Source organism: Colletes latitarsis, unplaced genomic scaffold (genome assembly GCF_051014445.1).
Source record: "Colletes latitarsis isolate SP2378_abdomen unplaced genomic scaffold, iyColLati1 scaffold0006, whole genome shotgun sequence".
In the NCBI taxonomy this organism is placed as follows: Eukaryota; Metazoa; Arthropoda; class Insecta; order Hymenoptera; family Colletidae; genus Colletes; species Colletes latitarsis.
In genome coordinates this window covers 15239669-15311757 of record NW_027488366.1, presented here as the reverse complement: position 1 = coordinate 15311757, position 72089 = coordinate 15239669, and positions in this window count along the sequence as shown.

Here is a 72089-nt window from a genome sequence, read left to right as displayed (position 1 = left end):
GAATGTTAGGTCCAGGTTAGGCCTGGGATTTTCACTCATCAGACTCATACTTTCGCATTCTTCACATACTTGTTGAAGTGATCCGGGGTTTTTTCTGGTTTGGATCACGTAGTAATGTGGGACCACACTGAAACAATCAATTAAACGTGGTCTTGATAAATATTTTCGAGGATAACGCATGTTAGGTCTGGGAAAGGTCTGGGATTTGCCCTCATCAGACTCATACTTTCGCACACTTCACATACTCGTTGAACAGATCCTGGGTTTTTTCTGGTTTGGATCACGTAGTAATGTGGTACAACACTGAAACAGTCGATTAAACCTGGTTTCGATCAATATTTTAGAAGATAACGCAAGTTAAGTCTGGGATTGGTCTGGGATTTGACCTCATCAGACTCATACTTTCGCATTCTTCACATACTTGTTGAACGGATCTTGGGTTTTTTCTGGTGTGGATCACGTAGTAATGTGGTACCACACTGAAACAATCAATTAAACCTGGTCTTGATAAATATTTTAGAGGATAACGCAAGTTAAGTTTGGGATAGGTCTAGGATTTGCCCTCATCAGGCTCTTACTTTCGCATATTTCTCATACTTCATGGCTAGATCCTGGGCTAGTTCTGGAGTAGATCACGTAGTAAAGTGGTACCACACAGAAACAGTCCATTAAACCTGGTTTCGCTCAATATTTTAGAGGATAACGCATGTTAGGTCTAGGTTAGGTCTGGGATTTGCTCTCATCAGGCTCATTCTTTCGCATATTTCTCATACTTGATGGCTAGATCCTGGGCGTTTTCTGGATTGCATCACGTAGTAATGTAGTACAACACTGAAACAGTCAATTAAACCTGGTTTCCATCAATATCTTAGAGGACAACGCAGGTTAGGTCTGGGATATGTCTGGGATTTGCCCTCATCAGGGTCATACTTTCGCGTTTTTCACATACTTGTTGAACAGATCCTGGGTTTTTTCTGGTTTGGATCACGTAGTAATGTGGTACCACGCTGAAACAGTCAATGAAACCTGGTCTCGATCAATATTTTAGAGAATAATTCATGTTAGGTCTAGGTTAGGTCTGGGATTTGCTCTCATCAGGCTCATTCTTTCGCATATTTCTCATACTTGATGGCTAGATCCTGGGCTTTTTCTGGATTGCATCACGTAGTAATGAAGTACAACACTGAAACAGTCAATTAAACCTGGTTTCCATCAATATCTTAGAGGACAACGCAAGTTAGGTCTGGGATATGTCTGGGATTTGCCCTCATCAGGCTCATACTTTCGCATTCTTCACATACTTGTTGAACGGATCCTGGGTTTTTTCTGGTTTGGATCACGTAGTAATGTGGGACCACACTGAAACAGTCAATTAAACCTGGTTTCGATCAATATTTTAGAGAATAATTCATGTTAGGTCTAGGTTAGGTCTGGGATTTGCTCTCATCATGCTCATTCTTTCGCATATTTCTCATACTTGATGGCTAGATCCTGGGTTATTTTCTGGTTTGGATGACATAGTAATGTAGTACCACACTGAAACAGTCGATTAAACCAGGTTTCGATCAATATCTTAGAGGACAGCGCAAGTTAGGTCTGGGATATGTCTGGGATTTGCCCTCATCAGGCTCATACTTTCGCGTTTTTCACATACTTGTTGAACAGATCCTGGGTTTTTTCTGGTTTGGATCACGTAGTAATGTGGTACCACGCTGAAACAGTCAATGAAACCTGGTCTCGATCAATATTTTAGAGAATAATTCATGTTAGGTCTAGGTTAGGTCTGGGATTTGCTCTCATCAGGCGCATTCTTTCGCATATTTCTCATACTTGATGGCTAGATCCTGGGCTTTTTCTGGATTGCATCACGTAGTAATGAAGTACAACACTGAAACAGTCAATTAAACCTGGTTTCCATCAATATCTTAGAGGACAACGCAAGTTAGGTCTGGGATATGTCTGGGATTTGCCCTCATCAGGCTCATACTTTCGCATTCTTCACATACTTGTTGAACGGATCCTGGGTTTTTTCTGGTTTGGATCACGTAGTAATGTGGGACCACACTGAAACAGTCAATTAAACCTGGTTTCGATCAATATTTTAGAGAATAATTCATGTTAGGTCTAGGTTAGGTCTGGGATTTGCTCTCATCATGCTCATTCTTTCGCATATTTCTCATACTTGATGGCTAGATCCTGGGTTATTTTCTGGTTTGGATCACATAGTAATGTAGTACCACACTGAAACAGTCGATTAAACCAGGTTTCGATCAATATCTTAGAGGACAGCGCAAGTTAGGTCTGGGATATGTCTGGGATTTGCCCTCATCAGGCTCATACTTTCGCGTTTTTCACATACTCGTTGAACAGATCCTGGGCTATTTCTGGACTGGATCACGTAGTAAAGTGGTACCACACTGAAACATTCAATGAAACCTTGTCTGGATAAATATTTTAGAGGATAACGCATCTTAGGTCTGGGTTAGGTGTAAGATTTGCCCTCATCAGGCTCACAGTTTCGCGTTTTTCACATTCTTGATGAACAGATCCTGGGTTTTGTCTGGTTTGGATCACGAAGTAGTGTGGTACCACACTGAAACAGTCCATTAAACCTGGTTTCGCTCAATATTTTAGAGGATAACGCATGTTAGGTCTAGGTTAGGTCTGGGATTTGCTCTCATCAGGCTCATTCTTTCGCATATTTCTCATAGTTGATGGCTAGATCCTGGGCTTTTTCTGGATTGCATCACGTAGTAATGTAGTACCACACTGAAACAGTCAATGAAACCTGGTTTCCATCACTATTTTAGAGGACAACGCAAGTTAGGTCTAGGTAAGTCCTGAGATTTTCACTGATCAGACTCATACTTTCGCATTCTTCACATACTTGTTGAACGGATCTTGGGTTTTTTCTGGTGTGGATCACGTAGTAATGTGGTGCCACACTGAAACAATCAATTAAACCTGGTCTTGATAAATATTTTAGAGGATAACGCAAGTTAAGTTTGGGATAGGTCTAGGATTTGCCCTCATGAGGCTCTTACTTTCGCATATTTCTCATACTTCATGGCTAGATCCTGGGCTAGTTCTGGAGTGGATCACGTAGTAAAGTGGTACCACACTGAAACAGTCCATTAAACCTGGTTTCGCTCAATATTTTAGAGGATAACGCATGTTAGGTCTAGGTTAGGTCTGGGATTTGCTCTCATCATGCTCATTCTTTCGTATATTTCTCATACTTCATGGCTAGATCCTGGGCTATTTCTGGTTTGGATCACGAAGTAGTGTGTTACCACACTGAAACAGTCCATTAAACCTGGTTTCGCTCAATATTTTAGAGGATAACGCATGTTAGGTCTAGGTTAGGTCTGGGATTTGCTCTCATCAGGCTCATTCTTTCGCATATTTCTCATACTTGATGGCTAGATCCTGGGCTTTTTCTGGATTGCATCACGTAGTAATGTAGTACCACACTGAAACAGTCAATGAAACCTGGTTTCCATCAATATTTTAGAGGACAACGCAAGTTAGGTCTAGGTAAGGCCTGAGATTTTCACTGATCAGACTCATACTTTCGCATCCTTCACATACTTGTTGAACGGATCCTGGGTTTTTTCTGGTTTGGATCACGTAGTAATGTGGTACCACACTGAAACGGTCAATTAAACCTGGTTTCGATCAATATTTTAGAGGATAACGCAAGTTAGGTCTGGGATAGGTTTGGGATTTGCCCTCATCAGGCTCATACTTTCGCGTTTTTCACATACTTGTTGAACAGATCATGGGTTTTTTCTGGTTTGGGTCACGTAGTAGTGTGATCCCACACTGAAACAGTCGATTAAACCTGGTTTCGATCAATATTTTAGAGGATAACGCATGTTAGGTCTAGGATAGCCCTGGGATTTTCACTCATCAGACTCATACTTTCGCATTCTTCACATACTTGTTGAACTGATCCTCGGTTTTTTCTGGTTTGGATCACGTAGTAATGTGGTACCACACTGAAACAGTCGATTAAACCCGGTCTCGATCAATATTTTAGAGAATAATTCATGTTAGGTCTAGGTTAGGTCTGGGATTTGCTCTCATCAGGCTCATTCTTTCGCATATTTCTCATACTTGATGGCTAGATCCTGGGCTTTTTCTGGTTTGGATCACATACTAATGTGGTACCACACTGAAACAGTCGATTAAACCAGGTTTCGATCAATATTTTAGAGTATAACTCATGTTAGGTCTAGGTTAGGCCTGGGATTTTCACTGATCAGACTCATACTTTCGCATTCTTCACATACTTGTTGAAGGGATCCGGGGTTTTTTCTGGTTTGGATCAGGTAGTAATGTGGGACCACACTGAAACAGTCAATTAAACCTGGTTTCGATCAATATTTTAGAGAATAATTCATGTTAGGTCTAGGTTAGGTCTGGGATTTGCTCTCATCAGGCTCATTCTTTCGCATATTTCTCATACTTGATGGCTAGATCCTGGGCTTTTTCTTGATTGCATCACGTAGTAATGAAGTACAGCACTGAAACAGTCAATTAAACCTGGTTTCCATCAATATCTTACAGGACAACGCAAGTTCGGTCTGGGATATGTCTGGGATTTGCCGTCATCAGGCTCATACTTTCGCGTTTTTCACATAATTGTTGAACAGATCCTGGGTTTTTTCTAGTTTGGATCACGTAGTAATGTGGTACCACACTGAAACAGTCGATTAAACGTGGTTTCGATCAATATTTTATAGGATAACTCAAGTTACGTCTGCGATTGGTCTGGGATTTGACCTCATCAGACTCATACTTTCGCATTCTTCTCATACTTGTTGAACGGATCTTGGGTTTTTTCTGGAGTGGATCACGTAGTAATGTGGTACCACACTGAAACAGTCCATTAAATCTGGATTCCATCACTATTTTAGAGGACAACGCAAGTTAGGTCTAGGTAAGACCTGAGATTTTCACTTATCAGACTCATACTTTCGCATGCTTCACATACTTGTTGAACGGATCCTGGGTTTTTTCTGGTTTGGATCACGTAGTAATGTGGTACCACACTGAAACGATCAATTCAACCTGGTTTCGATCAATATTTTAGAGGATAACGCAAGTTAGGTCTGGGATAGGTCTGGGACTTGCCCACATCAGGCTCATACTTTCGCGTTTTTCACATACTTGTTGAACAGATCATGGGTTTTTTCTGGTTTGGGTCACGTAGAAGTGTGATAGCACACTGAAAGAGTCGATTAAACCTGGTTTCGATCAATATTTTAGAGGATAACGCATGTTAGGTCTAGGATAACCCTGGGATTTTCACTCATCAGATTCATACTTTCGCATTCTTCACATACTTGTTGAACTGATCCTCGGTTTTTTCTGGTTTGGATCACGTAGTAATGTGGTACCACACTGAAACAGTCGATTAAACCTGGTCTCGATCAATATTTTAGAGAATAATTCATGTTAGGCCTAGGTTAGGTCTGGGATTTGCTCTCATCAGGCTCATTCTTTCGCATATTTCTCATACTTGATGGCTAGATCCTGGGCTTTTTCTGGATTGCATCACGTAGTAATGAAGTACAACACTGCAACAGTCAATTAAACCTGGTTTCCATCAATATCTTAGAGGACAACGCAAGTTAGGTCTGGGATATGTCTCGGATTTGCCCTCATCAGGCTCATACTTTCGCGTTTTTCACATACTTGTTGAACAGATCCTGGGTTTTTTCAGGTTTGGATCACGTTGTAGTGTGGTACCACACTGAAACAGTCCATTAAACCTGGTTTTGATCAATATTTTAGAGGATGACGCATGTTAGGTCTAGGTTAGCCCTGGGATTTTCACTCATCAGACTCATACTTTCGCATTCTTCACTTACTTGTTCAACTGATCCTGACTTTTTTCTGGTTTGGACCACGTAGAAATGTGGTACCAAGCTGAAACAGTCAATTAAACCTGGTTTCGATCAATATTTTAGAGGATAACGCAAGTTACGTCTGGGATAGGTCTAGGATTTGCCCTCATCAGGCTCTTACTTTCGCATATTTCTCATACTTCATGGCTAGATCCTGGGCTATTTCTGGTTTGGATCACGAAGTAATGTGTTACCACACTGAAACAGTCCATTAAACCTGGTTTCGCTCAATATTTTAGAGGATAACGCATGTTAGGTCTAGGTTAGGTCTGGGATTTGCTCTCATCAGGCTCATTCCTTCGCATATTTCTCATACTTGATGGCTAGATCCTGGGCTTTTTCTGGATTGCATCACGTAGTAATGTAGTACCACACTGAAACAGTCAATGAAACCTGGTTTGCATCAATATTTTAGAGGACAACGCAAGTTAGGTCTAGGTAAGGCCTGTGATTTCCACTGATCAGACTCATACTTTCGCATCCTTCACATACTTGTTGAACGGATCCTGGGTTTTTTCTGGTTTGGATCACGTAGTAATGTGGCACCACACTGAAACGGTCAATTAAACCTGGTTTCGATCAATATTTTAGAGGACAACGCAAGTTACGTCTGGGATAGGTCTGGGATTTGCTCTCATCAGGCTCATTCTTTCGCATATTTCTCATACTTGATGGCTAGATCCTGAGCTTTTTCTGGATTGCATCACGTAGTAATGTAGTACAACACTGCAACAGTCAATTAAACCTGGTTTCCATCAATATCTTAGAGGACAACGCAAGTTAGGTCTGGGATATGTCTGGGATTTGCCCTCATCAGGCTCATACTTTCGCGTTTTTCACATACTTGTTGAACAGATCCTGGGTTTTTTCTGGTTTGGATCACGTAGTAATGTGGTGCCACGCTGAAACAGTCAATGAAACCTGGTCTGGATAAATATTTTAGAGGATAACGCATCTTAGGTCTGGGTTAGGTCTAAGATTTGCCCTCATCAGGCTCACAGTTTCGCGTTTTTCACATACTTGTTGAACAGATCCTGGGTTTTTTCTGGTTTGGATCACGAAGTAGTGTGGTACCACACTGAAACAGCCCATTAAACCTGGTTTCGCTCAATATTTTAGAGGATAACGCATGTTAGGTCTAGGATAGGTCTGGGATTTGCTCTCATCAGGCTCATTCTTTCGCATATTTCTCATACTTGATGGCTAGATCCTGGGCTTTTTCTGGATTGCATCACGTAGTAATGTAGTACCACACTGAAACAGTCAATGAAACCTGGTTTCCATCAATATTTTAGAGGACCACGCAAGTTAGGTCTAGGTAAGGCCTGAGATTTTCACTTATCAGACTCATACTTTCGCATCCTTCACATACTTGTTGAACGGATCCTGGGTTTTTTCTGGTTTGGATCACGTAGTAATGTGGTACCACACTGAAACGGCCAATTAAACCTGGTTTCGATCAATATTTTAGAGGATAACGCATGTTAGGTCTAGGTTAGGTCTGGGATTTTCACTCATCAGACTCATACTTTCGCATTCTTCACATGCTTGTTGAACGGATCCTGGGTTTTTTCTGGTTTGGATCACGTAGTTATGTGGGTCCACACTGAAACAATCAATTAAACGTGGTCTTGATAAATATTTTCGAGGATAACGCATGTTAGGTCTGGGATAGGTCTGGGATTTGCCCTCATCAGACTCATACTTTCGCACACTTCACATACTCGTTGAACAGATCCTGGGTTTTTTCTGGTTTGGATCACGTAGTAATGTGGTACCACACTGAAACAATCAATTAAACCTGGTCTTGATAAATATTTTAGAGGATAACGCAAGTTAAGTTTGGGATAGGTCTAGGATTTGCCCTCATCAGGCTCTTACTTTCGCATATTACTCATACTTCATGGCTAGATCCTGGGCTAGTTCTGGAGTAGATCACGTAGTAAAGTGGTACCACACTGAAACAGTCCATTAAACCTGGTTTCGCTCAATATTTTAGAGGATAACGCATGTTAGGTCTAGGTTAGGTCTGGGATTTGCTCTCATCAGGCTCATTCTTTCGCATATTTCTCATACTTGATGGCTAGATCCTGGGCGTTTTCTGGATTGCATCACGTAGTAATGTAGTACAACACTGAAACAGTCAATTAAACCTGGTTTCCATCAATATCTTAGAGGACAACGCAGGTTAGGTCTGGGATATGTCTGGGATTTGCCCTCATCAGGCTCATACTTTCGCGTTTTTCACATACTTGTTGAACAGATCCTGGGTTTTTTCTGGTTTGGATCACGTAGTAATGTGGTACCACGCTGAAACAGTCAATGAAACCTGGTCTCGATCAATATTTTAGAGAATAATTCATGTTAGGTCTAGGTTAGGTCTGGGATTTGCTCTCATCAGGCTCATTCTTTCGCATATTTCTCATACTTGATGGCTAGATCCTGGGCTTTTTCTGGATTGCATCACGTAGTAATGAAGTACAACACTGAAACAGTCAATTAAACCTGGTTTCCATCAATATCTTAGAGGACAACGCAAGTTAGGTCTGGGATATGTCTGGGATTTGCCCTCATCAGGCTCATACTTTCGCATTCTTCACATACTTGTTGAACGGATCCTGGGTTTTTTCTGGTTTGGATCACGTAGTAATGTGGGACCATACTGAAACAGTCAATTAAACCTGGTTTCGATCAATATTTTAGAGAATAATTCATGTTAGGTCTAGGTTAGGTCTGGGATTTGCTCTCATCATGCTCATTCTTTCGCATATTTCTCATACTTGATGGCTAGATCCTGGGTTATTTTCTGGTTTGGATCACATAGTAATGTGGTACCACACTGAAACAGTCGATTAAACCAGGTTTCGATCAATATCTTAGAGGACAGCGCAAGTTAGGTCTGGGATATGTCTGGGATTTGCCCTCATCAGGCTCATACTTTCGCGCTTTTCACATACTCGTTGAACAGATCCTGGGCTATTTCTGGACTGGATCACGTAGTAAAGTGGTACCACACTGAAACATTCAATGAAACCTGGTCTGGATAAATATTTTAGAGGATAACGCATCTTAGGTCTGGGTTAGGTGTAAGATTTGCCCTCATCAGGCTCACAGTTTCGCGTTTTTCACATTCTTGATGAACAGATCCTGGGTTTTGTCTGGTTTGGATCACGAAGTAGTGTGGTACCACACTGAAACAGTCCATTAAACCTGGTTTCGCTCAATATTTTAGAGGATAACGCATGTTAGGTCTAGGTTAGGTCTGGGATTTGCTCTCATCAGGCTCATTCTTTCGCATATTTCTCATACTTGATGGCTAGATCCTGGGCTTTTTCTGGATTGCATCACGTAGTAATGTAGTACCACACTGAAACAGTCAATGAAACCTGGTTTCCATCACTATTTTAGAGGACAACGCAAGTTAGGTCTAGGTAAGGCCTGAGATTTTCACTGATCAGACTCATACTTTCGCATTCTTCACATACTTGTTGAACAGATCATGGGATTTTTCTGGTTTGGGTCACGTAGTAATGTGGTACCACACTGAGACAGTCGATTAAACCTGGTTTCGATCAATATTTTAGAGGATAACGCAAGCTAGGTCTAGGTTAGGCCTGGGATTTTCACTGATCAGACTCATACTTTCGCATTCTTCACATACTTGTTGAACTGATCCTGGGTTTTTGCTGGTTTGGATCACGTAGTAACGTGGTACCACACTGAAACAGTCGATTAAACCTGGTTTCGATCAATATTTTAGAGTATAACTCATGTTAGGTTTAGGTTAGGCCTGGGATTTTCACTCATCAGACTCATACTTTCGCATTCTTCACATACTTGTTGAAGGGATCCGGGGTTTTTTCTGGTTTGGATCACGTAGTAATGTGGGACCACACTGAAACAGTCAATTAAACCTGGTTTCGATCAATATTTTAGAGAATAATTCATGTTAGGTCTAGGTTAGGTCTGGGATTTGCTCTCATCAGGCTCATTCTTTCGCATATTTCTCATACTTGATGGCTAGATCCTGGGCTTTTTCTTGATTGCATCACGTAGTAATGAAGTACAACACTGAAACAGTCAATTAAACCTGGTTTCCATCAATATCTTAGAGGACAACGCAAGTTAGGTCTGGGATATGTCTGGGATTTGCCGTCATCAAGCTCATACTTTCGCGTTTTTCACATAATTGTAGAACAGATCCTGGGTTTTTTCTAGTTTGGATCACGTAGTAATGTGGTACCACACTGAAACAGTCGATTAAACGTGGTTCCGATCAATATTTTATAGGATAACGCAAGTTAAGTCTGGGATTGGTTTGGGATTTGACCTCATCAGACTCATACTTTCGCATTCTTCACATACTTGTTGAACGGATCTTGGGTTTTTTCTGGTGTGGATCACGTAGTAATGTGGTACCACACTGAAACAATCAATTAAACCTGGTCTTGATAAATATTTTCGAGGATAACGCAAGTTAAGTTTGGGATAGGTCTAGGATTTGCCCTCATGAGGCTCTTACTTTCGCATATTTCTCATACTTCATGGCTAGATCCTGGGCTAGTTCTGGAGTGGATCACGTAGTAAAGTGGTACCACACTGAAACAGTCCATTAAACCTGGTTTCGCTCAATATTTTAGAGGATAACGCATGTTAGGTCTAGGTTAGGTCTGGGATTTGCTCTCATCATGCTCATTCTTTCGCATATTTCTCATACTTCATGGCTAGATCCTGGGCTATTTCTGGTTTGGATCACGAAGTAGTGTGGTACCACACTGAAACAGTCCATTAAACCTGGTTTCGCTCAATATTTTAGAGGATAACGCATGTTAGGTCTAGGTTAGGTCTGGGATTTGCTCTCATCAGGCTCATTCTTTCGCATATTTCTCATACTTGATGGCTAGATCCTGGGCTTTTTCTGGATTGCATCACGTAGTAATGTAGTACCACACTGAAACAGTCAATGAAACCTGGTTTCCATCAATATTTTAGAGGACAACGCAAGTTAGGTCTAGGTAAGGCCTGAGATTTTCACTGATCAGACTCATACTTTCGCATGCTTCACATACTTGTTGAACGGATCCTGGGTTTTTTCTGGTTTGGATCACGTAGTAATGTGGTACCACACTGAAACGATCAATTCAACCTGGTTTCGATCAATATTTTAGAGGATAACGCAAGTTAGGTCTGGGATAGGTCTGGGACTTGCCCACATCAGGCTCATACTTTCGCGTTTTTCACATACTTGTTGAACAGATCATGGGTTTTTTCTGGTTTGGGTCACGTAGAAGTGTGATAGCACACTGAAAGAGTCGATTAAACCTGGTTTCGATCAATATTTTAGAGGATAACGCATGTTAGGTCTAGGATAACCCTGGGATTTTCACTCATCAGATTCATACTTTCGCATTCTTCACATACTTGTTGAACTGATCCTCGGTTTTTTCTGGTTTGGATCACGTAGTAATGTGGTACCACACTGAAACAGTCGATTAAACCTGGTCTCGATCAATATTTTAGAGAATAATTCATGTTAGGCCTAGGTTAGGTCTGGGATTTGCTCTCATCAGGCTCATTCTTTCGCATATTTCTCATACTTGATGGCTAGATCCTGGGCTTTTTCTGGATTGCATCACGTAGTAATGAAGTACAACACTGCAACAGTCAATTAAACCTGGTTTCCATCAATATCTTAGAGGACAACGCAAGTTAGGTCTGGGATATGTCTCGGATTTGCCCTCATCAGGCTCATACTTTCGCGTTTTTCACATACTTGTTGAACAGATCCTGGGTTTTTTCAGGTTTGGATCACGTTGTAGTGTGGTACCACACTGAAACAGTCCATTAAACCTGGTTTTGATCAATATTTTAGAGGATGACGCATGTTAGGTCTAGGTTAGCCCTGGGATTTTCACTCATCAGACTCATACTTTCGCATTCTTCACTTACTTGTTCAACTGATCCTGACTTTTTTCTGGTTTGGACCACGTAGAAATGTGGTACCAAGCTGAAACAGTCAATTAAACCTGGTTTCGATCAATATTTTAGAGGATAACGCAAGTTACGTCTGGGATAGGTCTAGGATTTGCCCTCATCAGGCTCTTACTTTCGCATATTTCTCATACTTCATGGCTAGATCCTGGGCTATTTCTGGTTTGGATCACGAAGTAATGTGTTACCACACTGAAACAGTCCATTAAACCTGGTTTCGCTCAATATTTTAGAGGATAACGCATGTTAGGTCTAGGTTAGGTCTGGGATTTGCTCTCATCAGGCTCATTCCTTCGCATATTTCTCATACTTGATGGCTAGATCCTGGGCTTTTTCTGGATTGCATCACGTAGTAATGTAGTACCACACTGAAACAGTCAATGAAACCTGGTTTGCATCAATATTTTAGAGGACAACGCAAGTTAGGTCTAGGTAAGGCCTGTGATTTCCACTGATCAGACTCATACTTTCGCATCCTTCACATACTTGTTGAACGGATCCTGGGTTTTTTCTGGTTTGGATCACGTAGTAATGCGGCACCACACTGAAACGGTCAATTAAACCTGGTTTCGATCAATATTTTAGAGGACAACGCAAGTTACGTCTGGGATAGGTCTGGGATTTGCTCTCATCAGGCTCATTCTTTCGCATATTTCTCATACTTGATGGCTAGATCCTGAGCTTTTTCTGGATTGCATCACGTAGTAATGTAGTACAACACTGCAACAGTCAATTAAACCTGGTTTCCATCAATATCTTAGAGGACAACGCAAGTTAGGTCTGGGATATGTCTGGGATTTGCCCTCATCAGGCTCATACTTTCGCGTTTTTCACATACTTGTTGAACAGATCCTGGGTTTTTTCTGGTTTGGATCACGTAGTAATGTGGTGCCACGCTGAAACAGTCAATGAAACCTGGTCTGGATAAATATTTTAGAGGATAACGCATCTTAGGTCTGGGTTAGGTCTAAGATTTGCCCTCATCAGGCTCACAGTTTCGCGTTTTTCACATACTTGTTGAACAGATCCTGGGTTTTTTCTGGTTTGGATCACGAAGTAGTGTGGTACCACACTGAAACAGCCCATTAAACCTGGTTTCGCTCAATATTTTAGAGGATAACGCATGTTAGGTCTAGGTTAGGTCTGGGATTTGCTCTCATCAGGCTCATTCTTTCGCATATTTCTCATACTTGATGGCTAGATCCTGGGCTTTTTCTGGATTGCATCACGTAGTAATGTAGTACCACACTGAAACAGTCAATGAAACCTGGTTTCCATCAATATTTTAGAGGACCACGCAAGTTAGGTCTAGGTAAGGCCTGAGATTTTCACTTATCAGACTCATACTTTCGCATCCTTCACATACTTGTTGAACGGATCCTGGGTTTTTTCTGGTTTGGATCACGTAGTAATGTGGTACCACACTGAAACGGCCAATTAAACCTGGTTTCGATCAATATTTTAGAGGATAACGCATGTTAGGTCTAGGTTAGGTCTGGGATTTTCACTCATCAGACTCATACTTTCGCATTCTTCACATGCTTGTTGAACGGATCCTGGGTTTTTTCTGGTTTGGATCACGTAGTTATGTGGGTCCACACTGAAACAATCAATTAAACGTGGTCTTGATAAATATTTTCGAGGATAACGCATGTTAGGTCTGGGATAGGTCTGGGATTTTCACTCATCAGACTCATACTTTCGCATTCTTCACATGCTTGTTGAACGGATCCTGGGTTTTTTCTGGTTTGGATCACGTAGTTATGTGGGTCCACACTGAAACAATCAATTAAACGTGGTCTTGATAAATATTTTCGAGGATAACGCATGTTAGGTCTGGGATAGGTCTGGGATTTGCTCTCATCAGGCTCATTCTTTCGCATATTTCTCATACTTGATGGCTAGATCCTGGGCGTTTTCTGGATTGCATCACGTAGTAATGTAGTACAACACTGAAACAGTCAATTAAACCTGGTTTCCATCAATATCTTAGAGGACAACGCAGGTTAGGTCTGGGATATGTCTGGGATTTGCCCTCATCAGGCTCATACTTTCGCGTTTTTCACATACTTGTTGAACAGATCCTGGGTTTTTTCTGGTTTGGATCACGTAGTAATGTGGTACCACGCTGAAACAGTCAATGAAACCTGGTCTCGATCAATATTTTAGAGAATAATTCATGTTAGGTCTAGGTTAGGTCTGGGATTTGCTCTCATCAGGCTCATTCTTTCGCATATTTCTCATACTTGATGGCTAGATCCTGGGCTTTTTCTGGATTGCATCACGTAGTAATGAAGTACAACACTGAAACAGTCAATTAAACCTGGTTTCCATCAATATCTTAGAGGACAACGCAAGTTAGGTCTGGGATATGTCTGGGATTTGCCCTCATCAGGCTCATACTTTCGCATTCTTCACATACTTGTTGAACGGATCCTGGGTTTTTTCTGGTTTGGATCACGTAGTAATGTGGGACCATACTGAAACAGTCAATTAAACCTGGTTTCGATCAATATTTTAGAGAATAATTCATGTTAGGTCTAGGTTAGGTCTGGGATTTGCTCTCATCATGCTCATTCTTTCGCATATTTCTCATACTTGATGGCTAGATCCTGGGTTATTTTCTGGTTTGGATCACATAGTAATGTGGTACCACACTGAAACAGTCGATTAAACCAGGTTTCGATCAATATCTTAGAGGACAGCGCAAGTTAGGTCTGGGATATGTCTGGGATTTGCCCTCATCAGGCTCATACTTTCGCGTTTTTCACATACTCGTTGAACAGATCCTGGGCTATTTCTGGACTGGATCACGTAGTAAAGTGGTACCACACTGAAACATTCAATGAAACCTGGTCTGGATAAATATTTTAGAGGATAACGCATCTTAGGTCTGGGTTAGGTGTAAGATTTGCCCTCATCAGGCTCACAGTTTCGCGTTTTTCACATTCTTGATGAACAGATCCTGGGTTTTGTCTGGTTTGGATCACGAAGTAGTGTGGTACCACACTGAAACAGTCCATTAAACCTGGTTTCGCTCAATATTTTAGAGGATAACGCATGTTAGGTCTAGGTTAGGTCTGGGATTTGCTCTCATCAGGCTCATTCTTTCGCATATTTCTCATACTTGATGGCTAGATCCTGGGCTTTTTCTGGATTGCATCGCGTAGTAATGTAGTACCACACTGAAACAGTCAATGAAACCTGGTTTCCATCACTATTTTAGAGGACAACGCAAGTTAGGTCTAGGTAAGGCCTGAGATTTTCACTGATCAGACTCATACTTTCGCATTCTTCACATACTTGTTGAACAGATCATGGGATTTTTCTGGTTTGGGTCACGTAGTAATGTGGTACCACACTGAGACAGTCGATTAAACCTGGTTTCGATCAATATTTTAGAGGATAACGCAAGCTAGGTCTAGGTTAGGCCTGGGATTTTCACTGATCAGACTCATACTTTCGCATTCTTCACATACTTGTTGAACTGATCCTGGGTTTTTGCTGGTTTGGATCACGTAGTAACGTGGTACCACACTGAAACAGTCGATTAAACCTGGTTTCGATCAATATTTTAGAGTATAACTCATGTTAGGTTTAGGTTAGGCCTGGGATTTTCACTCATCAGACTCATACTTTCGCATTCTTCACATACTTGTTGAAGGGATCCGGGGTTTTTTCTGGTTTGGATCACGTAGTAATGTGGGACCACACTGAAACAGTCAATTAAACCTGGTTTCGATCAATATTTTAGAGAATAATTCATGTTAGGTCTAGGTTAGGTCTGGGATTTGCTCTCATCAGGCTCATTCTTTCGCATATTTCTCATACTTGATGGCTAGATCCTGGGCTTTTTCTTGATTGCATCACGTAGTAATGAAGTACAACACTGAAACAGTCAATTAAACCTGGTTTCCATCAATATCTTAGAGGACAACGCAAGTTAGGTCTGGGATATGTCTGGGATTTGCCGTCATCAAGCTCATACTTTCGCGTTTTTCACATAATTGTAGAACAGATCCTGGGTTTTTTCTAGTTTGGATCACGTAGTAATGTGGTACCACACTGAAACAGTCGATTAAACGTGGTTCCGATCAATATTTTATAGGATAACGCAAGTTAAGTCTGGGATTGGTTTGGGATTTGACCTCATCAGACTCATACTTTCGCATTCTTCACATACTTGTTGAACGGATCTTGGGTTTTTTCTGGTGTGGATCACGTAGTAATGTGGTACCACACTGAAACAATCAATTAAACCTGGTCTTGATAAATATTTTCGAGGATAACGCAAGTTAAGTTTGGGATAGGTCTAGGATTTGCCCTCATGAGGCTCTTACTTTCGCATATTTCTCATACTTCATGGCTAGATCCTGGGCTAGTTCTGGAGTGGATCACGTAGTAAAGTGGTACCACACTGAAACAGTCCATTAAACCTGGTTTCGCTCAATATTTTAGAGGATAACGCATGTTAGGTCTAGGTTAGGTCTGGGATTTGCTCTCATCATGCTCATTCTTTCGCATATTTCTCATACTTCATGGCTAGATCCTGGGCTATTTCTGGTTTGGATCACGAAGTAGTGTGGTACCACACTGAAACAGTCCATTAAACCTGGTTTCGCTCAATATTTTAGAGGATAACGCATGTTAGGTCTAGGTTAGGTCTGGGATTTGCTCTCATCAGGCTCATTCTTTCGCATATTTCTCATACTTGATGGCTAGATCCTGGGCTTTTTCTGGATTGCATCACGTAGTAATGTAGTACCACACTGAAACAGTCAATGAAACCTGGTTTCCATCAATATTTTAGAGGACAACGCAAGTTAGGTCTAGGTAAGGCCTGAGATTTTCACTGATCAGACTCATACTTTCGCATCCTTCACATACTTGTTGAACGGATCCTGGGTTTTTTCTGGTTTGGATCACGTAGTAATGTGGTACCACACTGAAACGGTCAATTAAACCTGGTTTCGATCAATATTTTAGAGGATAACGCAAGTTAGGTCTGGGATAGGTTTGGGATTTGCCCTCATCAGGCTCATACTTTCGCGTTTTTCACATACTTGTTGAACAGATCATGGGTTTTTTCTGGTTTGGGTCACGTAGTAGTGTGATACCACACTGAAACAGTCGATTAAACCTGGTTTCGATCAATATTTTAGAGGATAACGCATGTTAGGTCTAGGTTAGGTCTGGGATTTGCTCTCATCAGGCTCATTCTTTCGCATATTTCTCATACTTGATGGCTAGATCCTGGGCTTTTTCTGGATTGCATCACGTAGTAATGAAGTACAACACTGAAACAGTCAATTAAACCTGGTTTCCATCAATATCTTAGAGGACAACGCAAGTTAGGTCTGGGATATGTCTGGGATTTGCCCTCATCAGGCTCATACTTTCGCGCTTTCACATACTCGTTGAACAGATCCTGGGTTATTTTCTGGTTTGGATCACATAGTAATGTGCTTCCACACTGAAACAGTCGATTTAACCAGGTTTCGATCAATATTTTTGAGGATAACGAATGTTAGGTCCAGGATAGGCCTGGGATTTTCACTCATCAGACTCATACTTTCGCATTCTTCACATACTTGTTGAAGTGATCCGGGGTTTTTTCTGGTTTGGATCACGTAGTAATGTGGTACAACACTGAAACAGTCGATTAAACCTGGTTTCGATCAATATTTTAGAAGATAACGCAAGTTAAGTCTGGGATTGGTCTGGGATTTGACCTCATCAGACTCATACTTTCGCATTCTTCACATACTTGTTGAACGGATCTTGGGTTTTTTCTGGTGTGGATCACGTAGTAATGTGGTACCACACTGAAACAATCAATTAAACCTGGTCTTGATAAATATTTTAGAGGATAACGCAAGTTAAGTTTGGGATAGGTCTAGGATTTGCCCTCATCAGGCTCTTACTTTCGCATATTTCTCATACTTCATGGCTAGATCCTGGGCTAGTTCTGGAGTAGATCACGTAGTAAAGTGGTACCACACTGAAACAGTCCATTAAACCTGGTTTCGCTCAATATTTTAGAGGATAACGCATGTTAGGTCTAGGTTAGGTCTAGGATTTGCTCTCATCAGGCTCATTCTTTCGCATATTTCTCATACTAGATGGCTAGATCCTGGGCGTTTTCTGGATTGCATCACGTAGTAATGTAGTACAACACTGAAACAGTCAATTAAACCTGGTTTCCATCAATATCTTAGAGGACAACGCAGGTTAGGTCTGGGATATGTCTGGGATTTGGCCTCATCAGGCTCATACTTTCGCGTTTTTCACATACTTGTTGAACAGATCCTGGGTTTTTTCTGGTTTGGATCACGTAGTAATGTGGTACCACGCTGAAACAGTCAATGAAACCTGGTCTCGATCAATATTTTAGAGAATAATTCATGTTAGGTCTAGGTTAGGTCTGGGATTTGCTCTCATCAGGCTCATTCTTTCGCATATTTCTCATACTTGATGGCTAGATCCTGGGCTTTTTCTGGATTGCATCACGTAGTAATGAAGTACAACACTGAAACAGTCAATTAAACCTGGTTTCCATCAATATCTTAGAGGACAACGCAAGTTAGGTCTGGGATATGTCTGGGATTTGCCCTCATCAGGCTCATACTTTCGCATTCTTCACATACTTGTTGAACGGATCCTGGGTTTTTTCTGGTTTGGATCACGTAGTAATGTGGGACCACACTGAAACAGTCAATTAAACCTGGTTTCGATCAATATTTTAGAGAATAATTCATGTTAGGTCTAGGTTAGGTCTGGGATTTGCTCTCATCAGGCTCATTCTTTCGCATATTTCTCATACTTGATGGCTAGATCCTGGGCTTTTTCTGGATTGCATCACGTAGTAATGTAGTACCACACTGAAACAGTCAATGAAACCTGGTTTCCATCAATATTTTAGAGGACAACGCAAGTTAGGTCTAGGTAAGGCCTGAGATTTTCACTGATCAGACTCATACTTTCGCATCCTTCACATACTTGTTGAACGGATCCTGGATTTTTTCTGGTTTGGATCACGTAGTAATGTGGTACCACACTGAAACGGTCAATTAAACCTGGTTTCGATCAATATTTTAGAGGATAACGCAAGTTAGGTCTGGGATAGGTTTGGGATTTGCCCTCATCAGGCTCATACTTTCGCGTTTTTCACATACTTGTTGAACAGATCATGGGTTTTTTCTGGTTTGGGTCACGTAGTAGTGTGATACCACACTGAAACAGTCGATTAAACCAGGTTTCCATCAATATTTTAGAGGACAACGCATCTTAGGTCTGGGTTAGGTCTATGATTTGCCCACATCAGGCTCACAGTTTCGCGTTTTTCACATACTTGTTGAACAGATCCTGGGTTTTTTCTGGTCCGGATCACGTACTAATGTGGGACCACACTGAAACAATCAATTAACCCTGGTCTTGATAAACATTTTAGAGGATAACGCATGTTAGGTCTGGGTTAGGTCTAGGATTTGCCCTCATCAGGCTCATACTTTCACATATTTCTCATACTTCATGGCTAGATCCTGGGCTGTTTCTGGATTGTATCACGTAGTAATGTGGTACCACGCTGAAACAGTCAATTAAACCTGGTTTCGATCAATATTTTAGAGGATAACGCAAGTTACGTCTGGGATAGGTCTAGGATTTGCCCTCATCAGGCTCTTACTTTCGCATATTTCTCATACTTCATGGCTAGATCCTGGGCTATTTCTGGATTGGATCACGTAGTAAAGTGGTACCACACTGAAACATTCAATGAAACCTGGTCTGGATAAATATTTTAGAGGATAACGCATCTTAGGTCTGGGTTAGGTCTAAGATTTGCCCTCATCAGGCTCACAGTTTCGCGTTTTTCACATACTTGTTGAACAGATCCTGGGTTTTTTCTGGTTTGGATCACGAAGTAGTGTGGTATCACACTGAAACAGTCCATTAAACCTGGTTTCGCTCAATATTTTAGAGGATAAAGCGTGTTAGGTCTAGGTTAGGTCTGGGATTTGCTCTCATCAGGCTCATTCCTTCGCATATTTCTCATACTTGATGGCTAGATCCTGGGCTTTTTCTGGATTGCATCACGTAGTAATGTAGTACCACACTGAAACTGTCAATGAAACCTGGTTTCCATCAATATTTTAGAGGACAACGCATCTTAGGTCTGGGTTAGGTCTATGATTTGCCCACATCAGGCTCACAGTTTCGCGTTTTTCACATACTTGCTGAACAGATCATGGGTTTTTTCTGGTTTGGGTCACGTAGTAGTGTGATACCACACTGAAACAGTCGATTAAACCTGGCTTCGATCAATATTTTAGTGGATAACGCATGTTAGGTCTAGGTTAGCACTGGGATTTTCACTCATCAGACTCATACTTTCGCATTCTTCACATACTTGTTGAACTGATCCTGGGTTTTTTCTGGTTTGGATCACGTAGTAATGTGGGTCCACACTGAAACAATCAATTAAACCTGGTCTTGATAAATATTTTAGAGGATAACGCATGTTAGGTCTAGGTTAGGTCTGGGATTTGCTCTCATCAGGCTCATTCTTTCGCATATTTCTCATACATGTTGAACAGATCCTGGGTTTTTTCTGGTTTGGATCTCGTAGTAATGTGGGACCACACTGAAACAATCAATTAAACCTGGTCTTGATAAATATTTTAGAGGATAACGCATGTTAGGTCTAGGTTAGGTCTGGGATTTTCACTCATCAGACTCATACTTTCGCATTCTTCACATACTTGTTGAACGGATCCTGGGTTTTTTCTGGTTTGGATCACGTAGTAATGTGGGTCCACACTGAAACAATCAATTAAACCTGGTCTTGATAAATATTTTAAAGGATAACGCATGTTAGGTCTAGGTTATGTCTGGGATTTGCTCTCATCAGGCTCATTCTTTCGCATATTTCTCATACATGTTGAACAGATCCTGGGTTTTTTCTGGTTTGGATCTCGTAGTAATGTGGGACCACACTGAAACAGTCAATTAAACATGGTTTCGATCAATATTTTTGAGGACAACGCATCTTAGGTCTAGGTTAGGCCTGGGATTTTCACTCATCAGGCTCATACTTTCGCATTCGTCACATACTTGTTGAACGGATCCAGGGTTTTTTCTGGTTTGGATCACGTAGTAATGTGGGACCACACTGAGACAGTCAATTAAACCTGGTTTCGATCAATATTTTAGAGAATAATTCATGTTAGGTCTGGGATTTGCTCTCATCAGGCTCATTCTTTCGCATATTTCTCATACTTGATGGCTAGATCCTGGGCTTTTTCTGGATTGCATCACGTAGTAATGAAGTACAACACTGAAACAGTCAATTAAACCTGGTTTCCATCAATATCTTAGAGGACAACGCAAGTTAGGTCTGGGATAGGTCTGGGATTTGTCCTCATCAGGCTCATACTTTCGCGTTTTTCACATACTTGTTGAACAGATCCTGGGTTTTTTCTGGTTTGTATCACGTAGTAGTGTGGTGCCACACTGAAACAGTCCATTAAACCTGGTTTGGATCAATATTTTAGAGGATAACGCATGTTAGGTCTAGGTTAGCCCTGGGATTTTCACTCATCAGACTCATACTTTCGTACACTTCACATACTCGTTGAACAGATCCTGGGTTGTTTCTGGTTTGGATCACGTAGTAATGTGGTACCACACTGAAACAGTCAATTAAACCTGGTTTCGATCAATATTTTAGAGGATAATGCAAGTTAAGTCTGGGATTGGTCTGGGATTTGACCTCATCAGACTCATACTTTCGCACATTTCACATACTCGTTGAACAGATCCTGGGTTATTTTCTGGTTTGGATCACATAATAATGTGGTACCACACTGGAACAGTCGATTAAACCAGGTTTCGATCAATATTTTTGAGGATAACGCATGTTAGGTCTAGGTTAGGCCTGGGATTTTCACTCATCAGGCTCATACTTTCGCATTCGTCACATACTTGTTGAACGGATCCTGGGTTTTTTCTGGTTTGGATCACGTAGTAATGTGGGACCACACTGAAACAGTCAATTAAACATGGTTTCGATCAATATTTTAGAGAATAATTCATGTTAGGTCTAGGTTAGGTCTGGGATTTGCTCTCATCAGGCTCATTCTTTCGCATATTTCTCATACATGTTGAACAGATCCTGGGTTTAATCTGGTTTGGATCACGTAGTAATGTGGGACCACACTGAAACAATCAATTAAACCTGGTCTTGATAAATATTTTAGAGGATAACGCATGATAGGTCTGGGTTAGGTCTAGGATTTGCCCTCATCAGGCTCATACTTTCGCATATTTCTCATACTTCATGGTTAGATCCTGGGCTGTTTCTGGATTGTATCACGTAGTAATGTGGAACGACACTGAAACAGTCAATTAAACCTGGTTTCCATCAATATCTTAGAGGACATTGCAAGTTAGGTCTGGGACTTGCTCTCATCAGGCTCATTCTTTCGCATATTTCTCATACTTGATGGCTAGATCCTGGGCTTTTTCTGGATTGCATCACGTAGTAATGTAGTACAACACTGAAACAGTCAATTAAACCTGGTTTCCATCAATATCTTAGAGGACAACGCAAGTTAGGTCTGGGATATGTCTGGGATTTGCCCCCATCAGGCTCATACTTTCGCGTTTTTCACATACTTGTTGAACAGATCCTGGGTTTTTTCTGGTTTGGATCACGTAGTAATGTGGTACCACGCTGAAACAATTAATTAAACCTGGTCTCGATAAATATTTTAGAGGATAACGCATCTTAGGTCTGGGTTAGGTCTAAGATTTGCCCTCATCAGGCTCACAGTTTCGCGTTTTTCACATACTTGTTGAACAGATCCTGGGTTTTTTCTGGTTTGGATCACGAAGTAGTGTGGTACCACACTGAAACAGTCCATTAAACCTGGTTTCGCTCAATATTTTAGAGGATAACGCATGTTAGGTCTAGGTTAGGTCTGGGATTTGCTCTCATCAGGCTCATTCTTACGCATATTTCTCATACTTGATGGCTAGATCCTGGGCTTTTTCTGGATTGCATCACGTCCTAATGTAGTACCACACTGAAACAGTCAATGAAACCAGGTTTCCATCAATATTTTAGAGGACAACGCAAGTTAGGTCTAGATAAGGCCTGAGATTTTCACTGATCGGACTCGTACTTTCGCATCCTTCACATACTTGTTGAACGGATCCTGGGTTTTTTCTGGTTTGGATCACGTAGTAATGTGGTACCACACTGAAACGGTCAATTAAACCTGGTTTCGATCAATATTTTAGAGGATAACGCATGTTAGGTCTAGGTTAGGTCTGGGATTTTCGCTCATCAGACTCATACTTTCGCATTCTTGACATACTTGTTGAACGGATCCTGGGTTTTTTCTGGTTGGGATCACGTAGTAATGTGGGTCCACACTGAAACAATCAATTAAACCTGGTCTTGATAAATATTTTCGAGGATAACGCATGTTAGGTCTGGGATAGGTCTGGGATTTGCCCTCATCAGACTCATACTTTCGCACACTTCACATACTCGTTGAACAGATCCTGGGTTTTTTCTGGTTTGGATCACGTAGTAATGTGGTACCACACTGAAACAGTCGATTAAACCTGGTTTCGATCAATATTTTAGAGGATAACGCAAGTTAAGTCTGGGATTGGTCTGGGATTTGACCTCATCAGACTCATACTTTCGCGTTTTTCACATACTTGTTGAACAGATCCTGGGTTTTTTCTGGTTTGGATCACATAGTAATGTGGTACCACACTGAAACAGTCGATTAAACCTGGTTTCGATTAATATTTTAGAGGATAACGCAAGTTAAGTCTGGGATTGGTCTGGGATTTGACCTCATCAGACTCATACTTTCGCATTCTTCACATACTTGTTGAACGGATCTTGGGTTTTTTCTGGTGTGGATCACGTAGTAATGTGGTACCACACTGAAACAATCAATTAAACCTGGTCTTGATAAATATTTTAGAGGATAACGCAAGTTAAGTCTGGGATAGGTCTAGGATTTGCCCTCATCAGGCTTTTACTTTCGCATATTTCTCATACTTGATGGCTAGATCCTGGGCTTTTTCTGGATTGCATCACGTAGTAATGTAGAACCACACTGAAACAGTCAATGAAACCTGGTTTCCATCAATATTTTAGAGGACAACGCATCTTAGGTCTGGGTTAGGTCTATGATTTGCCCACATCAGGCTCACAGTTTCGCGTTTTTCACATACTTGCTGAACAGATCATGGGTTTTTTCTGGTTTGGGTGACGTAGTAGTGTGATACCACACTGAAACAGTCGATTAAACCTGGCTTCGATCAATATTTTAGTGGATAACGCATGTTAGGTCTAGGTTAGCACTGGGATTTTCACCCATCAGACTCATACTTTCGCATTCTTCACATACTTGTTGAACTGATCCTGGGTTTTTTCTGGTTTGGATCACGTAGTAATGTGGGTCCACACTGAAACAATCAATAAAACCTGGTCTTGATAAATATTTTAGAGGATAACGCATGTTAGGTCTAGGTTAGGTCTGGGATTTGCTCTCATCAGGTTCATTCTTTCGCATATTTCTCATACATGTTGAACAGATCCTGGGTTTTTTCTGGTTTGGATCTCGTAGTAATGTGGGACCACACTGAAACAATCAATTAAACCTGGTCTTGATAAATATTTTAGAGGATAACGCATGTTAGGTCTAGGTCAGGTCTGGGATTTTCACTCATCAGACTCATACTTTCGCATTCTTCACATACTTGTTGAACGGATCCTGGGTTTTTTCTGGTTTGGATCACGTAGTAATGTGGGTCCACACTGAAACAATCAATTAAACCTGGTCTTGATAAATATTTTAGAGGATAACGCATGTTAGGTCTGGGATAGGTCTGGGATTTGCCCTCATCAGACTCATACTTTCGTACACTTCACATACTCGTGGAACAGATCCTGGGTTGTTTCTGGTTTGGATCACGTAGTAATGTGGTACCACACTGAAACAGTCAATTAAACCTGGTTTCGATCAATATTTTAGAGGATAATGCAAGTTAAGTCTGGGATTGGTCTGGGATTTGACCTCATCAGACTCATACTTTCGCACATTTCACATACTCGTTGAACAGATCCTGGGTTATTTTCTGGTTTGGATCACATAATAATGTGGTACCACACTGAAACAGTCGATTAAACCAGGTTTCGATCAATATTTTTGAGGATAACGCATGTTAGGTCTAGGTTAGGCCTGGGATTTTCACTCATCAGGCTCATACTTTCGCATTCGTCACATACTTGTTGAACGGATCCTGGGTTTTTTCTGGTTTGGATCACGTAGTAATGTGGGACCACACTGAAACAGTCAATTAAACCTGGTTTCGATCAATATTTTAGAGAATAATTCATGTTAGGTCTAGGTTAGGTCTGGGATTTGCTCTCATCAGGCTCATTCTTTCGCATATTTCTCATACTTGATGGCTAGATCCTGGGCTTTTTCTGGATTGCATCACGTAGTAATGAAGTACAACACTGAAACAGTCAATTAAACCTGGTTCCCATCAATATCTTAGAGGACAACGCAAGTTAGGTCTGGGATAGGTCTGGGATTTGTCCTCATCAGGCTCATACTTTCGCGTTTTTCACATACTTGTTGAACAGATCCTGGGTTTTTTCTGGTTTGTATCACGTAGTAGTGTGGTACCACACTGAAACAGTCCATTAAACCTGGTTTGGATCAATATTTTAGAGGATAACGCATGTTAGGTCTAGGTTAGCCCTGGGATTTTCACTCATCAGACTCATACTTTCGCATTCTTCACATACTTGTTGAACTGATCCTGGGTTTTTTCTGGTTTGGATCACGTAGTAATGTGGTACCACACTGAAGCAGTCGATTAAACCTGGTTTCGATCAATATTTTAGAGGATAACGCAAGTTAGGTCTGGGATGCCCGACGCCAGTACACCCGCGCGCGCCGTCGTCAACGTACAGGCGACGGCGTGGCGCGAGCGAGGGCAGCTGATGACCTGTATGGAGCATACCGCGTGGCGCGCGTTGCTCTGCAGGTCGCCATCAAACGGGCCAAGACCCAGGCATGGAAGGAGCTCCTCCAGACCCTTGATGACGATCCATGGGGGCGCCCATATAAGGTGGTGCTGAATAAGCTCCGCCCGTGGGCGCCTCCCGTCACCGAGGGTCTTGACCCCCGGCTGCTGGAGGACGTGGTCAATACACTCTTCCCAATTGGGGAGAGGGGACCGCGTCCTCCGGCGGCGGCGGCTGTCCCAGTGGAGTGGACGGCCGAGCTGGGGGTCACGCAGGAGGAGCTGGCAGCGGCCATCAGACGGCTCGGGGTTCGTAACACGGCCCCGGGTCCGGATGGTGTGCCCGGCCGGGTTTGGGTCTTGACCCAGGGCGTCCTTGGGGCCGACCTCAGGCGGTTGTTCGACCGCTGCCTGAGGGACGGGCGATTCCCCCCCAGTTGGAAGGTGGCGAGGATGGTCCTCCTCCGGAAGGAGGGTCGGCCCGCGGAGTCTCCCTCCGCATACCGGCCCATTTGTCTCCTCGACGAGGTGGGCAAGCTCTTCGAGCGTGTGATTGCTGCCCGCCTCGTCGAGCACCTGTCGCGGGGTGATCCCGGTCTGGCCGACTGCCAGTTCGGTTTCCGGGGGGGCCGATCGACTATCGACGCGATAGGTCGTCTGAGGGCCCTCTCGGAGGCGGCCGTCTCCCGGGGAGGGGTGGCATTGGCAATATCCTTGGATATTGCCAATGCCTTTAACACCCTCCCCTGGGAAGAGATAAGGAGGGGACTCGAATATCACCGAGTCCCCCCTTGTCTCAGGGCGGTCGTCGGGGATTATCTCCGCGGCAGGTGGATCGAGTATCCGGGCCGGGATGGTGATATGCGGAGGGAGGTGTACTGCGGTGTTCCGCAGGGGTCGGTCCTCGGGCCACTCCTGTGGAACATCGCGTACGACTCGGTGTTGCGGGCCGGCCTCCCCGACGGCGTCAGCACGGTGTGTTATGCGGATGACACACTGGTGCTGGCCGTCGGGGCGCACTGGGGGAGGGCCATGCGTCGCGCGGAGGAGGGGTTGCAACGCGTCGTCGACCGGATCAGGGGGATGGGGATGACGGTGGCGGTCCATAAGACCGAGGTGATTGCGTTTCATTCACCTCGGCAGGATCCGCCACCCCCTCTGAACCGGGTGGGTGGGGCTGACATCGAGGTGAAGCCCCAGATCAGGTATCTGGGGCTGATCCTCGATAGCCACTGGCGTTTCGAGGAGCATTTCCGCTGCCTGGTCCCCCGGTTGGAAAGGATGGTTGCGGCTCTGGGCCGGATCCTGCCCAACCTGGGGGGCCCGGCGGGCCGAGTTCGTCGCCTCTATGTGGCAATGGTCCAGTCGGTGGCCCTATACGGGGCCCCCGTCTGGGCGGACGACCTGGCTGCCTCCCGGCGCAGCATGACTATGCTGCGTCGGGTGCAGAGGCGCATGGCGCTCAGGGTCGTCCGCGGGTATCGGACCATGTCACATGAGGGGGCGACGGTTCTAGCGGGGATGCCGTCCATGGACCTGCTCGCGCGGTCGCACGCGGTGATGTACCGGCACCGCGTCGACCGTCGCGCGGGGGTGGGGGCGGTCCCGGGCGGGCAGGAACCTGCTTGGGGCGATTTGAAGCGCCAGGCCCGGCAGTCCGTGTTGCTCGCGTGGCAGGAGCGGCTGGCTCTGCGAACCGCGGGGCACCGGACTGTCGGGGCGGTTCGGCCGCTCCTGAAGGAGTGGCTGGACAGAGGCCATGGCAGCCTCACCTACCGGATGGCACAGGTATTTTCCAGGCATGGCAGCTTCGGAAGATACCTGTGCCGGATAGGGAAGGAGCCGACGGCGCGTTGCTGCCACTGCGACGCTGAGCAGGACACGGCGGATCATACCCTGGAGGTATGCCCCGCGTGGGAGGGGGAGCGCCGTGTCCTGGTCGGCGTCGTCGGGCGGGATGTCTCGCTGCCGGGCGTGGTGTGCGCCATGCTCGGCAGCGAGGAGCAGTGGAGGGCCGTGGCCTCCTTCTGCGAGAACGTAATGTTGCAGAAGGAGGCCGCGGGGAGGGAGCGCGAGCTTCAGCGGCGCGCTGAAGCTCGCGCTCGTGCGGTGGCCCGAGGTCGTCGCCCGGTCGCGAGAAGTCGCGGGCGGCCGCCTCGGCGTGGCGGATGACCTAGGCTGGGAGGGGGGTCCTGAGGGGACCCTCCTCCCGCCAGGCGGCGCCGGGTCGGACCGGTTGGGGGTAGGAGTGCCTCCCCCTACCGGTCCGACGCAAGGGGAGGCACCCTCGGCGGTCTGGTGCGGCCATGAACGCCCGGCCGCCGAGGGGTGGAAACGGGGTCGCGGGCGGTTGCGAGTTCGGGCTCGCAGCCGCCACTAAACGCGGCCCCGGGACGGATAGCGGCGGGATGGAGTGGCCCCGTCTCGCCGCTATGAGGCAGTGTGTCTACTGGGGGGACCGATTGTCCCCCCGGGGGATGGGCGCGAAAGCGCGGGCACGGGGAGGATACCGGAAGAATGCTTCGAGCGATTCCCGGTATCCTCCCAAAGCGTGCCGAAGGGTCACCGTGGGGTTTTTAGTGGGTAGGTCCCGCGCCTGTCATTGTACGGGCGCAGGGAATCCCACACACCCCTCCCACCTCTCCCCAAGGAGGTGGGAGGGAGTCTTTCGAAGATTTTCCCCACGACAAAAAAAAAAAAAAAAAAAAAAAAAAAAAAAGTTAGGTCTGGGATAGGTCTGGGATTTGACCTCATCAGACTCATACTTTCGCACACTTAACATACTCGTTGAACGGATTCTGGGTTTTTTCTGGATTGGATCACGTAGTAATGTGGGACCACACTGAAACAGTCAATTAAACCTGGTTTCGATCAATATTTTAGAGAATAATTCATGTTAGGTCTAGGTTAGGTCTGGGATTTGCTCTCATCAGGCTCATTCTTTCGCATATTTCTCATACATGTTGAACAGATCCTGGGTTTTTTCTGGTTTGGATCACGTAGTAATGTGGGACCACACTGAAACAATCAATTAAACCTGGTCTTGATAAATATTTTAGAGGATAACGCATGTTAGGTCTGGGTTAGGTCTAGGATTTGCCCTCATCAGGCTCATACTTTCGCATATTTCTCATACTTCATGGTTAGATCCTGGGCTGTTTCTGGATTGTATCACGTAGTAATGTGGAACCACACTAAAACATTCAATTAAACCTGGTCTTGATAAATATTTTAGAGGATAACGCATGTTAGGTCTGGGTTAGGTCTAGGATTTGCCCTCATCAGGCTCATACTTTCGCATATTTCTCATACTTCATGGCTAGATCCTTTGCTTTTTCTGGATTGTATCACGTAGTAATGAAGTACAACACTGAAACATTCAATTAAACCTGGTTTCCATCAATATCTTAGAGGACAACGCAAGTTAGGTCTGGGACTTGCTCTCATCAGGCTCATTCTTTCGCATATTTCTCATACTTGATGGCTAGATCCTGGGCTTTTTCTGGATTGCATCACGTAGTAATGTAGTACAACACTGAAACAGTCAATTAAACCTGGTTTCCATCAATATCTTAGAGGACAACGCAAGTTAGGTCTGGGATATGTCTGGGATTTGCCCTCATCAGGCTCATACTTTCGCATTCTTGACATACTTGTTGAACGGATCCTGGGTTTTTTCTGGTTTGGATCACGTAGTAATGTGGTACCACACTGAAACGGTCAATTAAACCTGGTTTCGATCAATATTTTAGAGGATAACGCATGTTAGGTCTAGGTTAGGTCTGGGATTTTCGCTCATCAGACTCATACTTTCGCATTCTTGACATACTTGTTGAACAGATCCTGGGTTTTTTCTGGTTTGGATCACGTAGTAATGTGGTACCACGCTGAAACAATTAATTAAACCTGGTCTGGATAAATATTTTAGAGGATAACGCATCTTAGGTCTGGGTTAGGTCTAAGATTTGCCCTCATCAGGCTCACAGTTTCGCGTTTTTCACATACTTGTTGAACAGATCCTGGGTTTTTTCTGGTTTGGATCACGAAGTAGTGTGGTACCACACTGAAACAGTCCATTAAACCTGGTTTCGCTCAATATTTTAGAGGATAACGCATGTTAGGTCTAGGTTAGGTCTGGGATTTGCTCTCATCAGGCTCATTCTTACGCATATTTCTCATACTTGATGGCTAGATCCTGGGCTTTTTCTGGATTGCATCACGTAGTAATGTAGTACCACACTGAAACAGTCAATGAAACCAGGTTTCCATCAATATTTTAGAGGACAACGCAAGTTAGGTCTAGGTAAGGCCTGAGATTTTCACTGATCAGACTCATACTTTCGCATCCTTCACATACTTGTTGAACGGATCCTGGGTTTTTTCTGGTTTGGATCACGTAGTAATGTGGTACCACACTGAAACGGTCAATTAAACCTGGTTTCGATCAATATTTTAGAGGATAACGCATGTTAGGTCTAGGTTAGGTCTGGGATTTTCGCACATCAGACTCATACTTTCGCATTCTTGACATACTTGTTGAACGGATCCTGGGTTTTTTCTGGTTGGGCTCACGTAGTAATGTGGGTCCACACTGAAACAATCAATTAAACCTGGTCTTGATAAATATTTTCGAGGATAACGCATGTTAGGTCTGGGATAGGTCTGGGATTTGCCCTCATCAGACTCATACTTTCGCACACTTCACATACTCGTTGAACAGATCCTGGGTTTTTTCTGGTTTGGATCACGTAGTAATGTGGTACCACACTGAAACAGTCGAGTAATCCTGGTTTCGATCAATATTTTAGAGGATAACGCAAGTTAAGTCTGGGATTGGTCTGGGATTTGACCTCATCAGACTCATACTTTCGCGTTTTTCACATACTTGTTGAACAGATCCTGGGTTTTTTCTGGCTTGGATCACATAGTAATGTGGTACCACACTGAAACAGTCGATTAAACCTGGTTTCGATTAATATTTTAGAGGATAACGCAAGTTAAGTCTGGGATTGGTCTGGGATTTGACCTCATCAGACTCATACTTACGCATTCTTCACATACTTGTTGAACGGATCTTGGGTTTTTTCTGGTGTGGATCACGTAGTAATGTGGTACCACACTGAAACAATCAATTAAACCTGGTCTTGATAAATATTTTAGAGGATAACGCATGTTAGGTCTAGGTTAGGTCTGGGATTTGCTCTCATCAGGCTCATTCTTTCGCATATTTCTGATACTTGATGGCTAGATCCTGGGCTTTTTCTGGATTGCATCACGTAGTAATGAAGTACAACACTGAAACAGTCAATTAAACCTGGTTTCCATCAATATCTTAGAGCACAACGCAAGTTAGGTCTGGGATATGTCTGGGATTTGCCCTCATCAGGCTCATACTTTCGCGTTTTTCACATACTCGTTGAACAGATCCTGGGTTATTTTCTGGTTTGGATCACATAGTAATGTGGTACCACACTGAAACAGTCGATTAAACCAGGTTTCGATCAATATTTTTGAGGACAACGCATGTTAGGTCTAGGTTAGGCCTGGGATTTTCACTCATCAGACTCATACTTTCGCATTCTTCACATACTTGTTGAACGGATCCTGGGTTTTTTCTGGTTTGGATCACGTAGTAATGTGGGACCACACTGAAACAGTCAATTAATCCTGGTTTCGATTAATATTTTAGAGAATAATTCATGTTAGGTCTAGGTTAGGTCTGTGATTTACTCGCATCAGGCTTATTCTTTCGCATATTTCTCATACTTGATGGCTAGATCCTGGGCTTTTTCTGGATTGCATCACGTAGTAATGAAGTACAACACTGAAACAGTCAATTAAACCTGGTTTCCATCAATATCTTAGAGGACAACGCAAGTTAGGTCTGGGATATGTCTGGGATTTGCCCTCATCAGGCTCATACTTTCGCGTTTTTCACATACTTCATGGCTAGTTCCTGGGCTATTTCTGGATTGGATCACGTAGTAAAGTGGTACCGCACTGAAACATTCAATGAAACCTGGTCTGGATAAATATTTTAGAGGACAACGCATCTTAGGTCTGGGTTAGGTCTGGGATTTGCCCTCATCAGACTCATACTTTCGCACACTTCACATACTCGTTGAACAGATCCTGGGTTTTTTCTGGTTTGGATCACGTAGTAATGTGGTACCACACTGAAACAGTCGAGTAATCCTGGTTTCGATCAATATTTTAGAGGATAACGCAAGTTAAGTCTGGGATTGGTCTGGGATTTGACCTCATCAGACTCATACTTTCGCGTTTTTCACATACTTGTTGAACAGATCCTGGGTTTTTTCTGGCTTGGATCACATAGTAATGTGGTACCACACTGAAACAGTCAATTAAACCTGGTTTCCATCAATATCTTAGAGCACAACGCAAGTTAGGTCTGGGATATGTCTGGGATTTGCCCTCATCAGGCTCATACTTTCGCGTTTTTCACATACTCGTTGAACAGATCCTGGGTTTTTTCAGGTTTGGATCACGTTGTAGTGTGGTACCACACTGAAACAATCAATTAAACCTGGTCTTGATAAACATTTTAGAGGATAACGCATGTTAGGTCTGGGTTAGGTCTAGGATTTGCCCTCATCAGGCTCATACTTTCACATATTTCTCGTACTTCATGGCTAGATCCTGGGCTATTTCTGGATTGGATCACGTAGTAAAGTGGTATCGCACTGAAACATTCAATGAAACCTGGTCTGGATAAATATTTTAGAGGACAACGCATCTTAGGTCTGGGTTAGGTCTAAGATTTGCCCTCATCAGGCTCACAGTTTCGCGTTTTTCACATACTTGTTGAACAGATCCTGGGTTTTTTCTGGTTTCGATCACGAAGTAGTGTGGTACCACACTGAAACAGTCCATTAAACCTGGTTTCGCTCAATATTTTAGAGGATAACGCGTGTTAGGTCTAGGTTAGTTCTGGGATTTGCTCTCATCAGGCTCATTCCTTCGCATATTTCTCATACTTGATGGCTAGATCCTGGGCTTTTTCTGGATTGCATCACGTAGTAATGTAGTACCACACTGAAACAGTCAATGAAACCTGGTTTCCATCAATATTTTAGAGGACAACGCATCTTAGGTCTGGGTTAGGTCTATGATTTGCCCACATCAGGCTCACAGTTTCGCGTTTTTCACATACTTGCTGAACAGATCATGGGTTTTTTCTGGTTTGGGTCACGTAGTAGTGTGATACCACACTGAAACTGTCGATTAAAACTGGCTTCGATCAATATTTTAGAGGATAACGCATGTTAGGTCTAGGTTAGCACTGGGGTTTTCACTCATCAGACTCATACTTTCGCATTCTTCACATACTTGTTGAACTGATCCTGGGTTTTTTCTGGTTTGGATCACGTAGTAATGTGGGTCCACACTGAAACAATCAATTAAACCTGGTCTTGATAAATATTTTAGAGGATAACGCATGTTAGGTCTAGGTTAGGTCTGGGATTTGCTCTCATCAGGCTCATTCTTTCGCATATTTCTCATACATGTTGAACAGATGCTGGGTTTTTTCTGGTTTGGATCTCGTAGTAATGTGGGACCACACTGAAACAATCAATTAAACCTGGTCTTGATAAATATTTTAGAGGATAACGCATGTTAGGTCTAGGTTAGGTCTGGGATTTTCACTCATCAGACTCATACTTTCGCATTCTTCACATACTTGGTGAACAGATCCTGGGTTTTTTCTGGCTTGGATCACGTAGTAATGTGGTACCACACTGAAACTGTCGATTAAACCTGGTTTCGATTAATATTTTAGAGGATAACGCATGTTAGGTCTAGGTTAGGTCTGGGATTTGCTCTCATCAGGCTCATACTTTCGCATTCTTCACATACTTGTTGAACGGATTCTGGGTTTTTTCTGGTTTGGACCACGTAGTAATGTGGGACCACACTGAAACAATCAATTAAACCTGGTCTTGATAAATATTTTAGAGGATAACGCATGTTAGGTCTGGGTTAGGTCTAGGATTTGCCCTCATCAGGCTCATACTTTCGCATATTTCTCATACTTCATGGTTAGATCCTGGGCTGTTTCTGGATTGTATCACGTAGTAATGTGGAACCACACTAAAACATTCAATTAAACCTGGTCTTGATAAATATTTTAGAGGATAACGCATGTTAGGTCTGGGTTAGGTCTAGGATTTGCCCTCATCAGGCTCATACTTTCGCATATTTCTCATACTTCATGGCTAGATCCTTTGCTTTTTCTGGATTGTATCACGTAGTAATGAAGTACAACACTGAAACATTCAATTAAACCTGGTTTCCATCAATATCTTAGAGGACAACGCAAGTTAGGTCTGGGACTTGCTCTCATCAGGCTCATTCTTTCGCATATTTCTCATACTTGATGGCTAGATCCTGGGCTTTTTCTGGATTGCATCACGTAGTAATGTAGTACAACACTGAAACAGTCAATTAAACCTGGTTTCCATCAATATCTTAGAGGACAACGCAAGTTAGGTCTGGGATATGTCTGGGATTTGCCCTCATCAGGCTCATACTTTCGCATTCTTGACATACTTGTTGAACGGATCCTGGGTTTTTTCTGGTTTGGATCACGTAGTAATGTGGTACCACACTGAAACGGTCAATTAAACCTGGTTTCGATCAATATTTTAGAGGATAACGCATGTTAGGTCTAGGTTAGGTCTGGGATTTTCGCTCATCAGACTCATACTTTCGCATTCTTGACATACTTGTTGAACAGATCCTGGGTTTTTTCTGGTTTGGATCACGTAGTAATGTGGTACCACGCTGAAACAATTAATTAAACCTGGTCTGGATAAATATTTTAGAGGATAACGCATCTTAGGTCTGGGTTAGGTCTAAGATTTGCCCTCATCAGGCTCACAGTTTCGCGTTTTTCACATACTTGTTGAACAGATCCTGGGTTTTTTCTGGTTTGGATCACGAAGTAGTGTGGTACCACACTGAAACAGTCCATTAAACCTGGTTTCGCTCAATATTTTAGAGGATAACGCATGTTAGGTCTAGGTTAGGTCTGGGATTTGCTCTCATCAGGCTCATTCTTACGCATATTTCTCATACTTGATGGCTAGATCCTGGGCTTTTTCTGGATTGCATCACGTAGTAATGTAGTACCACACTGAAACAGTCAATGAAACCAGGTTTCCATCAATATTTTAGAGGACAACGCAAGTTAGGTCTAGGTAAGGCCTGAGATTTTCACTGATCAGACTCATACTTTCGCATCCTTCACATACTTGTTGAACGGATCCTGGGTTTTTTCTGGTTTGGATCACGTAGTAATGTGGTACCACACTGAAACGGTCAATTAAACCTGGTTTCGATCAATATTTTAGAGGATAACGCATGTTAGGTCTAGGTTAGGTCTGGGATTTTCGCACATCAGACTCATACTTTCGCATTCTTGACATACTTGTTGAACGGATCCTGGGTTTTTTCTGGTTGGGCTCACGTAGTAATGTGGGTCCACACTGAAACAATCAATTAAACCTGGTCTTGATAAATATTTTCGAGGATAACGCATGTTAGGTCTGGGATAGGTCTGGGATTTGCCCTCATCAGACTCATACTTTCGCACACTTCACATACTCGTTGAACAGATCCTGGGTTTTTTCTGGTTTGGATCACGTAGTAATGTGGTACCACACTGAAACAGTCGAGTAATCCTGGTTTCGATCAATATTTTAGAGGATAACGCAAGTTAAGTCTGGGATTGGTCTGGGATTTGACCTCATCAGACTCATACTTTCGCGTTTTTCACATACTTGTTGAACAGATCCTGGGTTTTTTCTGGCTTGGATCACATAGTAATGTGGTACCACACTGAAACAGTCGATTAAACCTGGTTTCGATTAATATTTTAGAGGATAACGCAAGTTAAGTCTGGGATTGGTCTGGGATTTGACCTCATCAGACTCATACTTACGCATTCTTCACATACTTGTTGAACGGATCTTGGGTTTTTTCTGGTGTGGATCACGTAGTAATGTGGTACCACACTGAAACAATCAATTAAACCTGGTCTTGATAAATATTTTAGAGGATAACGCATGTTAGGTCTAGGTTAGGTCTGGGATTTGCTCTCATCAGGCTCATTCTTTCGCATATTTCTGATACTTGATGGCTAGATCCTGGGCTTTTTCTGGATTGCATCACGTAGTAATGAAGTACAACACTGAAACAGTCAATTAAACCTGGTTTCCATCAATATCTTAGAGCACAACGCAAGTTAGGTCTGGGATATGTCTGGGATTTGCCCTCATCAGGCTCATACTTTCGCGTTTTTCACATACTCGTTGAACAGATCCTGGGTTATTTTCTGGTTTGGATCACATAGTAATGTGGTACCACACTGAAACAGTCGATTAAACCAGGTTTCGATCAATATTTTTGAGGACAACGCATGTTAGGTCTAGGTTAGGCCTGGGATTTTCACTCATCAGACTCATACTTTCGCATTCTTCACATACTTGTTGAACGGATCCTGGGTTTTTTCTGGTTTGGATCACGTAGTAATGTGGGACCACACTGAAACAGTCAATTAATCCTGGTTTCGATTAATATTTTAGAGAATAATTCATGTTAGGTCTAGGTTAGGTCTGTGATTTACTCGCATCAGGCTTATTCTTTCGCATATTTCTCATACTTGATGGCTAGATCCTGGGCTTTTTCTGGATTGCATCACGTAGTAATGAAGTACAACACTGAAACAGTCAATTAAACCTGGTTTCCATCAATATCTTAGAGGACAACGCAAGTTAGGTCTGGGATATGTCTGGGATTTGCCCTCATCAGGCTCATACTTTCGCGTTTTTCACATACTTCATGGCTAGTTCCTGGGCTATTTCTGGATTGGATCACGTAGTAAAGTGGTACCGCACTGAAACATTCAATGAAACCTGGTCTGGATAAATATTTTAGAGGACAACGCATCTTAGGTCTGGGTTAGGTCTGGGATTTGCCCTCATCAGACTCATACTTTCGCACACTTCACATACTCGTTGAACAGATCCTGGGTTTTTTCTGGTTTGGATCACGTAGTAATGTGGTACCACACTGAAACAGTCGAGTAATCCTGGTTTCGATCAATATTTTAGAGGATAACGCAAGTTAAGTCTGGGATTGGTCTGGGATTTGACCTCATCAGACTCATACTTTCGCGTTTTTCACATACTTGTTGAACAGATCCTGGGTTTTTTCTGGCTTGGATCACATAGTAATGTGGTACCACACTGAAACAGTCAATTAAACCTGGTTTCCATCAATATCTTAGAGCACAACGCAAGTTAGGTCTGGGATATGTCTGGGATTTGCCCTCATCAGGCTCATACTTTCGCGTTTTTCACATACTCGTTGAACAGATCCTGGGTTTTTTCAGGTTTGGATCACGTTGTAGTGTGGTACCACACTGAAACAATCAATTAAACCTGGTCTTGATAAACATTTTAGAGGATAACGCATGTTAGGTCTGGGTTAGGTCTAGGATTTGCCCTCATCAGGCTCATACTTTCACATATTTCTCGTACTTCATGGCTAGATCCTGGGCTGTTTCTGGATTGTATCACGTAGTAATGTGGTACCACGCTGAAACAGTCAATTAAACCTGGTTTCGATCAATATTTTAGAGGATAACGCAAGTTACGTCTGGGATAGGTCTAGGATTTGCCCTCATCAGGCTCTTACTTTCGCATATTTCTCATACTTCATGGCTAGTTCCTGGGCTATTTCTGGATTGGATCACGTAGTAAAGTGGTATCGCACTGAAACATTCAATGAAACCTGGTCTGGATAAATATTTTAGAGGACAACGCATCTTAGGTCTGGGTTAGGTCTAAGATTTGCCCTCATCAGGCTCACAGTTTCGCGTTTTTCACATACTTGTTGAACAGATCCTGGGTTTTTTCTGGTTTCGATCACGAAGTAGTGTGGTACCACACTGAAACAGTCCATTAAACCTGGTTTCGCTCAATATTTTAGAGGATAACGCGTGTTAGGTCTAGGTTAGTTCTGGGATTTGCTCTCATCAGGCTCATTCCTTCGCATATTTCTCATACTTGATGGCTAGATCCTGGGCTTTTTCTGGATTGCATCACGTAGTAATGTAGTACCACACTGAAACAGTCAATGAAACCTGGTTTCCATCAATATTTTAGAGGACAACGCATCTTAGGTCTGGGTTAGGTCTATGATTTGCCCACATCAGGCTCACAGTTTCGCGTTTTTCACATACTTGCTGAACAGATCATGGGTTTTTTCTGGTTTGGGTCACGTAGTAGTGTGATACCACACTGAAACTGTCGATTAAAACTGGCTTCGATCAATATTTTAGAGGATAACGCATGTTAGGTCTAGGTTAGCACTGGGGTTTTCACTCATCAGACTCATACTTTCGCATTCTTCACATACTTGTTGAACTGATCCTGGGTTTTTTCTGGTTTGGATCACGTAGTAATGTGGGTCCACACTGAAACAATCAATTAAACCTGGTCTTGATAAATATTTTAGAGGATAACGCATGTTAGGTCTAGGTTAGGTCTGGGATTTGCTCTCATCAGGCTCATTCTTTCGCATATTTCTCATACATGTTGAACAGATGCTGGGTTTTTTCTGGTTTGGATCTCGTAGTAATGTGGGACCACACTGAAACAATCAATTAAACCTGGTCTTGATAAATATTTTAGAGGATAACGCATGTTAGGTCTAGGTTAGGTCTGGGATTTTCACTCATCAGACTCATACTTTCGCATTCTTCACATACTTGGTGAACAGATCCTGGGTTTTTTCTGGCTTGGATCACGTAGTAATGTGGTACCACACTGAAACTGTCGATTAAACCTGGTTTCGATTAATATTTTAGAGGATAACGCATGTTAGGTCTAGGTTAGGTCTGGGATTTGCTCTCATCAGGCTCATACTTTCGCATTCTTCACATACTTGTTGAACGGATTCTGGGTTTTTTCTGGTTTGGACCACGTAGTAATGTGGGACCACACTGAAACAATCAATTAAACCTGGTCTTGATAAATATTTTAGAGGATAACGCATGTTAGGTCTGGGTTAGGTCTAGGATTTGCCCTCATCAGGCTCATACTTTCGCATATTTCTCATACTTCATGGTTAGATCCTGGGCTGTTTCTGGATTGTATCACGTAGTAATGTGGAACGACACTAAAACATTCAATTAAACCTGGTCTTGATAAATATTTTAGAGGATAACGCATGTTAGGTCTGGGTTAGGTCTAGGATTTGCCCTCATCAGGCTCATACTTTCGCATATTTCTGATACTTCATGGCTAGATCCTGGGCTTTTTCTGGATTGCATCACGTAGTAATGTAGTACAACACTGAAACAGTCAATTAAACCTGGTTTCCATCAATATCTTACAGGACAACGCAAGTTAGGTCTGGGATATGTCTGGGATTTGCCCTCATCAGGCTCATACCTTCGCGTTTTTCACATACTTGTTGAACAGATCCTGGGTTTTTTTCTGGTTTGGAACACGTAGTAATGTGGTACCACTCTGAAACAATTAATTAAACCTGGTCTGGATAAATATTTTAGAGGATAACGCATCTTAGGTCTGGGTTAGGTCTATGATTTGCCCTCATCAGGCTCACAGTTTCGCGTTTTTCACATACTGGTTGAACAGATCCTGGGTTTTTTCTGGGTTGGATCACGAAGTAGTGTGGTACCACACTGAAACAGTCCATTAAACCTGGTTTCGCTCAATATTTTAGATGATAACGCATGTTAGGTCTAGGTTAGGTCTGGGATTTGCTCTCATCAGGCTCATTCTTTCGCATATTTCTCATACTTGATGGCTAGATCCTGGGCTTTTTCTGGATTGCATCACGTAGTAATGTAGTACCACACTGAAACAGTCAATGAAACCAGGTTTCCATCAATATTTTAGAGGACAACGCAAGTTAGGTCTCGGTAAGGCCTGAGATTTTCACTGATCAGACTCATACTTTCGCATCCTTCACATACTTGTTGAACGGATCCTGGGTTTTTTCTGGTTTTGACCACGTAGTAATGAGGTTCCACAATGAAACATTCAATTAAAACTGGTCTTGATAAAAATTTTACAGAATAACGCATGTTACGTCTGGGTTAGGTCTAGGATTTGCCCTCATCAGGCTCATACTTTCGCATATTTCTCATACTTCATGGCTAGATCCTGGGCTATTTCTGGATTGGATCACGTAGTAATGTGGAATCACACTGAAACTGTCAATTAAACCTGGTTTTGATCAAGATTTTAGAGAATAATTCATGTTAGGTCTAGGTTAGGTCAGGGATTTGCTCTCATCAGGCTCATTCTTTCGCATATTTCTCATACTTGATGGCTAGATCCTGGGCTTTTTCTGGATTGCATCACGTAGTAATGTAGTACCACACTGAAACAGTCAATGAAACCTGGTTTCCATCAATATTTTAGAGGACAACGCAAGTTAGGTATAGGTAAGGCCTGAGATTTTCACTGATCAGACTCATACTTTCGCATTCTTCACAAACTTGTTGAACGGATCCTGGGTCTTTTCTGATTCTGATCAGGTAGTAATTAGGTACCACAATAAAACATTCAATTAAGCCTGGTCTTGATAAAAATTTTACAGAATAACGCATGTTAGGTCTGGGTTAGGTCTAGGATTTGCCCTCATCAGGCTCATACTTTCGCATATTTCTCATACTTGATGGCTAGATCCTGGGCTTTTTCTGGATTGCATCACGTAGTAATGAAGTACAACACTGAAACAGTCAATTAATCCTGGTTTCGATCAATATTTTAGAGAATAATTCATGTTAGGTCTAGGTTAGGTTTGGGATTTGCTCTCATCAGGCTGATTCTTTCGCATATTTCTCATACTTGATGGCTAGATCCTGGGCATTTTCTGGATTGCATCACGTAGTAATGTAGTACCACACTGAAACAGTCAATGAAACCTGGTTTCCATCAATATTTTAGAGGACAACACAAGTTAGGTCTACGTAAGGCCTGAGATTTTCACTGATCAGACTCATACTATCGCATTCTTCACATACTTGTTGAACGGATCCTGGGTTTTTTCTGGTTTTGATCACGTAGTAATGTAGTACCACACTGAAACATTCAATTAAACCTGGTCTTGATAAATATTTTAGAGAATAACGCATGTTAGGTCTGGGTTAGGTCTAGGATTTGCCCCCATCAGGCTCATACTTTCGCATATTTCTCATACTTCATGGCTAGATCCTGGGCTATTTTTGGATTGGATCACGTAGTAATGTGGTACTACACTGAAACAGTCAATTAAACCTGGTTTTGATCAACATTTTAGAGAATAATTCATGTTAGGTCTAGGTTAGGTCAGGGATTTGATCCCATCAGGCTCATTCTTTCGCATACTTCTCATACTTGATGGCTAGATCCTGGGCTTGTTCTGGATTGCATCACGTAGTAATGAAGTACAACACTGAAACAGTCAATTTAACCTGGTTTCGATCAATATTTTAGAGAATAATTCATGTTAGGTCTAGGTTAGGTCTGGGATTTGCACTCATCAGGGTCATTCTTTCGCATATTTCTCATACTTGATGGCTAGATCCTGGGCTTTTTCTGGATTGCATCACGTAGTAATGAAGTACAACACTGAAACAGTCAATTAAACCTGGTCTGGATAAACATTTTAGAGGATAACGCATGTTAGGTCTGGGTTAGGTCTAGGATTTGCCCTCATCAGGCTCATACTTTCGCATATTTCTCATACTTCATGGCTGGACCCTGGGCTTTTTCTGGATTGCATCACGTAGTATAGTGGTACGACACTGAAACAGTCGATTAAACCAGGTTTCGATCAATATTTTTGAGGATAACGCATGTTAGGTCTACGCTAGGCCTGGGATTTTCACTCATCAGACTCATACTTTCGCATTCTTCACATACTTGTTGAACGGATCTTGGGTTTTTTCTGGTTTGGATCACATAGTAATGTGGTACCACACTGAAACAGTCGATTAAACCAGGTTTCGATCAATATTTTTGAGGACAACGCATGTTAGGTCTAGGTTAGGCCTGGGATTTTCACTCATCAGACTCATACTTTCGCATTCTTCACATACTTGTTGAACGGATCCTGGGTTTTTTCTGGTTTGGATCACGTAGTAATGTGGGACCACACTGAAACAGTCAATTAATCCTGGTTTCGATTAATATTTTAGAGAATAATTCATGTTAGGTCTAGGTTAGGTCTGTGATTTACTCGCATCAGGCTTATTCTTTCGCATATTTCTCATACTTGATGGCTAGATCCTGGGCTTTTTCTGGATTGCATCACGTAGTAATGAAGTACAACACTGAAACAGTCAATTAAACCTGGTTTCCATCAATATCTTAGAGGACAACGCAAGTTAGGTCTGGGATATGTCTGGGATTTGCCCTCATCAGGCTCATACTTTCGCGTTTTTCACATACTTGTTGAACAGATCCTGGGTTTTTTCAGGTTTGGATCACGTTGTAGTGTGGTACCACACTGAAACAATCAATTAAACCTGGTCTTGATAAACATTTTAGAGGATAACGCATGTTAGGTCTGGGTTAGGTCTAGGATTTGCCCTCATCAGGCTCATACTTTCACATATTTCTCATACTTCATGGCTAGATCCTGGGCTGTTTCTGGATTGTATCACGTAGTAATGTGGTACCACGCTGAAACAGTCAATTAAACCTGGTTTCGATCAATATTTTAGAGGATAACGCAAGTTACGTCTGGGATAGGTCTAGGATTTGCCCTCATCAGGCTCTTACTTTCGCATATTTCTCATACTTCATGGCTAGTTCCTGGGCTATTTCTGGATTGGATCACGTAGTAAAGTGGTACCGCACTGAAACATTCAATGAAACCTGGTCTGGATAAATATTTTAGAGGACAACGCATCTTAGGTCTGGGTTAGGTCTAAGATTTGCCCTCATCAGGCTCACAGTTTCGCGTTTTTCACATACTTGTTAAACAGATCCTGGGTTTTTTCTGGTTTCGATCACGAAGTAGTGTGGTACCACACTGAAACAGTCCATTAAACCTGGTTTCGCTCAATATTTTAGAGGATAACGCGTGTTAGGTCTAGGTTAGTTCTGGGATTTGCTCTCATCAGGCTCATTCCTTCGCATATTTCTCATACTTGATGGCTAGATCCTGGGCTTTTTCTGGATTGCATCACGTAGTAATGTAGTACCACACTGAAACAGTCAATGAAACCTGGTTTCCATCAATATTTTAGAGGACAACGCATCTTAGGTCTGGGTTAGGTCTATGATTTGCCCACATCAGGCTCACAGTTTCGCGTTTTTCACATACTTGCTGAACAGATCATGGGTTTTTTCTGGTTTGGGTCACGTAGTAGTGTGATACCACACTGAAACTGTCGATTAAACCTGGCTTCGATCAATATTTTAGTGGATAACGAATGTTAGGTCTAGGTTAGCACTGGGGTTTTCACTCATCAGACTCATACTTTCGCATTCTTCACATACTTGTTGAACTGATCCTGGGTTTTTTCTGGTTTGGATCACGTAGTAATGTGGGTCCACACTGAAACAATCAATTAAACCTGGTCTTGATAAATATTTTAGAGGATAACGCATGTTAGGTCTAGGTTAGGTCTGGGATTTGCTCTCATCAGGCTCATTCTTTCGCATATTTCTCATACATGTTGAACAGATGCTGGGTTTTTTCTGGTTTGGATCTCGTAGTAATGTGGGACCACACTGAAACAATCAATTAAACCTGGTCTTGATAAATATTTTAGAGGATAACGCATGTTAGGTCTAGGTTAGGTCTGGGATTTTCACTCATCAGACTCATACTTTCGCATTCTTCACATACTTGTTGAACGGATCCTGGGTTTTTTCTGGCTTGGATCACGTAGTAATGTGGTACCACACTGAAACTGTCGATTAAACCTGGTTTCGATCAATATTTTAGAGAATAATTCATGTTAGGTCTAGGTTAGGTTTGGGATTTGCTCTCATCAGGCTGATTCTTTCGCATATTTCTCATACTTGATGGCTAGATCCTGGGCTTTTTCTGGATTGCATCACGTAGTAATGTAGTACCACACTGAAACAGTCAATGAAACCTGGTTTCCATCAATATTTTAGAGGACAACACAAGTTAGGTCTACGTAAGGCCTGAGATTTTCACTGATCAGACTCATACTATCGCATTCTTCACATACTTGTTGAACGGATCCTGGGTTTTTTCTGGTTTTGATCACGTAGTAATGTAGTACCACACTGAAACATTCAATTAAACCTGGTCTTGATAAATATTTTAGAGAATAACGCATGTTAGGTCTGGGTTAGGTCTAGGATTTGCCCTCATCAGGCTCATACTTTCGCATATTTCTCATACTTCATGGCTAGATCCTGGGCTATTTTTGGATTGGATCACGTAGTAATGTGGTACTACACTGAAACAGTCAATTAAACCTGGTTTTGATCAACATTTTAGAGAATAATTCATGTTAGGTCTAGGTTAGGTCAGGGATTTGATCCCATCAGGCTCATTCTTTCGCATACTTCTCATACTTGATGGCTAGATCCTGGGCTTGTTCTGGATTGCATCACGTAGTAATGAAGTACAACACTGAAACAGTCAATTTAACCTGGTTTCGATCAATATTTTAGAGAATAATTCATGTTAGGTCTAGGTTAGGTCTGGGATTTGCACTCATCAGGGTCATTCTTTCGCATATTTCTCATACTTGATGGCTAGATCCTGGGCTTTTTCTGGATTGCATCACGTAGTAATGAAGTACAACACTGAAACAGTCAATTAAACCTTGTCTGGATAAACATTTTAGAGGATAACGCATGTTAGGTCTGGGTTAGGTCTAGGATTTGCCCTCATCAGGCTCATACTTTCGCATATTTCTCATACTTCATGGCTGGACCCTGGGCTTTTTCTGGATTGCATCACGTAGTATAGTGGTACGACACTGAAACAGTCGATTAAACCAGGTTTCGATCAATATTTTTGAGGATAACGCATGTTAGGTCTACGCTAGGCCTGGGATTTTCACTCATCAGACTCATACTTTCGCATTCTTCACATACTTGTTGAACGGATCTTGGGTTTTTTCTGGATTGCATCACGTAGTATTGTGGTACGACACTGAAACAGTCGATTAAACCAGGTTTCGATCAATATTTTTGAGGATAACGCATGTTAGGTCTACGCTAGGCCTGGGATTTTCACTCATCAGACTCATACTTTCGCATTCTTCCCATACTTCTTGAACGGATCTTGGGTTTTTTCTGGTTTGGATCACATAGTAATGTGGTACCACACTGAAACAGTCCATTAAACCAGGTTTGGACCAATATTTTAGGGGATAACGCATGTTAGGTCTAGGTTATGTCTGGGATTTTCACTCATCAGACTCATACTTTCGCATTCTTCACATACTTGTTGAACGGATCCTGGGTTTTTTCTGGTTTGGATCACGTAGTAATGTGGTACCACACTGAAACAGTCGATTAAACCTGGTTTCGATCAAAATTTTAGAGGATAACGCAAGTTAGGTCTGGGATAGGTCTGGGATTTGACGTCATCAGACTCATACTTTCGCACACTTCACATACTCCTTGAACAGATCCTGGGTTATTTTCTGGTTTGGATCACATAGTAATGTGGTACCACACTGAAACAGTCGATTAGACCAGGTTTCGATTAATATTTTAGAGGATAACGCGCGTTAGGTCTAGGTTAGGCCTGGGATTTTCACTCATCAGACTCATACTTTCGCATTCTTCACATACTTGTAGAACGGATCCTGGGTTTTCTCTGGTTTGGATCACGTAGTAATGTGGGACCACACTGAAACAGTCAATTAAACCTGGTTTCGATCAATATTTTAGAGAATAATTCATGTTAGGTCTAGGTTAGGTCTGGGATTTGCTCTCATCAGGCTCTTTCTTTCGCATATTTCTCATACTTCATGGCTAGATCCTGGGCTATTTCTGGATTGGATCACGTAGTAAAGTGGTACCACACTGAAACATTCAATGAAACCTGGTCTGGATAAATATTTTAGAGGATAACGCATCTTAGGTCTGGGTTAGGTCTAAGATTTGCCCTCATAAGGCTCACAGTTTCGCGTTTTTCACATTCTTGTTGAACAGATCCTGGGTTTTGTCTGGTTTGGATCACGAAGCAGTGTGGTACCACACTGAAACAGTCCACTAAACCTGGTTTCGCTCAATATTTTAGAGGATAACGCATGTTAGGCCTAGGTTAGGTCTGGGATTTGCTGTCATCGGGCTCATTCTTTCGCATATTTCTCATACTTGATGGCTAGATCCTGAGCTTTCTCTGGATTGCATCACGTAGTAATGTAGTACCACACTGAAGCAGTCAGTGAAACCTGGTTTCCATCACTATTTTAGAGGACAACGCAAGTTAGGTCTAGGTTAGGCCTGAGATTTTCAATGATCAGAGTCATACTTTCGCATTCTTCACATACTTGTTGAACGGATCCTGGGTTTTTTCTGGTTTGGATCACGTAGTAATGTGGTACCACTCTGAAACAGTCGATTAAACCTGGTTTCGATCAATATTTTAGAGAATAATTCATGTTAGGTCTAGGTTAGGTCTGGGATTTGCTCTCATCAGGCTCATTATTTCGCATATTTCTCATACTTGACGGCTAGATCCTGGGCTTTTTCTGGATTGCATCACGTAGTAATGATGTAGAACACTGAAACAGTCAATTAAACCTGGATTCGATCAATATTTTAGAGAATATATCATGTTAGGTCTAGGTTAGGTCTGGGATTTGCTCTCATCAGGCTCATTCTTTCGCATATTTCTCATACTTGATGGATAGATCCTGGGCTTTCTCTGGATTGCATCACGTAGTAATGAAGTACAACACTGAAACAGTCAATTAAACCTGGTTTCCCCCAATATTTTAGAGGACAACACATGTTATGTCTAGGTTAGGCCTGGGATTTGCTCCCATCAGGGTCATACTTTCGCAGTTTTAACATACATGTGGACCTGATCGAGGGTTTTTTCAGCTTTGGATCACGTAGTAAAGTGGTACCACACTGAAACAGTCCATTAAACCTGGTTTGGATCAATATTTTTGAGGATAACGCATGTTAGGTCTAGGTTTGGCCGGGGATTTTCACTCATCAGGCTCATACTTTCGCATATTTCTCATACTTCATGGCTAGATCCTGGGCTGTTTCTGGATTGTATCACATAGTAATGTGGTACCACGCTGAAACAGTCGATTAAACCTGGTTTCGATCAATATTTTAGAGGATAACGCAAGTTAAGTCTGGGATAGGTCTGGGACTTGCCCTCATCAGGCTCATACTTTCGCGTTTTTCACATACTTTTTGAACAGATCCTGGGCTTTTTCTGGATTGCATCACGTAGTAATGAAGTACAACACTGAAACAGTCAATTAAACCTGGTTTCCATCAATATCTTAGAGGACAACGCAAGTTAGGTCTGGCATAGGTCTGGGATTTGCCCTCATCAGGCTCATACTTTCGCGTTTTTCACATACTTGTTGAACAGATCCTGGGTTTTTTCTGGTTTGTATCACGTAGTAGTGTGGTACCACACTGAAACAGTCCATTAAACCTGGTTTGGATCAATATTTTAGAGGATAACGCATGTTAGGTCTAGGTTAGCCCTGGGATTTTCACTCATCAGACTCATACTTTCGCATTCTTCACATACTTGTTGAACTGATCCTGGGTTTTTTCTGGTTTGGATCACGTAGTAATGTGGTACCACGCTGAAACAGTCGATTAAACCTGGTTTCGATCAATATTTTAGAGGATAACGCAAGTTAAGTCTGGGATAGGTCCGGGATTTGACCTCATCAGACTCATACTTTCGCGTTTTTCACATACTTGTTGAACAGATCCTCGGTTTCTTCTGGTTTGGATCACGTAGTAGTGTGGTACCACACTGAAACAGTCCATTAAACCTGGTTGCGATCAATATTTTAGAGGATAACGCATGTTAGGTCTGGGTTAGGTCTAGGATTTGCCCTCATCAGGCTCATGCTTTCGCATATTTCTCATACTTCATGGCTAGATCCTGGGCTATTTCTGGTTTGTATCACGTAGTAGTGTGGTACCACACTGAAACAGTCCATTAAACCTGGTTTGGATCAATATTTTAGAGGATAACGCATGTTAGGTCTAGGTTAGCCCTGGGATTTTCACTCATCAGACTCATACTTTCGCATTCTTCACATACTTGTTGAACTGATCCTGGGTTTTTTCTGGTTTGGATCACGTAGTAATGTGGTACCACACTGAAACAGTCGATTAATCCTGGTTTCGATCAATATTTTAGAGGATAATGCAAGTTAGGTCTGGGATAGGTCTGGGATTTGACCTCATCAGACTCATACTTTCGCACACTTCACATACTCGTTGAACAGATCCTGGGTTATTTTCTGGTTTGGATCACATAGAAATGTGGTACCACACTGAAACAGTCGATTAAACCAGGTTTCGATCAATATTCTTGAGGATAACGCATGTTAGGTCTAGGTTAGTCCTGGGATTTTCACTCATCAGGCTCATACTTTCGCATTCTTCACATACTTGTTGAACGGTTCCTGGGTTTTTTCTGGTTTGGATCACGTAGTAATGTGGGACCACACTGAAACAGTCATTTAAACCTGGTTTCGATCAATATTTTAGAGAATAATTCATGTTAGGTCTAGATTAGGTCTGGGATTTGCTCTCATCAGGCTCATTCTTTCGCATATTTCTCATACTTGATGACTAGATCCTGGGCTTTTTCTGGATTGCATCACGTAGTAATGAAGTACAACACTGAAACAGTCAATTAAACCTGGTTTCCATCAATATCTTAGAGGACAACGCAAGTGAGGTCTGGGATAGGTCTGGGATTTGCCCTCATCAGGCTCATACTTTCGCGTTTTTCACATACTTGTTGAACAGATCCTGGTTTTTTTCTGGTTTGTATCACGTAGTAGTGTGGTACCACACTGAAACAGTCCACTAAACCTGGTTTGGGTCAATATTTTAGAGGATAACGCATGTTAGGTCTAGGTTAGCCCTGGGATTTTCACTCATCAGACTCATACTTTCGCATTCTTCACATACTTGTAGAACTGATCCTGGGTTTTTTCTGGTTTGGATCACGTAGTAATGTGGTACCACACTGAAACAGTCAATTAAACCTGGTTTCCATCAATATTTTAGAGGACAACGCATGTTTGGTCTAGGTTAGGCCTGGGATTTGCCCTCATCAGGGGCATTCTTTCGCAGTTTTAACATACATGTCGACCTGATCGAGGGTTTTTTCTGCTTTGGATCACGTAGTAAAGTGGTGCCACACTGAAACAGTCCATTAAACCTGGTTTGGACCAATATTTTAGAGGATAACGCATGATAGGTCTAGGTTAGCCCTGGGATTATCACTCATCAGACTCATACATTCGCATTCTTCACATACTTGTTGAACGGATCCTGGGTTTTTTCTGGTTTGGTTCACGTAGTAATGTGGTACCACACTGAAACTTTCAATTAAACCTGATCTTGATAAATATTTGAGAGGATAACGCATGTTAGGTTTGGGTTAAGTCTAGGATTTGCCCTCATCAGGCTCATACTTTCGCATATTTCTCATACTTGATGGCTAGATCCTGGGCTGTTTCTACATTGTATCACGTAGTAATGTGTTACCACGCTGAAACAGTCAATTAAACCTGGTTTCGATCAATATTTTAGAGGATAACGCAAGTTAGGTCTGGGATAGGTCTGGGATTTGACCTCATCAGACTCATACTTTCGCACACTTCACATACTCGTTGAACAGATCCTGGGTTTTTTCTGGTTTGGATCACGTAGTAATGTGGTACCACACTAAAACATTCAATTAAACCTGGTCTTGATAAATATTTTAGAGGATAACGCATGTTAGGTCTGGGTTAGGTCTAGGATTTGCCCTCATCAGGCTCATACTTTCGCATATTTCTCATACTTCATGGCTAGATCCTTTGCTTTTTCTGGATTGTATCACGTAGTAATGTACAACACTGAAACAGTCAATTAAACCTGGTTTCCATCAATATCTTAGAGGACAACGCAAGTTAGGTCTGGCATAGGTCTGGGATTTGCCCTCATCAGGCTCATACTTTCGCGTTTTTCACATACTTGTTGAACAGATCCTGGGTTTTTTCTGGTTTGTATCACGTAGTAGTGTGGTACCACACTGAAACAGTCCATTAAACCTGGTTTGGATCAATATTTTAAAGGATAACGCATGTTAGGTCTAGGTTAGCCCTGGGATTTTCACTCATCAGACTCATACTTTCGCATTCTTCACATACTTGTTGAACTGATCCTGGGTTTTTTCTGGTTTGGATCACGTAGTAATGTGGTACCACACTGAAACAGTCGATTAAACCTGGTTTCGATCAATATTTTAGAGGATAACGCAAGTTAGGTCTGGGATAGGTCTGGGATTTGACCTCATCAGACTCATACTTTCGCACACTTCACATACTCGTTGAACAGATGCTGGGTTATTTTCTGGTTTGGATCACGTAGTAATGTGGTACCACACTAAAACATTCAATTAAACCTGCTCTTGATAAATATTTTAGAGGATAACGCATGTTAGGTCTGGGTTAGGTCTAGGATTTGCCCTCATCAGGCTCATTCTTTCGCATATTTCTCAAACTTGATGGCTAGATCCTGGGCTTTTTCTGGATTGCATCACGTAGTAATGTGGTACCACACGAAAACATTCAATTAAACCTGGTCTTGATAAATATTTTAGAGGATAACGCATGTTAGGTCTGGGTTAGGTCTTGGATTTGCCCCCATCAGGCTCATACTTTCGCATATTTCTCATATTTCATGGCTAGATCCTTTGCTTTTTCTGGATTGTATCACGTAGTAATGAAGTACAACACTGAAACAGTCAATTAAACCTGGTTTCCATCAATATCTTAGAGGACAACGCAAGTTAGGTCTGGGATAGGTCTGGGACTTGCCCTCATCAGGCTCATACTTTCGCGTTTTTCACATACTTGTTGAACAGATCCTGGGTTTTTTCTGGTTTGTATCACGTAGTAGTGTGGTACCACACTGAAACAGTCCATTAAACCTGGTTTGGATCAATATTTTAGAGGATAACGCATGTTAGGTCTAGGTTAGCCCTGGGATTTTCACTCATCAGACTCATACTTTCGCATTCTTCACATACTTGTTGAACTGATCCTGGGTTTTTTCTGGTTTGGATCACGTAGTAATGTGGTACCACACTGAAACAGTCGATTAATCCTGGTTTCGATCAATATTTTAGAGGATAATGCAAGTTAGGTCTGGGATAGGTCTGGGATTTGACCTCATCAGACTCATACTTTCGCACACTTCACATACTCGTTGAACGGATCATGGGTTTTTTCTGGTTTGGATCACGTAGTAATGTGGGTCCACACTGAAACAGTCGATTAAACCTGGTCTCGATCAATATTTTAGAGGATAACGCAAGCTAAGTCTGGGATTGGTCTGGGATTTGACCTCATCAGACTCATACTTTCGCATTCTTCACATACTTGTTGAACGGATCATGGGTTTTTTCTGGTTTGGATCACGTAGTAATGTGGGTCCACACTGAAACAATCAATTAAACCTGGTCTTGATAAATATTTTAGAGGATAACGCATGTTAGGTCTGGGATAGGTCTGGGATTTGCCCTCATCAGACTCATACTTTCGCACACTTCACATACTCGTTGAACAGATCCTGCGTTTTTTCTGGTTTGGATCACGTAGTAATGTGGTACCACACTGAAACAGTCGATTAAACCTGGTTTCGATCAATATTTTAGAGGATAACGCAAGTTAAGTCTGGGATTGGTCTGGGATTTGACCTCATCAGACTCATACTTTCGCACACTTCACATACTCGTTGAACAGATCCTGGGTTATTTTCTGGTTTGGATCACATAGAAATGTGGTACCACACTGAAACAGTCGATTAAACCAGGTTTCGATCAATATTCTTGAGGATAACGCATGTTAGGTCTACGTTAGTCCTGGGATTTTCACTCATCAGGCTCATACTTTCGCATTCTTCACATACTTGTTGAACGGTTCCTGGGTTTTTTCTGGTTTGGATCACGTAGTAATGTGGGACCACACTGAAACAATCAATTAAACCTGGTCTTGATAAATATTTTAGAGGATAACGCATGTTAGGTCTGGGATAGGTCTGGGATTTGCCCACATCAGACTCATACTTTCGCACACTTCACATACTCGTTGAACAGATCCTGTGTTTTTTCTGGTTTGGATCACATAGTAATGTGGTACCACACTGAAACAGTCCATTAAACCTGGTTTGGATCAATATTTTAGAGGATAACGCATGTTAGGTCTAGGTTAGCCCTGGGATTTTCACTCATCAGACTCATACTTTCGCCTTCTTCACATACTTGTTGAACGGATCCTGGGTTTTTTCTGGTTTGGATCACGTAGTAATGTGGTACCACACTGAAACGGTCAATTAAACCTGGTTTCGATCAATATTTTAGAGGATAACGCATGTTAGGTCTAGGTTAGGTCTGGGATTTTCACTCATCAGACTCATACTTTCGCATTCTTCACATACTTGTTGAACGGATCCTGGGTTTTTTCTGGTTTGGATCACGTAGTAATGTGGTACCACACTGAAACAATCAATTAAACCTGGTCTTGATAAATATTTTCGAGGATAGCGCAAGTTAAGTTTGGGATAGGTCTAGGATTTGCCCTCATCAGGCTCTTACTTTCGCATATTTCTCATACTTCATGGCTAGATCCTGGGCTAGTTCTGAAGTGGATCACGTAGTAAAGTGGTACCACACTGAAACAGTCCATTAAACCTGGTTTCGCTCAATATTTTAGAGGATAACGCATGTTAGGTCTAGGTTAGGTCTGGGATTTGCTCTCATCAGGCTCATTCTTTCGCATATTTCTCATACTTGATGGGTAGATCCTGGGCTTTTTCTGGATTGCATCACGTAGTAATGTAGTACAACACTGAAACAGTCAATTAAACCTGGTTTCCATCAATATCTTAGAGGACAACGCAGGTTAGGTCTGGGATATGTCTGGGATTTGCCCTCATCAGGCTCATACTTTCGCGTTTTTCACATACTTGTTGAACAGATCCTGGGTTTTTTCTGGTTTGGATCACGTAGTAATGTGGTACCACGCTGAAACAGTCAATGAAACCTGGTCTGGATAAATATTTTAGAGGATAACGCATCTTAGGTCTGGGTTAGGTCTAAGATTTGCCCTCGTCAGGCTCACAGTTTCGCGTTTTTCACATACTTGTTGAACAGATCCTGGGTTTTTTCTGGTTTGGATCACGAAGTAGTGTGGTACCACACTGAAACAGTCCATTAAACTTGGTTTCGCTCAATATTTTAGAGGATAACGCATGTTAGGTCTAGGTTAGGTCTGGGATTTGCTCTCATCAGGCTCATTCTTTCGCATATTTCTCATACTTGATGGCTAGATCCTGGGCTTTTTCTGGAATGCATCACGTAGTAATGTAGTACCACACTGAAACAGTCAATGAAACCTGGTTTCCATCAATATTTTAGAGGACAACGCAAGTTAGGTCTAGGTAAGGCCTGAGATTTTCACTGATCAGACTCATACTTTCGCATCCTTCACATACTTGTTGAACGGATCCTGGGTTTTTTCTGGTTTGGATCACGTAGTAATGTGGTACCACACTGAAACGGTCAATTAAACCTGGTTTCGATCAATATTTTAGAGGATAACGCAAGTTAGGTCTGGGATAGGTCTGGGATTTTTTTTTTTTTTTTTTTTTTCTTTGTCGTGGGGAAAATCTTCGAAAGACTCCCTCCCACCTCCTTGGGGAGGGGTGGGAGGGGTTTGTGGGATTCCCCGCGCCCGTACAACGACAGGCGCGGGACCTACCCACTAAAAACCCCACGGTGACCCTTCGGCACGCTTTGGGAGGATACCGGGAATCGCTCGAAGCATTCTTCCGGTATCCTCCCCGTGCCCGCGCTTTCGCGCCCATCCCCCGGGGGGACAATCGGTCCCCCCAGTAGACACACTGCCTCATAGCGGCGGGACGGGGCCGCGTTTAGTGGCGGCTGCGAGCCCCAACTCGCAACCGCCCGCGACCCCGTTTCCACCCCTCGGCGGCCGGCCGTTCATGGCCGCACCAGACCGCCGAGGGTGCCTCCCCTTGCGTCGGACCGGTAGGGGGAGGCACTCCTACCCCCAACCGGTCCGACCCGGCGCCGCCTGGCGGGAGGAGGGTCCCCTCAGCACCCCCCTCCCAGCCTAGGTCATCCGCCACGCCGAGGCGGCCGCCCGCGACGCCTCGCGACCGGGCGACGACCTCGGGCCACCGCACGAGCGCGAGCTTCAGCGCGCCGCTGAAGCTCGCGCTCCCTCCCCGCGGCCTCCTTCTGCAACATTACGTTCTCGCAGAAGGAGGCCACGGCCCTCCACTTCTCCTCGCTGCCGAGCATGGCGCGCACCACGCCCGGCAGCGAGACATCCCGCCCGACGACGCCGACCAGGACACGGCGCTCCCCCTCCCACGCGGGGCATACCTCCAGGGTATGATCCGCCGTGTCCTGCTCAGCGTCGCAGTGGCAGCAACGCGCCGTCGGCTCCTTCCCTATCCGGCACAGGTATCTTCCGAAGCTGCCATGCCCGGAAAATACCTGTGCCAGCCGGTAGGTGAGGCTGCCATGGCCTCTGTCCAGCCACTCCTTCAGGAGTGGCCGAACAGCCCCGACAGTCCGGTGCCCCGCGGTTGGCAGAGCCAGCCGCTCCTGCCACGCGAGCAACACGGACTGCCGGGCCTGGCGCTTCAAATCGCCCCAAGCAGGTTCCTGCCCGCCCGGAGCCGCCCCCACCCCCGCGCGACGGTCGACGCGGTGCCGGTACATCACCGCGTGCGACCGCGCGAGCAGGTCCATGGGCGGCATCCCCGCTAGAACCGTCGCCGCCTCATGTGACATGGTCCGATACCCGCGGACGACCCTGAGCGCCATGCGCCTCTGCACCCGACGCAGCATAGTCATGCTGCGCCGGGAGGCAGCCAGGTCGTCCGCCCAGACGGGGGCCCCGTATAGGGCCACCGACTGGACCATTGCCACATAGAGGCGACGAACTCGGCCCGCCGGGCCCCCCAGGTTGGGCAGGATCCGGCCCAGAGCCGCAACCATCCTTTCCAATCGGGGGACCAGGCAGCGGAAATGCTCCTCGAAACGCCAGTGGCTATCGAGGATCAGTCCCAGATACCTGATCTGGGGCTTCACCTCGATGTCAGCCCCACCCACCCGGATCAGAGGGGGTGGCGGATCCTGCCGAGGTGAATGAAACGCAATCACCTCGGTCTTATGGACCGCCACCGTCATCCCCATCCCCCTGATCCGGTCGACGACGCGTTGCGACCCCTCCTCCGCGCGACGCATGGCCCTCCCCCAGTGCGCCCCGACGGCCAGCACCAGTGTGTCATCCGCATAACACACCGTGCTGACGCCGTCGGGGAGGCCGGCCCGCAACACCGAGTCGTACGCGATGTTCCACAGGAGTGGCCCGAGGACCGACCCCTGCGGAACACCGCAGTACACCTCCCTCCGCATATCACCATCCTGGCCCGGATACTCGATCCACCTGCCGCGGAGATAATCCCCGACGACCGCCCTGAGACAAGGGGGGACTCGATGATATTCGAGTCCCCTCCTTATCTCTTCCCAGGGGAGGGTGTTAAAGGCATTGGCAATATCCAAGGACATTGCCAATGCCATCCCTCCCCGGGAGACGGCCGCCTCCGAGAGGGCCCTCAGACGACCTATCGCGTCGATAGTCGATCGGCCCCCCCGGAAACCGAACTGGCAGTCGGCCAGACCGGGATCACCCCGCGACAGGTGCTCGACGAGGCGGGCAGCAATCACACGCTCGAAGAGCTTGCCCACCTCGTCGAGGAGACAAATGGGCCGGTATGCGGAGGGAGACTCCGCGGGCCGACCCTCCTTCCGGAGGAGGACCATCCTCGCCACCTTCCAACTGGGGGGGAATCGCCCGTCTCTCAGGCAGCGGTCGAACAACCGCCTGAGGTCGGCCCCAAGGACGCCCTGGGTCAAGACCCAAACCCGGCCGGGCACACCATCCGGACCCGGGGCCGTGTTACGAACCCCGAGCTGTCTGATGGCCGCTGCCAGCTCCTCCTGCGTGACCCCCAGCTCGGCCGTCCACTCCACTGGGACAGCCGCCGCCGCCGGAGGACGCGGTCCCCTCTCCCCAATTGGGAAGAGTGTATTGACCACGTCCTCCAGCAGCCGGGGGTCAAGACCCTCGGTGACGGGGGGCGCCCACGGGCGGAGCTTATTCAGCACCACCTTATATGGGCGCCCCCATGGATCGTCATCAAGGGTCTGGAGGAGCTCCTTCCATGCCTGGGTCTTGGCCCGTTTGATAGCGACCTGCAGAGCAACCCGCGCCACGCGGTATGCTCCATACAGGTCATCAGCTGCCCTCGCTCGCGCCACGCCGTCGCCTGTACGTTGACGACGGTACGCGCGGGTGTACTGGCGTCGGGCGCGGACAGTCGCGACTCGCAACTCCGCGATCGCGTCCGACCACCAGTACACCGCCCGGCGAGGAGATGCCCGCCCGACCCGAGGCATCGCCGCGTCGCAAATACCCGCGACCAATGCTCCGAGCCGGGCGACCTCCTCCTCTATGCTCGGCAACTCGGCCGCTCCCTGCGGCCAAGTTGCAGCGAGGGCAGCTGCCATCAGGGCGTCCTTGTCCAGGCGCCGAAGCGCCCAGCGGCGTGGTGGGGTGCCACGCAGGCGGCCGTGTCGGGATGCACTCGCGGCGGCAGAGACCTCCATCCGGATGTACCGGTGATCGGAGAGTGTCTCTGCCCCCGCGACCACGTGCCAACCCGACACCACGCGCACGGCGTTGGGGGTCGCGAATCCAACATCCACGATGGACCCCCCATATCGCCGCACGCATGTGTGCTCCGACCCCCGGTTCAATACCCGGAGGTCGAGCCCCGCCGCCCAATCGCCCAGGATCCCGCCGCGAACGGAGGTCCTGGGGGATCCCCAAGCCACCGACTTGGCATTAAAATCCCCCAGGACCAGCACCGGCCGGGCCGCGTAGCGCTGCACGCATGCCGCGACCTCGGCTAAGTACAGCTCGAACGCAGCGTGACCGCTACGGGGCGAAATGTAGCACCCCACCACAGCGACTCCCCCCCAGTCCACGGCAACGAATCCCCGACCGCGCTCCAACAAGGAGTACGGTGGGGACCCGTCGCCCCCTCCCCATACCGTCGCCACCAAGCCGTCCGCGTCGCCCACCCAATGAGGGTGATCAGGGACGCGGTACGGCTCGGCGGCGCCCGCCAGGCCAACCCCCCACTCCGCGAGGACTTGGGACATCAAGTCCTGTGCCGCGCGGCAGTGGTTGAGGTTGGCCTGGAGGAGGAGGCGGGGCGGCATTAATTAATGGCCGCGCCAGCCTCCTCCCGGCCGTCCATCCCCGTAGCACCGTCCACCTCCATGGAGGACGATGCCACCGCCCTCGGCACCGGAGCCGGTGCAGCCCGCCTCTTCCTCTCCTTCCGGGAGGGGGGGGAGCACTTCTTGCTCCCCACCCTGTGATCGGCTGGCCTCCCCATGTCCGCACACAGCGGGCAGTGGGGGGCCGCCGAGCACTGGCTCGCACGGTGCTCTTTGGCACCGCAGCGGTAACACTGACCGCTGCGGTCCACCGGCGAGGTGCACCACTGCCTCACGTGCCCCAATTCGAGGCAGCGGTGACACTGGAGCGGGCGCGGCGCGAGGATTTCCACTCGCGGTCCCAGACTTAACTTGCGTTATCCTCTAAAATATTGATGGAACCCAGGTTTCATTGACTGTTTCAGTGTGGTACTACGTTACTACGTCATGCAATCCAGAAAAAGCCCAGGATATAGCCATCAAGTATGAGAAATATGCGAAAGAATGAGCCTGATGAGGGCTAATCCCAGACCTATCCCAGACCTAGCTTGCGTGATCCTCTAAAATATTGATCGAAACCAGGTTTAATTGACTGTTTTAGTGTGGTACCACATTACTACGTGATCCAAACCAGAAAAAACCCAGGATCTGTTCAACAAGTATGTGAAAAACGCGAAACTGTGAGCCTGATGAGGGCAAATCCTAGACCTAACCCAGACCTAACATGCGTTATCCTCTAAAATATTTATGAAGACCAGGTTTAATTGAATGTTTCAGTGTGGTACCACATTACTATGTGATCCAAACCAGAAAATAACGCAGGATCTGTTCAACGAGTATGTGAAGTGTGCGAAAGTATGAGTCTGATGAGGGCAAATCCCAGACCTATCCCAGACCTAACATGCGTTATCCTCTAAAATATTTATCAAGAGCAGGTTTAATTGATTGGTTCAGTGTGGACCCACATTACTACGTGATCCAAACCAGAGAAAACCCAGGATCTGTTCGACAAGTATGTGAAAAACGCGAAACTGTGAGCCTGATGAGGGCAAATCTTAGACCTAACCTTGACCTAACATGCGTTATCCTCTAAAATTTCTATCCACACCAGGTTTCATTGAATGTTTCAGTGTGGTACCACTTTACTACGTGATCCAATCCAGAAATAGCCCAGGATCTAGCCATGAAGTATGAGAAATATGCGAAAGTATGAGCCCGATGAGGGCAAATCCTAGACCTAACCCAGACCTAACATGCGTTATTCTCTAAAATATTTATCAAGACCAGGTTTAATTGAATGTTTCAGTGTGGTACCACATTACTATGTGATCCAAACCAGAAAATAACGCAGTATCCGTTCAACAAGTATGTGAAGTGTACGAAAGTATGAGCCTGATGAGAGCAAATCCCAGACCTATCCCAGACCTAACATGCGTTATCCTCTAAAATATTTATCAAGACCAGGTTTAATTGAATGTTTCAGTGTGGTACCACATTACTACGTGATCCAAACCACAAAAAACCCAGGATCTGTTCGACAAGTATGTGAAAAACGCGAAACTGTGAGCCTGATGAGGGCAAATCTTAGACCTAACCTTGACCTAACATGCGTTATCCTCTAAAATTCTTATCCAGACCAGGTTTCATTGAATGTTTCAGTGTGGTACCACTTTACTACGTGATCCAATCCAGAAATAGCCCAGGATCTAGCCATGAAGTATGAGAAATATGCGAAAGTATGAGCCTGATGAGGGCAAATCCTAGACCTAACCCAGACCTAACATGCGTTATTCTCTAAAATATTTATCAAGACCAGGTTTAATTGAATGTTTCAGTGTGGTACCACATTACTACGTGTTCCAAACCAGAAAAAACCCAGGATCCGTTCAACAAGTATGTGAAGAAGGCGAAAGTATGAGTCTGATCAGTGAAAATCTCAGGCCTTACCTAGACCTAACTTGCGTTGTCCTCTAAAATATTGATGGAAACCAGGTTTCATTGACTGTTTCAGTGTGGTACTACGTTACTACGTGATGCAATCCAGAAAAAGCCCAGGATATAGCCATCAAGTATGAGAAATATGCGAAAGAATGAGCCTGATGAGACAAATCCCAGACCTAATCTAGACCTAACATGCGTTATCCTCTAAAAATTTGAGCGAAACCAGGTTTAATTGACTGTTTCAGTGTGGTACCACACTACTTCGTGATCCAAACCAGAAAAAACCCAGGATCTGTTCAACAAGTATGTGAAAATCGCGAAACTGTGAGCCTGATGAGGGCAAATCTTAGACCTAACCCAGACCTAACCCAGACCTAACCCAGACCTAACCCAGACCTAACCCACCCCACCAACACCCTCCCGGATTCCGCCACCTTACGGGCGGCGGAGAGGGGGCACCGGGCCCACACCGACCCGAGGCCGGAGGGCGACCTGCGGATCTCTCCGATCCGCAGGTCCTCCACAGGACAGTCCCCCGCCCTCGCATGGGCACGGGACACATCCTGTGCGCTGACCGAGTCGTCCAGCCCACAAACGCGCATCTCCGTGCGCTTCGTGGGCCGGGCGACCCGGACACCTCGCTCGCCCAGCTGCTCCCGGAGCCTCTGGGCGAGACGATCCGCCTTCGCGCCGCCTTCTGCACCGGGGATCTCCAGCAAGAGACCCCCGGTCACGGCCCTCTTCGCCCTCACGGAGGCGATGCCCAGCTCATCCAGGGAGATATTCTCCCTGGCGAGCCGCATCGCCTCCGCGAGGGTCAGGTCGCCCCCCTGCGCAACGGTCAGCGTCACCGCTGCCGTTTTTGGGGGACGACCAGGTCGTTCCTTCCCGACCTTCGCGGCCTTGCGAGGCCTTCCTCGCCGCCCGCTTCGCCTTCCGCCCCATCACCTCACTCCACGCCACCCCCCCTTGGGAGGGTGCTGTGGAGGACGCGACCACCGCGACCACGGGTACACCACCCCCCTTGGGGGTCGCGACCCGGGGCCCTGGTGCCGCAACGCTGGGCGGAGCCTTCACTCCGCCCTTCTTTGCCTTCCCCGACTGTACCGGAACAGGTCGGGGAGGCACCGCCTTCCTGCTGACCGCTCTTCCGGCGAGGAGCTCCTCCCGGAAGGCGGCCAGCTTGCCATTAATCATGTCCCCAATCCTCCTCAGAAGATCGTCTTCTGAGGAGGACGGGGACTTCTTCACGGGCGGAGTGCGGGTGGAGGGGCCCGCGGTGCCCCGCACCACTGCCGCCGCACTCCGCTTATTTACCTCCGCCGAGGGACGCGGCGGTGGAGGAGGAGGGAGGATGGGAGGGAGGGTCGCGCTGTTCCACAGCGCCTCTGCCCTCCTCCTCCCCTGTCGCTCCTCCTCCAACAGGAGCTGCAGACGGGCGTTCCGCCCTCTGAGCTCCCGCGCCGCCTCCCTCATTTCCTCCGCCGCGGCCTTCAGGGCCTCCGCGCCACCGCTTTTCTGCCCCTTAAAGGCGCAGGCAGCGGCGACTTTCTCCACCCGCCTCAGGGACGAGGAGATCCTCTCCGATATCTCCTCGGTCACCCCGTCCCTGAAGCAACTCAGCCTCACCGACGGGCTCATCGCCCCGCCCACCTCGACGACGGCCTGCCCCGCCCTCTTCCTCTTAGAGCCTATGAGGCTCCTGGTGGAGGAGAAGGACGAGACTGACGCAGTCTCGTCGTCCTCCTCCACCTTCCACGAAGACGGGCCAGGCGCTGGAGGCGGCGCGAGCGCCGTCACTCCAGTCCCAACACCGCCTTCGTCCTCCCCCTCTGACTTACCCCGTCCCATCCCCGTTTTAATATTGAACTCCATAATATTCCCACGAGCAGGTCGGAAGAAAAGGTCCGCCCGGGCAGAGCCGCCTTTCCCGGGTAAGCCTATATACTCCGGGGGTTCGGCAGGTTCCCCGGAGGTGGTCGCTTGGGATTGGGCCTTCTCCCCCAACCATGCATCCCATCGCCGCGCACCATAGCTTAGGATTGGAGGGCGATTTTATAGAGTCGCCATACTCGTGGCCCAGGCGGTTAAGCCAAGACCCCCGTTCCTCCTGCCGTCACGTACCATTCACAAAACCAATAGGGAATTGTGAATGGGTCGTTGTGACGACCAACAGGAGGCTTACGGTGTGTGTATGACTCGGGTACCCCGGGTTCGTTAAGCCCGAACTGCAGCTGAAAGGCTGGCAGCCCCTGAGGGGTAGGTCTGGGATTTGCCCCCATCAGGCTCATACTTCCGCGTTTTTCACATACTTGTTGAACAGATCATGGGTTTTTTCTGGTTTGGGTCACGTAGTAGTGTGATACCACACTGAAACAGTCGATTAAACCTAGTTTCGATCAATATTTTAGAGGATAACGCATGTTAGGTCTAGGATAGCCCTGGGATTTTCACTCATCAGACTCATACTTTCGCATTCTTCACATACTTGTTGAACTGATCCTCGGTTTTTTCTGGTTTGGATCACGTAGTAATGTGGTACCACACTGAAACAGTCGATTAAACCCGGTCTCGATGAATATTTTAGAGAATAATTCATGTTAGGTCTAGGTTAGGTCTGGGATTTGCTCTCATCAGGCTCATACTTTCGCGCTTTTCACATACTCGTTGAACAGATCCTGGGTTATTTTCTGGTTTGGATCACATAGTAATGTGGTACCACACTGAAACAGTCGATTTAACCAGGTTTCGATCAATATTTTTGAGGATAACGAATGTTAGGTCCAGGTTAGGCCTGGGATTTTCACTCATCAGACTCATACTTTCGCATTCTTCACATACTTGTTGAACGGATCCTGGGTTTTTTCTGGTTTGGATCACGTAGTAATGTGGGACCACACTGAAACAGTCAATTAAACCTGGTTTCGATCAATATTTTAGAGAATAATTCATGTTAGGTCTAGGTTAGGTCTGGGATTTGCTCTCATCATGCTCATTCTTTCGCATATTTCTCATACTTGATGGCTAGATCCTGGGTTATTTTCTGGTTTGGATCACATAGTAATGTGGTACCACACTGAAACAGTCGATTAAACCAGGTTTCGATCAATATTTTAGAGTATAACTCATGTTAGGTCTAGGTTAGGCCTGGGATTTCCACTGATCAGACTCATACTTTCGCATTCTTCACATACTTCTAAACGGATCCTGGGTTTTTTCTGGTTTGGATCACGTAGTAATGTGGTACCACACTGAAACAGTCGATTAAACCTGGTTTCGAACAATATTTTAGAGGATAACGCAAGTTAAGTCTGGGATTGGTCTGGGATTTGACCTCATCAGACTCATACTTTCGCACACTTCACATACTCGTTGAACAGATCCTGGGTTTTTTCTGGTTTGGATCACGTAGTAATGTGGTACCACACTGAAACAGTCGATTAAACCTGGTTTCGATCAAAATTTTAGAGGATAACGCAAGTTAGGTCTGGGATAGGTCTGGGATTTGACCTCATCAGACTCATACTTTCGCACACTTCACATACTCCTTGAACAGATCCTGGGTTATTTTCTGGTTTGGATCACATAGTAATGTGGAACCACACTGAAACAGTCGATTAAACCAGGTTTCGATCAATATTTTAGAGGATAACGCATGTTAGGTCTAGGTTAGGCCTGGGATTTTCACTCATCAGACTCATACTTTCGCATTCTTCACATACTTGTTGAACGGATCCTGGGCTGTTTCTGGATTGTATCACGTAGTAATGTGGTACCACGCTGAAACAGTCAATTAAACCTGGTTTCGATCAATATTTTAGAGGATAACGCAAGTTAGGTCTGGGATAGGTCTAGGATTTGCCCTCATCAGGCTCTTACTGTCGCATATTTCTCATACTTCATGGCTAGATCCTGGGCTATTTCTGGACTGGATCACATAGTAAAGTGGTACCACACTGAAACATTCAATGAAACCTGGTCTGGATAAATATTTTAGAGGATAACGCATCTTAGGTCTGTGTTAGGTCTAGGATTTGCCCTCATCAGGTTCATACTTTCGCATATTTCTCATACTTCATGGCTAGATCCTGGGCTGTTTCTGGATTGTATCAAGTTACGTCTGGGATAGATCTAGGATTTGCCCTCATCAGGCTCTTACTTTCGCATATTTCTCATACTTCATGGCTAGATCCTGGGCTATTTCTGGTTTGGATCACGAAGTAGTGTGGTACCACTCTGAAACAGTCCATTAAACCTGGTTTCGCTCAATATTTTAGAGGATAACGCATGTTAGGTCTAGGTTAGGTCTGGGATTTGCTCTCATCAGGCTCATTCCTTCGCATATTTCTCATACTTGATGGCTAGATCCTGGGCTTTTTCTGGATTGCATCACGTAGTAATCTAGTACCACACTGAAACAGTCAATGAAACCTGGTTTCCATCAATATTTTAGAGGACAACGCAAGTTAGGTCTAGGTAAGGCCTGTGATTTCCACTGATCAGACTCATACTTTCGCATCCTTCACATACTTGTTGAACGGATCCTGGGTTTTCTCTGGTTTGGATCACGTAGTAATGTGGTACCACACTGAAACGGTCAATTAAACCTGGTTTCGATCAATATTTTAGAGGACAACGCAAGTTACGTCTGGGATAGGTCTGGGATTTGCTCTCATCAGGCTCATTCTTTCGCATATTTCTCATACTTGATGGCTAGATCCTGGGCTTTTTCTGGATTGCATCACGTAGTAATGTAGTACAACACTGAAACAGTCAATTAAACCTGGTTTCCATCAATATTGTTGCGCCGGGGCGGGGCTTTCTTCCAATAACTCATATTGACACAACACAATTAAAATACCACAACGTAACACAACTAATGCAAACTGGGAACTTTATTAACAAGAGTGCTTTTCAATACGTCTGTTCGCCTTGTGATCTGTCGTAATTCTAATCTTCAAAATCGTTGCCGGTTTCTCGGCAACCGGAAGGCTCGGGATCTCGCATCCGCTCGTTTTCGTGTGGCAGCTTCACCTCATCGCAAAGCCTCTTCACACCATTGCGACGATGCAATTTCGCGGTATTGCGCGGCATCTTCATACCGTCGCAACACTGCTCCCTCTTCCTTCAGAGCGGTCGTCCCGACCGCTGCAAATTCCGTTCGAACAGCCAACTTCACCCGTAGTCTCCTAACCTCCGGGTTGTCGCGAAGCTGCGTCGAACCTGTACACCTCTGTCTGTAAAGTAGATAAACTAATAGGTCGAACATTTACCTGAGTGGCCTTTATCAGACAGTCAGCACCTTGACATTCGTCCTTCGTCCCAAGGAAAACCACTCAAAAACCTTGAGCAAGGCGCCGGTGTAACCTTTGGAATACTTCGTCCGAACTTAGACATTTTCGAGGATGAGGAAATTCCGACTGCTCCTCGCCCTCCTCTTGACTCTTACGACTTGCGTACTTCTTTCTTGATGTCTTCCCGGATTCGGATTCCCCCCCAGCCTCACGAGAGAACTTCCCATGGGATGTTCCCCAATCTCCAAGGAGAATTTCCTCGAAGATCGGTTGTGGAACATACCACAATTCCGCCGCCCGACCGTCTGTGCCCCACTCCGCTATTAGAGTCGAGCATGACTGGGGGGCGACCCTCCCCGGGGAGAATCGCACTTCCCCGGCCGTTTTGACCTGCGGAAATGGAGAGTCCTCCGCGGCCGGTAAGAAAACCCGATCCTCGCCTTCTGCGATGAAACGTCCTCTTCTTGGGCGAAGATGTCGGCCATCTTTCTCAATCCTCACCTCGCAGTTACTTCGCAGGGGGCCTCTCGTGAATCGTACCGGGCCAGTCGATTCACATGCACCACCCTTGGTTTGGACTTCGGGGAACGGACTATCCGGTAGATCAACTCATTCAGCCGATTTTTCACCTCGTAGGGTCCTTCCCAGTCGTATTGGAGCTTCGGGCATTTTCCTTTCGTCCTTCGAGGATTGTATAACCACACCTTCTCTCCTGGAGCAAAGGAAATTGATCTCGAGAACGAATCATACCACGATTTCGTCCTCTCCGAACAAATTCGCATCCGCTGTCGAACGAATTTGTGAACTTCTTCAATCCTTTTCTTGGTTTCCTCAATGAAATCATCTTCATCCTTTCCCTCAGCAGGAACAGCTCCCCTTAGAAGATCCAGAGGAAGGCGCAGCTCCCGTCCCGTGAGGACCATTGACGGAGTATTCTGTGTCACTTCATGTTGCGAGGAACGATAAGCAAGCAAGAACGTTGGAATCCATTCGTCCCAGTCCTTTTGATGTTCTGCAACAAACTGAGACAAATATCGCAACAAGGTTCTAATCATCCGCTCAACGAGCCCGTCCGACTGAGGGTGTAATGGAGTTGTCCTTGTCTTCTTAATTCCAAGCATCTTCATCAGTTCCCTGAAGATGCTCGATTCGAAACTCCGACCCTGATCAGAATGCAGCTCTAGCGGAACTCCATGTCGGCTTATCACTTCCTTCAGCAACGCCGTGGAAATCGTTGTCGCCCGCTGGTTGGGAAGTGGAATAACCTCTGGCCACTTCGAAAAATAATCCATCACAACCAGCGCGAATCTGTTCCCAGCGAAAGACCTCGGCAGGGGACCAACAACGTCGAGCGCTACCCTCTCAAAAGGTGCTCCTACGTTATAAACCTTCATGGTTCCTCTTCCCTTCTCCGCAGGTCCTTTCCTCGCAGAACAGCTATGGCACCGGCGACACCAATCTTCCACGTTCCGACGGTGGTTCGGCCAAAAGAAGCGCTGCCGAATTTTCGCCAATGTCTTCCTCACCCCAAAGTGTCCTCCAGAAGGCGCATCATGGCATTCCTGAAGGGCTTCGGCAATTTTGCTTTTCGGTACAACCAATAACCGATTGAACTCATTTCCATCAGCAGATTCCCACCTTCGGAACAATAATCCACGTTGTACTTCCAAGGAATCCCACGTTTTCCAGAAGTACTTCGCTTCAGGAGAAAGTGCTGAAACATCCTGCCAAGTAGGCTTATTCTCTTCAATCTTCGCTTGTCGAATAAATCGCAGATCCTCATCCTCTTCCTGGGCCTTAATCCAATCTTCCGTCTTCGCAGATACGCAGGTGGTCCTGAGAACAAGATGCTCTTCTTCGCGATCCTGCTCCAGACGTAAGCAGCGTTTGCATTGCAAAGCTTCGCATGGTCTCCGGGAAAGGCTGTCTGCATTCCCGTGGTTCTTTCCTTCACGATGTTTGATCTCGAACTCGTACTGTTGAAGACGCTCTATCCATCTTGCAGTTTGTCCTTCAGGATTCTTGAAAGAGAGGAGCCATCTTAAGGAAGCATGATCCGTCCTCACCAAGAACTTGCGGCCATAGAGGTAATGGTGGAAATGCTCAATGGATTTTACGATGGCTAATAGTTCCCTTCTTGTCACACAATAATTTCTTTCCGCCTTTCCCAGCACCTTCGAGAAATACGCAATCACCTTTTCTTGCCCATCTTGAATCTGGGAAAGGACTGCACCAATTCCATTGCTCGATGCGTCGGTGTCCAAGATGAAATCCGCATCAGGCAAGGGGTAAGCCAAGATAGGGGACTTTGCAAGATGTGTCTTCAAATCTTCGAATACCTTCTGGCATTCCTCTGTCCATTGGAAAGAAACCTTACTCTCCGTCAAACGATACAAGGGCTTTGCAATCGCTGAAAAGTTTCGGACAAATTTCCTGTAATAAGTGCAAAGTCCTAAGAAACTTCGCAGTTCCGTCTGATTTTTGGGTACAGGCCATTCTCGTACCGCGGCTATCTTCTCGGGGTCCGTCTTAACGCCTTGCTCGGAAACCATGTGACCGAGGTATTTAACCTCCCGGCAAAAGAAATTGCATTTCTTCGGGCTCATGACCAATTTCGCCTTGCGCAGGCGGGTGAAAACTTTCCTCAAATTTTCAATTTCCTCCTCGAAACTTCTTCCGAAAATTATAACATCGTCTAGGTATACCAGACAGATTTTCCAGTTTAAATCCGTCAATACTGTATCCATAAGACGTTCGAAAGTAGCAGGGGCATTGCAGAGTCCAAACGGCATCACCTTGAATTGCCAAAGACCAGCACCAACACAAAAGGCGGTTTTCTCCTTATCCTCTTCGTGTACAGCAATTTGCCAGTAACCACTTTGCAAATCTATCGTCGAGAACCAGGTTGCACCAGCCAGGGCGTCCAGCGTGTCCTCAATCCTGGGAAGCGGATAGGAGTCCTTTTTCGAGACTTCGTTAAGACGACGATAGTCTACACAGAATCGGGTGCTTCCATCCTTCTTCTTCACCAGTACAATTGGAGAAGACCACGGACTTCCTGATTTCTCAATTACTCCCTGCCTTTCCATTTTCGCAAGCAGCTCTTCAACTTCACCACGACGATGTATAGGCAAACGCCGCGGTGGTTGTTTAATCGGACGATGATCCCCAGTGTCAATTCTGTGTTGAACGACATCGCATCTTCCTACTTGATCGGGATCCCTTGCGAAAACGTCTTGAAATTCGTTTAATAACTTTCGGAATTCAGTCTTCTGCTGTTCGGAAAGGTCGACAGAACAACGTCCATACAGATCTTGAAGAAATTCCGGAGTAGAAGCTTCGTTCTTCATTTCCGCAAGCCTCAAGACCCGGTCTTCAGGATGATTCCTCTTCAAATCCATATCTTGATGTCCTTTAATCCGGAGTTTTCCTAGGATGAAATCCAGCTGGCAAGAATGCTTTCGGAGAAAGTTCGTTCCTAAAATGCATTCTTCAACCATTCCAATCAAAAGAAAATCTTCCTCGGTTCGGAGGCTACCAATGGTAACAGAGAAACATTGTTTTCCTAGAATTTGTAACTTTTCACCGGAAACAGAGTAAATGTTAACGTTTTCTTGTACTCCCGCCGCGCAAGACTTGTCATTCTTGTGAAATTTCATTAAATTCACACTTGAACCCGTGTCGATGACGAAACGACACCTCCTTCCCTCGACGGTTCCCTCGACGCTAGTCGAATCTTCTGACAAGTTTGTCTTCCTTACGACGGGGGTAGAAGAAAACGAAGCCGGAGTCTCCCCCTCTACGCCGACTTCTTCAAGTTTCCCTTCTTCGAGGGGGCCTCTTCTCTCCTCCTCTTCTTCGGGCAGTTCCGCTGTAAATGTCCCTCCTGTCCGCAGTTCCAGCACTCCGAGACCGGCTTCCCAGCAGTCCTCTTCTCCAACTTTCCCTTGGGAAAACAAGTGACACCCTGAATGCAGTCCTTAACACGGCAAGGATCAGGGGCCACAGACTCGACGGCCTCAATCTCCAGGGCTCTGATCACAGCCGCCCTGAGAGTATTGAAACCGCCTAGCCTCAGCGTCCTCCTCATTTCCTCATTGGCCAGGGCGGAGACGAACTGAGAGGCGGCCAGCTTATCCCTGACTTCCATTGGACAATCACCAAAGGAAGCCTGCGCCAACCTCTCAATCTCCGAAGCCAAATCAGAAATCGACTCCCCCTTCCGTTGAGTATAATTTTGGAATTTCACGTAATTTAGATTCGCGAAATTCTTGGTTCCGAAACGGAACTCCAAAGCGGAAACCAAGACACCAAAATCACAACGCGACTCCTCGGAAAGGGTAGTCAAAACACTCCGAGCGGGCCCCTCCAGACATGCGACCAAGGCCAAAGCTTTCCTTGGTGCATCCCATCCATTCGCCTTCGCAATCGCCTCGAATTGCACCCGGTACTCCTCCCAACAAGCTCTTCCATCAAACGCTGGTGGTTTTAGGACGTACCCCAGAAATCCACCAGTCGCTTCCAACGGAGGAGCCGACTGCGAAGTGGAAGGCATCGCGAGTCCAGCAACAACAGGATTATCCCTAACAAAATTATTAACAAGGCTGGACTCGCGATCCTCGCTACGGAACGCCGCGGCCGACAGGTTATCAATCACATTTTTAAAATTCTCCGCAAGCACCTGATAACGATCCTCCATGGCCCTTATCCTTCCTTCCACAGCAGCCTCCTTCGCCGAAGCGGCAGCCTCCTTCGCGGCCTGCCTCTCTTCGGTTCGCTCCCGTTCCTCAGCAAATAAACGTTGCTGCTCCTGGAACTGCGTTGCGATGTTCCGCTGTAGTCCTTCCAAGAGCACCTCCAACGATGAAAAAGTCTCCGCCCTGGCAGCAGAACGAGTCGTAATCCCGCTTCTGGCACCACTGTTGCGCCGGGGCGGGGCTTTCTTCCAATAACTCATATTGACACAACACAATTAAAATACCACAACGTAACACAACTAATGCAAACTGGGAACTTTATTAACAAGAGTGCTTTTCAATACGTCTGTTCGCCTTGTGATCTGTCGTAATTCTAATCTTCAAAATCGTTGCCGGTTTCTCGGCAACCGGAAGGCTCGGGATCTCGCATCCGCTCGTTTTCGTGTGGCAGCTTCACCTCATCGCAAAGCCTCTTCACACCATTGCGACGATGCAATTTCGCGGTATTGCGCGGCATCTTCATACCGTCGCAACAATATCTTAGAGGACAACGCAAGTTAGGTCTGGGATATGTCTGGGATTTGCCCTCATCAGGCTCATACTTTCGCGTTTTTCACATACTTGTTGAACAGATCCTGGGTTTTTTCTGGTTTGGATCACGTAGTAATGTGGTACCACGCTGAAACAGTCAATGAAACCTGGTTTCGATCAATATTTTAGAGAATAATTCATGTTAGGTCTAGGTTAGGTCTGGGATTTGCCCTCATCAGGCTCATACTTTCGCGTTTTTCACATACTTGTTGAACAGATCATGGGATTTTTCTGGTTTGGGTCACGTAGTAATGTGGTACCACACTGAAACAGTCAATTAAACCTGGTTTCCATCAATATCTTAGAGGACAACGCAAGTTAGGTCTGGGATATGTCTGGGATTTGCCGTCATCAGGCTCATACTTTCGCGTTTTTCACATAATTGTTGAACAGATCCTGGGTTTTTTCTAGTTTGGATCACGTTGTAGTGTGGTACCACACTGAAACAGTCCATTAAACCTGGTTTTGATCAATATTTTAGAGGATGACGCATGTTAGGTCTAGGTTAGCCCTGGGATTTTCACTCATCAGACTCATACTTTCGCATTCTTCACTTACTTGTTCAACTGATCCTGGGTTTTTTCTGGTTTGGACCACGTAGTAATGTGGTACCACGCTGAAACAGTCAATTAAACCTGGTTTCGATCAATATTTTAGAGAATAATTCATGTTAGGTCTGTGTTAGGTCTAGGATTTGCCCTCATCAGGTTCATACTTTCGCATATTTCTCATACTTCATGGCTAGATCCTGGGCTGTTTCTGGATTGTATCAAGTTACGTCTGGGATAGATCTAGGATTTGCCCTCATCAGGCTCTTACTTTCGCATATTTCTCATACTTCATGGCTAGATCCTGGGCTATTTCTGGTTTGGATCACGAAGTAGTGTGGTACCACACTGAAACAGTCCATTAAACCTGGTTTCGCTCAATATTTTAGAGGATAACGCATGTTAGGTCTAGGTTAGGTCTGGGATTTGCTCTCATCAGGCTCATTCCTTCGCATATTTCTCATACTTGATGGCTAGATCCTGGGCTTTTTCTGGATTGCATCACGTAGTAATCTAGTACCACACTGAAACAGTCAATGAAACCTGGTTTCCATCAATATTTTAGAGGACAACGCAAGTTAGGTCTAGGTAAGGCCTGTGATTTCCACTGATCAGACTCATACTTTCGCATCCTTCACATACTTGTTGAACGGATCCTGGGTTTTCTCTGGTTTGGATCACGTAGTAATGTGGTACCACACTGAAACGGTCAATTAAACCTGGTTTCGATCAATATTTTAGAGGACAACGCAAGTTACGTCTGGGATAGGTCTGGGATTTGCTCTCATCAGGCTCATTCTTTCGCATATTTCTCATACCTGATGGCTAGATCCTGGGCTTTTTCTGGATTGCATCACGTAGTAATGTAGTACAACACTGAAACAGTCAATTAAACCTGGTTTCCATCAATATCTTAGAGGACAACGCAAGTTAGGTCTGGGATATGTCTGGGATTTGCCCTCATCAGGTTCATACTTTCGCGTTTTTCACATACTTGTTGAACAGATCCTGGGTTTTTTCTGGTTTGGATCACGTAGTAATGTGGTACCACGCTGAAACAGTCAATGAAACCTGGTCTGGATACATATTTTAGAGGATAACGCATCTTAGGTCTGGGTTAGGTCTAAGATTTGCCCTCATCAGGCTCACAGTTTCGCGTTTTTCACATACTTGTTGAACAGATCCTGGGTTTTTTCTGGTTTGTATCACGAAGTAGTGTGGTACCACACTGAAACAGTCCATTAAACCTGGTTTCGCTCAATATTTTAGAGGATAACGCATGTTAGGTCTAGGTTAGGTCTGGGATTTGCTATCATCAGGCTCATTCTTTCGCATATTTCTCATACTTGATGGCTAGATCCTGGGCTTTTTCTGGATTGCATCACGTAGTAATGTAGTACCACACTGAAACAGTCAATGAAACCAGGTTTCCATCAATATTTTAGAGGACAACGCAAGTTA